We start from the raw sequence: 72,089 nt of genomic DNA on the forward strand, positions 1-72,089 counted from the left end.
TGTACAGGTGCCATCTCCTCCAGAGCCAGTCCCAGTGCCCAATGAATCTAAAGCCCTTCATCCTGCACCATTATTCCAGTCATGCATTTATCTGCCTTATCCTCCTATTTCTGTATTCACTCGCACTGGGAGTAATCCAGAGATTACTGCTTTAGAGGTCCTATTGCTAATTTTCTATCTAGCTCCCTAAATTCTGTCTGCAGGACCACATCCGCCTTCCTATCTAAGTCATTGGTACTGACGTGGACATGACCTCTGGCTTTTCACCCTTCCCAGAAGAATGTCCTGCAGCCGTTTGGTGACATCCTTGACCCTGGCACCAGGGAGGCAACATACCATCCTGGAGTCACGTCAACTGCTGCAAGAAAGCCTTTTTGTTCCTCTAACTAATGAATCCCCTATCACTATTGCTGTTCCTTTCATCTTCCTCCCCTTTTGTACAGCCGAGCCGCTCATGGTGCCACAAATTTGGTTCTGACCGCACTCCTATGGGGAACCAATTCCCTCACCAGTATCCAAAATGGAAAACCAATTAGCGAGCAAGACTCCAGGTGTCTCCTGTACTACCTGCCTGGTTCTCTTGGCTTGTCTGGCGGTCACCCATTCACTTTCTGTCACCATGCTCCGTATCTGCATGTGACCACCTCTCTGAATGTACTATCCATGTAGCTCTCAGCCTCGCGGATGTACCACAGTGACTTCAGCCATTGCTTGAACTCTGAAACTTGGAGCTCAAGTTTCTGCAGTTAGCAGCACTTCCTGCACATATGGCCGTCTAGGTCACCAGTCATGTTCACGACTTCCCACATATTACAGGACATGCATTCCACATGACCAAGCTGCCCAGCCATGTCTTAACTTTACTTCCCTTATGTTAACTTTATTTTACTTGGGTTTACTTATATTATTTTACATTACTGCAATAAACTTTATCAATGAATATCCTTCCAGAGACAATAACTTAGATTTATCTTGCTAGCAATTCAACTAATTACTGTAGCTGAATGTTGACTCACAAATGTAATCACTATAATGGAAGTTGTCCAACTATGGGGCATCACACCTCAGGAGTGTCCTGTGTTCAAAAAACATTATCTGCAAAAATATCTTCTTCTTTCATGTCTGTCATGCTTTTTCATACTAAAAATCTGTTAAAGCTTTTGTTGCTGATTTTATTAAAGAGACATGAGCTAACAATACAACTTCAGTCATGTGGCTGCACCTTTCACAACTACTACAGACTCATCTAAATATTAATAGTAAAACATATTGAATAAAACGTGAAATGACATACTTGAAGTTTTAGTGATGTACATTGATGCAAAGAAATAACAGCTTTGCATCAGCACCAACCCGAATGGGAAACTTCACCAACTGAACCTAGGCAGATGGTGAGAAGCCAACTCAAGGACTTAGAGCCATGTTACTTCATGTTTGCGCAGTTGTACAATTGAGTAAAGTTTCCTGCTTGCATTTTGTAGCAAAATATGATCTTTATAAACACGTCTATTTGGCCAGTTTTGTTCTTATCACACATTGAACGTGTAGAAGTTCTGCAAAATAATCAGAGAAAGGCCATGAGTTTTATCCCTAATTTAAAAGTTATTAACACAATTGACTAAGAGAGCTGAGTCATTTAAGAACATAGGAAATAGGAGCAGGAGTGGGCCTCGATCCTGCTTTGCCATTCAATTAGATCATGGCAGATCTTCTACCTCAATGTCATTTTCCCACATTATCCCCATAATCCCTTGATATCTTCACTGACTATAAATCAATCAATCCCTGTCTTGAGCATACTCAATGACTGAGTCTCCACAGCCCTCTGGGGTAAAGAATTCCAAAGATTTACCACCCCCTGAGTGAAGAAATTCCTCTTCATCCTAAACGGCCTATCTCTTTTTCTGAGACTGTGTCCCCTGGTTCTAGACCCCCAGCCAGGGGAAACATCATTCCCGCATCAACCTTGTTGAGGCCTGTAAGAATGTTGTATGTTTTGATGAGACTGCGTATTATTCTTCTAAACTCTAGAGAATACAGACCCAGTATCCTCAATGTCTCCTCATAGGACAATCCTACCATCCCAGCAATCAGCCTGATGAAACTTCTTTCTCTCCACAGATGCTGTCAGACCTGCTGAGATTTTCCAGCATTTTTTGTTTTTGTTGCTAGTGAACCTTCGTTGCACTCCTTCTTTGGCAGGTATATTCTTTCTTGGGCATGGAGACCAAAATTGTGCACAATACTCCAGGTGTGGTCTCACCAAGGCTCTATATAATTGCAGCAAGATATCTTTACTCTTTTACTCAAATCCTTTTGCAATAAAAGCCAACATACATTTGCCTTCCTAATTGCTTGCTGCACCTGCATGCTAGCTTTCAGTGACTTATGAACAAGGATGCCCATGTCCCTTTGTTCATCAACACTTTATTTTCTCTTGCCATTTAAGAAATACTCTGCATTTCTCTTTTTCCTACCAATGTGGATAACTTCATATTTTCCCACATTATATTCCATCTGCCATGTTCTTGCCTATTCAATTAGCCAGTCTAACTCCCTTTGAAGCCTCTTCGAACCCACCTTTAACTCCTGAAAAGTGTTGACTTGGTGCAGTGGAGTAGTTGGTAATTTTGAGGTGCAGAAACCCTAAGAAAATGTGTTGGCCATATCATTCCTAAATCTATTATTATACATCTCCTATGGGTTAATCATTAATCATTAACCCCCAAAAATCAGTAAACTATGCTTTTTAAGTGAAAAATATTAGTGCCGGTAGGTGGTAGACATTTTATTTAGAACTGTGAGATATTTTGAAACATTAATCTTTAGCGTTGTTAGAATTTTGTTCTACAACGTTTTACCGGTCGAGTATCCGTTATCCGAAATCCTCAGGGCCGATCATGTTTCATATTTCAGTTGATTTTGGTTTTTGAATACTGCATTTGGGACTATGCCTACTTACATTACAATAGCCTAGGCCTAGGCTGGCTATAGTCTACAGTAAATAAAATGGCTAGAAAAGTAAAATGGATCACTGAATAATAAATGCAGGGTATATGTAATAAGTTCCCACCTGTGGCGCCATCTTCGATTCTGCTTGTAGGAGAGGGTTCAGAGTGTCGATGTACTCTGCTGGGAGGCATTCTTAAATAGTTATTCCAGCCTCATCTGCTTCACCAACATTTTTTTGTTTCGTAAGTTTGTCTTTTATTTTATTATTTCTTCCTCACTTATAATTGCATGTTGCTCAAGTGCATCTATCAACCTGTCACGCATCTTAATAATATCGTCTATGGACACTTCGCTACCATGTTCACCATGTCATCTTCGTCATCACTGTTTTTATCATTTATATTTCATGACCAGAAAATTGCCTTGGTCCATCAGCTGAATTAATGACATTATGTTGGGTTTGGAGATTTTAGAAATTGTCCTGTTTCTTGTGGGCAGCTGTTAGCAGTTCTGACTCAGGCCCTTCTCACTTCAGGCTGGCAGTGAGTACTGAGTAAGTGGATTTTAAGGCTATTTTATTTTATAAGCTGTTAACCATCCACTTCCAGGTGTTGAAAGCTGGCTGTCAGGGAAAAAAGACAAAATATGTAGGCACTAAACAGGCAATGGCTGGCACACAGTGCGGCAGTGCCAGAAACAGAAAGTAGTTTTGGCATGTTCTTCAGGGTTTCAATCTCACCTTCTGCAATTATTCTGGGTCTCAATGTACACTCAGGCTTCACCTTTCAAGTACACTTTCAGATCTTTGGCTGTGTCAGGCACAACATCACTGCTCCAAAGGCCCACAGTAAGGAGTCATCAACCTTCGGCTGCCTCCTTGGATCTTCACAGCTTCTTTCAAGCCCACTTTGCTTCTCCCTTTGCAGCTCTTTCTTTAACTTGGAGCTTTCATTAAGTTGGAGCTTTCTTTAAGTTTACTTCTGGAAGTTCCGGGACCTTTGTCTTGTCCTCCTTGCTGTGTCCTGCTATGTGGGCCACCTCCTCTGTAATGCACTCCTGATTAGGTCACCTGACCTGTACTTTTGTGGTGTTTAGGCCCTTTATAGCCCTTTTCTACCGCACATGCACGCAGGGCTGTACCCCTGCCCAAGGAACGGCTGGTGCATGTGCAAAAGACCTGACAGTGGCTGGGAAATATAGTTCCATGGCAGCAGCAGCGACTTCCCAGTATGCCTCTCAGTTTTGGAGGCAGTCAGCGCTGTTTGGGAGGAGTCAGGGCTGTTCAGGGGGAATTGAGGCTGTTCGGGGAGTCAGGGCTGTTGCTGGTCAGAAGAGGAGGCGCCAAAGCAATGCTCTGCTGCACTCCAGCAGCACTACACCACTGACTTTGTAGAGATTTGATATTTATATTGAAAAGAATGCTGGGACTAGGCTTTTTCTATGTGGATAGACAACTTGAGTTCGACAGGTTGGTTAGAAAGGAATGAGAGACTGAGACAAAAAGAGCTTGACTTCCCATTTTTATTGCACCTTTCACAATCTTAAGGTGTCCCATGCACTTGACAAGCAGTGAACTAATTTTGCGATACAGTCACTGTTATAATGTGGAAAACATAGCAGCGAATTTGCACACAGCAAGCTCCTACAAACAGCAATTAAATAAATGACCATATCATTCCTTTTAGGTGTTGGAAGGAATAAATGTTGGCCATGACACTGGCAAAGCTCCGCTGTTCTTCCCTTTCATGGATCTTTTACCTTCACTTGAGAGGGTAGATGGGGCCTTGGTTTAACATCTTACCTAAGCAATCTGTACCTCTAATAGCAGTATCCTCTCAACACAGAAGTTCTCAAGTCTCATGAGTGTGGTTGGAACCCACATATTTCTGAATTAGAGGCAAGACTGCTACTGCTGAGTCACAGCGAGCACTTGTAGATAATCAGGGGAAATACACAGAAGATTGGATCTGAGGAATTGTTTTTCAGTGGGCCATCAATCACAGGAGCAAGTAGTCTGCTCATATAATAAATTTGAATTTGCTGCAAATGTTAAAAGGGAGCTGGACGGATTCCTCAGGGCACTAAAGAAATATAAGGAATTTTGGGTGATGTGCCTCTTGATCACTGGTCTCCTGAAACTTATTTTAATCAATGTTATGGGTCTGACATGAATTTCCTAGAATTCTTCTCTCTGCCAGAATTAACAGAGGTCTTTTTAAAAAATCTTGTTTCTTGCCTTCTCCAGGAGATTACGTAACGGTTGGTGTGTGGGACTATTGAGGATTATGACACTGAATTGCAACATAAATCCCACTTCAGAGATTTGAGTACAAAAATATCATGGCTGACACTCTCAGTTCGGTTCCGAGGGAGTGCTGCACTGTCAGGGGCATCATCTTTAGGATGAGATGTTAAACCAAAGTCCTATCTGCTTTCTCAGGTGAACCATTTCTTCAGTGCTTGAATATCAGAAGCTGCAACCTTCAATCAGGACATGAACTATGACTTTCTGAAATTTCTAAAAACATGAAGTTGGAATATAACTTGGGTAAGTTTCCCAGTGCCTATTTTAGACTAAAGTTTAAGTGTTACTATTTTGAAACAATGAGCAGGCGAGCTCTCTCTGCTCAACCAAAACAAAAAAATGCTGGAAAAACTCAGCAGGTCTGACAGCATCTGCGAGAGAAAGACAGAGTTAACGTTTCGAGTCCGTATGACCCTTCTTCAGGGCTCTTCAGACTCTTCTTCTTCAGGCCTTCCTGCTGTCTTAGCTAACCTCTGCTGCCACAAATTGGCTTTCACACTTCAAAAGTACTTCACTGGCTGTGAAACACTTTAGGATGGCACTGTATAAAGGGCATTTGAAATTAAACACCAATCGCGCCTGCATGTGCTCGGTACCGCAGACACCAGCAGGTCGCACTGAGTGAAGGGGAATCAAATGAAAAGGTAGCCAAATAGAAGTAGGACTGTAAAAAAAAAATCAGAACCTCCAGGCTGCAGGAAGAGGGCACAGGGAGAAGCCCCTGTGTCAGGCAGCCCACAAGGGACATGCGAAAAGGGGGGGCACTGTGTTTCCGGGGGCTTATTATAAGTTTACATCAAAGAATCTTAAGGGTTTCCAGGTTTTGTTCAGGTTCTCAACTATTGTACAGAAAATATACAGATTTATCCAGAAAATACTAAATGTCGGACGTGAACACACTCTGCACATGGCTAATATTATATTGTACTTTGCATAATTTTGGTCGTGAACCTCACTTCTACAAGGAGTTACCCCACGTGTACGAAACATAAACGGCATTTTTTAATATAAATCTTTATTAGCAGAAGTACAAACCCAGGCGTCTTATTTGACCAGCGCACATGCGTAGAGCTCCCATCAGAGCCAACTACCCTGAAGTAGTGAAAGTGGTTGAAAGCAGAGCCTGAAGTTCAAGGGCGATTCCAGCGGACGGAAAGAGGAACTCAGACTCTCGGCGCTTTGCACATCTATGGAATTCGAACACCAGGATCCTACAAGAACATCTCCTGCAACCCGCTCCAACTTTTTCAGTGCGGTGAACACGCGGAATAGCGCACTCCAGGTAACCCGTCCTGCAGTTTACTCCCAGGTGGTAGCCTGTAGCGTTTTTACTGTCCCGCGACAGTTCCGCCAGTTTAATCGGAATATTTGGGAAAGCATACTTCTGATGGAGATGTAAAACATGAATGACAATGTCCGAGTTTGTACATGGAACCAGAATCTTTCCATTGCCTACGGTGTCGGCTCCAGCCCCAATTCATTTCTGATTGTTGTTCGCTTTCAGCCTGCCCTGTCTTTAAGTTTCCCACCTGAGTGTAAGACCTTGGCCAGGCGGGAGCCTTTAAATAACTACCTTTTCATAAAACTTATATTTTCAAATTAAGGTGGATCTCTAGGGGAACCGGGAAGCGAAAGTAACAGAAAAAAACTTATCTTTAGATTTTTTTTTCTTACCAAGGAAGTTTTCAGATCTAAAATCATCCCCGGCCATATACTGATGGGTGGGTATGTATTATACATGCTGGACGCCCCTTGCTGTGGCTGAAGGTCCTGTAATGAAGATTGAATGAATCATGAAGGCACTTGGGTTCTTTGTCAGTTCGGTAGCTGAGAGTTTGTAGGACTTCCACGCCTGATTGTTGAGGCTGTCACGCTTCTTACTTTTCGGAGAGGGCTACCTCCTGGCTACCTGCTCAGTCCATAGCACTTTGACATGTTACCAGGACCCTGGAGCTCGGACCTTGGTCCACGCGTGTGAAGAGTCCCGCTTAGGCAGCTAACCCCCAGCAGCTCAGTCAAAGCTGGAGAGAGAAGGGATGTTAAATCTCAGCTGCAGAGGCAAGGGTCTATGCATGAACCATTCACTCAGTTGAGCTCTGGAAATTACAACAGAGGCGGGCGACTCAGGTGAACCAGTTCACCCTGCACATCGGCAATCCTAATCGTAAATGCCAATCCTGTTGCCTCTATTCTCTCCCCTCCCACGTTTTTCCCAATTGCCTTTCTAACATATTCTTATAAATGGTCTCTTTCTATCTGCAACTCCTGTGAATGGCATCTCACAACTTCAAGAACCCTGCGTGCACTCTTACGTCCTAAATTCCTTATATTTAACCTCCTATTTAGGTGTAACCGTGGCTCGGTGGGCACTACTCTCTGAGTCGGGGGTTACAAAGTTTGGATTCCATTCTGGTGATTTGAGCATAATAACCTAGGCTAACACGCCGCTGCAGGCCTGAGTGAGTGCTGCGCTAATGGAAGTGATATCGTTTGGGTGCCATTGTTAAACGGAGAACCTGTCTGCCCTCTGAGATGAACATTAAAGATCCCATGGCACTATTTTGATGAAGAGGAGGGGAGCTGTCCCTGGTGTCCTGCCCAATTATCCCTCAATCAATGTTACACAAAGAGATTCTTCTGGTCATTATTGCATTGGCGTTGATGGGAGCTTGCTGCTGCTTTTCCTCAAGCGTTTTGGGATGTCCTGAGGTCGTGAAAGGCGCTACATAAGTACAAGTCTTTCTTTTTCTAAACTGCTGCTACTAGACTTTCTCAGTCACTGAAAACAGGCCGCTCTAAATTCCTATGTCCTATCCTTCCTTAATATTAAACATCTGGATCAATCCACCCCATAATCTCCCCTTTTCTAATGCAGGCAGGCTAATTCACTGAATGTATACAGCGTTTTCTGTTTCTTTGTTATAGATTTCCAACACCTGCTCTTTGCTTTTTATGTTGGCTGAGCAGCGACCAAAGTACCTGCTCTGTGCTGATAATAATGCAATTCAATCCACTCACTGCACTGACAGGGTGCTGTGCAGTCTTGTTGTCATTGAACTAATATTTCCTTCCACCAGACACCTAGACCACTGGAGCTTGTTCCACTTTGCCATTTTTTCATGATTCTCATTATCCATTAGTTCTTCTCACACACTCAGGGTCCAGTTTACACACCTCTGAAATACCTTGGAGTGCTTTGCTATGTGCCAGATAAATGCAAGTTGTTCTTATGTCTGCTTTGACTTTTCCCCATATTACTGCTGTCCTTTAACCAATTCCTGATGCCCACCATAGCACTATAGATCACCCTGTGTCTTTTCCTGTGCACATGGTCTGCAACATTTGTTTATTTCTGAGGATGGGTTTATACCTGAACAACTGACTTGTGTTTTCTCAACAGATGCTGCCTGACCAGTTGACTGTCTCTCGTGTTTTCTAATTTCCAATTTCCAGTATCTGCAGCATCTTGCTTTTTGCCAATATAAAGATTTTCTTCTTTCAGGGGGTATAATAGTCAGGCTCTGCATCTTTAAAATGTAACTTCCCACCAGGCTGGAGTTATAAATAAACAAATGTGAACTCAAATTAGTATGAGTCACTCCCAAGCCCCGTAAACTTTTCTAGTCCTATAACTCTGCCCAATTCTACATTCCTCCAACTCTGGCTGCAATTTCCTTTGCCCCATTATTGACAACCATGTGTTCAGCAGCCTAGACCCCAAGCTCTGGAATGCCTCCTCAAACCTTTCTACCTCAGTCTCCTCCATTCTGGCTCTGCTTAAAGCCTAGCTTTCAGCTGCCCCATCTATGTATATAACTCTGAGTCAAATTTCGTCTGATAATACTCCTGCAAAGTGTCTTGAGACATTTTATTACATTTAAACATGGCATATCAGTGCAAACATTGTTGTTGTTGCTGTTGAGATGGCCTTTCCAAAATGAAGCTTTACTGCACTGTCAGTTTGGGACTTATCAGAGTGACACTTCCATTTTTTGAATTAGTGCACACTTACCTACATAAAATTGACACTTAATCTACATTTAAATGGGTAAAACAAACATTTACAAATACTTGTCTACTTTGGAATTAAATATAATCTCATAGTACATTGTCTTTTCAAGATCCAATGTCTTGGCTAACGATTGATCAAGAACCTAATACTGGAATGGCCAAACTTTCAAAAGCCAGAAAAAGATTCTGCATATGGATTGAGAGAAACATGCTTTAAGTATACTGAACTAATTTCCATTTTCTGTTTCGTACACACATCCTTTACCTGGATGGCTCTTAGGGATGATTTTCCAATCAGGTCTCCTATGGAAAGGAGCAGCACTAACAGAAGCACTGGTCAGTCAACCACAGGCCCACAATGTTCCTGTTTCCAGTCATTTAAACTAACAAGTGAAAAATAAGCGCTTGTAGGCCTGCATTCCATAACAAGCAGTCCCTGTGAGCACTGCTCCTTGTTTGGTTGAGGAAACCAAAAGAATGAATGTGCATTTTGTCTCATCTTCTAGAGCTGTTCTTGACTGTTTTAGAGTTTCACATCATAAAATTATTGCCCTGTCTTTTATCACACACAGAACATAGAATGGGGTGTGTTTGCATGTGTCAAAATAGAATAAAAGAGAAAAAATAGGTTATCTGAAAAAATAGCAACTGAATAGAGAAAAACACAACCACTGATATAGATATGTATGTATACACACATACAAAAGCAAGATATTGTAAATAGTCATTTGGTGGTACAGCCATTCACTGGTTCATTCCGCAGGGCAATGTCTTGACAACCAGAGTCAAGCTGCCTGGTTTATCTTTTTTTAAACAATGCTTGGCAGTTAACTGTCAGCTACCATCAACTGGTGCATTCTCCATGGCAACACCTCTACCAGTCAGAGACCACTTGCCAACCAATCAGCACTCTCTTCTCATATAGTATAAATATGTTGTTTCCCCTGACATTTGCATTTTCTTGTGAATTGTCCTGATGAGTGCAACACGAAAAGCTTCAGCAAATAAAGCCTCTTTTTTCAGCAATACTCAAAATATTATTCTGCAGATGCAGGACCCATGAAATAAAAATAAAAAATTCTAGAAATGCTCAGCAATTCAGGCAGCCTGTGTGGAGAGAGGAAAAAGGTTAATGGGAGGGATTTTTCATCAGCGGGATTTTATGGTCCCGCCAAAGTCAATACAGTTTAGAATGGCTCGCCGCATTTTACAGCCCCATTCCTGCCTTGACGGGTCCGTAAAATTCTGGCCAATGTTTCAAGTTGATGACCTTGGTTCAGAACTGATGTATATGGCAGTTTGGAGAGCCTTGGGTATTCCAGGTCTGGAGCTAGTAAAGGCAAACTGATTATTGTAATTTTAAAGTGCAATAATTGCACATTCATTATAAAATATGAAAATCTGATCATGAACTCTTCAGAGCTTAAAAGAAACATTTTACACAGACTTTGCTGCAACCTAGAAGGAGTTATTGCAAATAGAAGCAGAAAATGCTGGAAACACTCAGCAGATCAGGCAGTACCTGTTTAGAAAAAGGGTTAACTTTATAGGTTGTTGACTTTTTATCAAAACAGGGGACAGTCAGTTGAGATAAAATATTGTAATTAACATATTTATATTAAAAAAGTAATTCATATAACAATAACACTTGGGGTAGGGGAGGGGATTTAGTTAAGTGCATAATGTTGATTTTCTAAAAAAAATACAGTAGATTAACTGTTATAAGAAAATCTTCATTTCTTAGAAAGGTGAAATCTGAGTTTAGGGACCCTAAATGTAGATTAATTCAAATGCGCTTTGAAGTACTGTCCAACTAGGAAATATGAAGGTGACTTTTTCAAGTTGGCACTCTAAGATGGACAAGATATCTGTACAGGAGCATGTAAGGTAGATTTGGGCCAGTGCTTATCGTTGGATAATGGTTGTGCAGATCAGGGGTCCAAATTTCCAATGTGTGTCCATGGTGGCTGAGGTTCCCCATCAGGAGTGTGAACTTCAGAGCATCACCTTTACCTCTCAAGCTTTGGGAATAACCAATTGTTCAGTATTTTTTTGGTTGGATGAAAGAGAATATGTTTGTTTGACTGGAAACCTTCAACAGGGTAAGTAAAAGCATAAGTTTGCAGAAAGTGTTGCCTTGGTGATAGTATGTTTTGTACTCTATCTAATCATGTTTAAACCAATACAATGACTCTTCATTACTAAACTACTGCAGACAAATGCATTGCAGTAACTTAACATATGGTCTCTCTGGGACTTGACTGTGTATATCTCTAATGCCTTATTCAGTTGCTGGTTTGTATCTAATAAGATTATCAAGCATTTTTTTTAGTAAATGTTATAAATTTGAAAGTGTAACTGATACACAGTATTTTGTGTGTGTGTGTATATTTATAGTGCCTTTGTAGCTCCACCCTGAGATCCCAACAGTCAAACTTAAAGGAATGAGACACTGGTTTACCAGCAGTGACTCAGCATGTACATTACCGGCAAAGAAAACCATAGAACCAAATTAAGCGCTTCATTAATATCTTTAGAAAACAGAGTTGAGCAGAATAATATAGGCGTCACCCTGTCCTGCTCCGAAGATGATACTGAAACTTTGAGTTGGTTATATTTTCTTGCTGAATGTACACCTTGAATAACTGCTGCTTATTAATACCTACCCAGAAAAATCCTGGGTATATACTATTTAAATTGACTCGCTAACAGAGAATTGCATAATATTTAATGGCATCAAAGTAATACCACGTGTTTGGATAAAGACTGAAAATGGAATAAACAAATATGAGGGAATTGAAACTCTTAACCAATACGTGTAACACTAAATCTGATGTAGCATAGAGTGAAGAAATTCAGCCTGTTGGTAACAATCACCAAACTCCATTTCCTGAGAAATAAAATAAGTTGGAGAGAATGACCTATTCATTGAACATAAGATAGTGATATAGTTCAATATAAACTAAAAACAGAAAGTGCTGGAAATGCTCAGCAGGTCTGACAACATCTTCGGAGAGAGAAACAGAGTTAGCATTTCAGATTGGTGGCCTTTCATCCGAAAGCTTCTGCCAGCTTGGTATTTCTAGCATTTTCTGCTTTTAATTCCAGATTTCTAGCATCTGCATTATTTGCTTTCGTAGCTGTCCAGTGTGAATTTGACATTCATCGTGCCACTTTTATTGCAGCTCTGTCCATTAACATGGCCACACACACAATTTGACAACACTGAATTTGTCTCAACATACACAAGATGGATGGGAGTTAGCAGGTTGTGCTCACCACACCTGCATGGACCTGCCAAGCACTTGTAAATTATATATATATAAATATATATAATTATATATATATGGCCGAGACGATGAAGAGGATTTTAACTGGCCTATTAATATGCTCGCAAATAAACATGGATTTGCCTTCTGTACAGACTTGTGACTTAAGAAATATTGAATTTTAAACACTTGGTGTGACTTGACTTTATTGTGCAGTACAATTTATCACTGTTTTGACCATCACTTTCTAATTCCAACATCGTGGAGATGGAGAAGAACCAGAATGTCACCATTGATTCTGAGAACAGGACAGTGTTCTCCACGGTCCTGGTTGGGCTAGTGTTAGCAGTGATTGTAATAATAACCATCTTTGGGAATGTGCTGGTGTGCTTAGCGGTGGGGTTGAACCGTAAACTCCAGAACCACACAAACTATTTCATTGTATCCCTGGCGGTCACCGATCTGCTGCTGGGTTTGCTGGTCTTGCCTTTCTCAGCCGTCTCAGAACTGCTTGAATCAGAATGGCCATTTGGGGATATCTTCTGTAACATCTACACCAGCTTGGATGTCATGCTGTGCACAGCTTCCATCCTTAATCTGTTAATGATCAGCTTGGACCGTTACTACGCAGTGACAGCCCCACTGAGATACACCATGCTTATGACTCCCAACAGAGTCGCCATCTTCCTCAGTCTGATCTGGTGCATATCCATCATGGTCTCTTTCTTGCCCATCAACTTGGGTTGGAATACTAAAAATCTGTCAGTGCAAAGCTTGGCCAACACCAATCAATGCCACTTGGAGCTCAACAAAGCCTACGCCCTCGTGGATGCTTTCGTCACCTTCTACATCCCTTTAGCCATCATGTGCCTGACTTATTATCGAATATTCAAGATTGCAAGGGCACAGGCCAAAAGAATCAACACGGTCACTGGCTGCAAAGCACTGAATCCATCATTGCCAACTGTGAAGGAGCATAAAGCGACAGTAACACTAGCGACAGTGATGGGGGTCTTCATTATTTGCTGGTTCCCTTATTTTGCAGTGTTTACCCATGAAGGGATTTCAGGGCATCAGCCCAACAAGACTGTTTTTGCTGTGGTGCTGTGGTTAGGCTATGTCAACTCAGCCCTGAACCCCATACTTTATGCTGCCCTCAACCGGGATTTCCACAAGGCATACCAAAAGTTACTGCGATGCAAGAAGAGGAATTTATATTACGAAGACTCAACTGGCAACCCCCTGACCTGCCAGCCACTGCACAGCTGGGAGGGCAGGAGTGAACAGTGTCAACAGCTGGGACAAGACTTGAAAGACAATGATCTTAATTCAGAAGGCAGGAATGGCGAAAATGTTGCTTCCTGTAAAGAAGCCTCAGAAAGGTAACACTCTCATTTCCTTATACTTTCAATAGACAAAGCACTTGGTTTATTTTCAGTTTTCAATAGCCACAAGTTTTGCTAATGTAAAACTGACACATTAATGTGTCATTTCATTAATACCAAGTGTAAAATAGAACTATCTAATATGAATGTAGAAGTGCTCTTTTTTTCATTGAGGTCAATTGTGTGACCTTGGTTTTGTGTTCTCAAGAGTGGGAAGAATATTTTGTGGAGGGATTCAATTTCTCATACACATCTACCTATATAATAATGGATCAAACGGAATGCTTATTATGACAATTGCTGAAGAGTTCAGATAACATTACCACTATTTATTATCACCATTCGTTCCAAACTTAAAGATGAAATTACTGCTTCCATATTCAATCCTTTTCTCAGTGCTGTAAAAGATACAAGTAGTTAATGCCCACAGTTAAAGATGATTAAATGTGACATAATTATGACAATTTGATTGAAGATACTCCATGCATTCTGAAAAAAAAAATTACAATCAGCATATAACAATGTCATGTGTGCAAACGGCTCAACTACAATGATAGACTAATGGTGAAAGGAAAAACTGTGGTCTCAGTTATACATATAAAGAAAAAATAATGATCCCTGATAGTCATAGAATCATCCTGCACAGTAGGAGACCATTGTGTCTGTGATGGCTCTTTGGTAGAGTTATCCAGTTAGTTCTGCTTCCTGCTCTTTTCTCATAGCTCTGCAATTTTTTTGTTGCCTTTAACTATTTATCTATTAAAAGGCTACTATGAAATCTGCCTCCAGCACCCTTTCCAATAGTGCACTCCAGATCATGAGAACTTGCTACAGAAGAAAGTATTGAGTTCTTTCCAGTGGGGTTGTTGTTCAGTTCGAACACCACCACAACTGTCTGCTCTGGGTTGGGGTGGAGGTGCCAGGTTTGGAAGTTATATTCCATTAGGGTCAGGTCATATATTGGTGTTCTACTTGCTTCCTCTAGCATTGATGCCTGTGTTAGCAGTTCTATGTCATTAGTATAGATGAACTTCTGGGATTTCATGCACGGCACATCATAAGAACATAAGGACATAAGAAATAGGAGCAGGTGTACACCATACAGCCCTTTGAACTTGCTCTGCCGCTCAGTATGATGGTGGTTGATCCTCTACCTCAAATCCGTCTTCTTGCATTTCCTCATGTCCCTTAATTCTCTTAGTATCTAATCTATTGATTTTGGTTTTGAATATATTCAACAACTGAATTTCCACAGCTCTCTGGTGTAGAAAATTCCAATGATCCACTGTCACTCGAGGGAAGAAATTTCTCCTTATCTCAGTACTCTGCATTGATGTGTTCGCTGTATGGATGTTGGAAAAGGATGGTGTGACCATTGACCCTGTGGCAAACCAGTGTTGAACATCTGCATTTGCCTGGCCTTCTGTGAAAGACAACTTACCCACCCAAAATATCTGAACATCACCCTGGACAGGTCTCTCACCTATTGGCCTCATCTCAACAAGGCTGGCCAAAAGATAGAAACTTCATTAGGTTGATCCTGGGGATAGAGGGATTTCCTTATGAGGAGAGGTTGAGTTGGTTGGGCCTGTGCTCATTGGAGTTTAGAAGAATGAGAGGCGATCTTATTGAAACATATAACATTCTTAGGGGGCTTGACAGGGTAGATGCTGAGAGGTTGTCTCCCTTGTGGGTGAGTCTAGGACCAGAGGGCATAATCTCAGAGTAAGGGGGTGCCCACTTAAAACAGAGATGAGGAGGAATTTCTTCTCTCAGAGGGGAAGTCAATCTGTGGAATTCTTTACCGCAGAGGGCTGTAGAGGTTGGATCGTTAAATATATTCAAGGCTGAGATAGACAGGTTTTTAATCAGTAAGGGAATCAAGGGTTATGGGGAAAAGGCAGGAAAGTGGAGTTGAGGATTATCAGATCAGCCATGATCTCATTGAATGGCGGAGCTGATTTGATGGGCCGAATGGCCTACTTCTGCTCCTACGTCTTATGGCCTCATGGTGAATCAGGTTAGGAAATTCCCTGAGACATTATGGAGGAGCACATCTAACACACTTTGTTACACAACAGTGCAGACTACTGCTGTGCCGCATGGTCCTGCTGCTGCTACTTAAAGATCCTGGATGTACAGTTAAATGTCACCACAAGAACAGTGTTAGGGACGCTTAAGTCCACTCCTGCTTAGCGGTTCCCAGCAATACGCTGTCCCACATTGCCCGTCTGCCATTCCCCATGATGCTACCGTGTTCCGTGAGATGAAAGAAAACCATGAGTAACACAGACCTTCCCATTCAGGAAGACTTGGGAAAAAAAACACCATGAAATTGGTAAAATTATCCTGGCCATTCTGCTAATATTCAGGCAGCTAGTATCGACCTACTAAGCAGATAGACAGAATAATAGGGCACGTACAGTGAAAAGAACCCACACTTTGTCACTGACCGATAGCAGAAGTTCCTGGCTTTGATTTCCCTTGAACACAGTGGATAGCTGTCAGACTCAACTGAATCTGTACGGGGCATCGGAGATGTGGCCACCTCCTCCCAAGTGGAAGAGGAGGGATGACCCCAAGTGCAATTGTGGCTGTGAGTTCCACAGCATGGAACATATCACATCAACATGTCCACTCAGATCTGTTGCAGGAGACACCTCATTTTTCACTCAACATTTCAGGATGCCACAGATAGAATAGCCAAACTAGACATTCCATTCTAAATTTTTCCTGTCATATGAAAGTAGCAGCATTAAAAAAAAACTTCATCTCCTCCATGATTCTTTTGCCAATTACTTTAAACCTGTGTACTATGGTTACTGACCCAACTGCCATTGGAAACAGTTTCTTCCTATTTACTCTATCATAACTCTGATATTTTTTCAACACCTTTATTAAACCTCCCCATAACCTTGCATGCTCTGAGGCAGACAAGCACAATTTATAGTAAATCATCTCTGCACCTTCTCCAAGACCTTGGCACCCCTCCTAAATTGGACACAATTTTCCAGCTGAGGCCTAAGTAGTGATTTGTAAAAATTTAGCATAACTTCCTCATTTTTATACTCTTATGCCATTATGTATAAAGCCAAGGGTTCAGTATGCTTTTTTAGCAATCTTATGAACATGTCCTGCCACCTTCAAAGATTTACAATATGTACAACCCCAGCATCTCTGTTCCTGCACCCTCTTTAAAATTGTACCATTTACTGTATCATGGATATCAAGAATTTATATGGATAGGGTTGCCAACCCTTTTGGAATAGCCAGGAGTTTACTGGAATTGGCATCAATCTCCCAGTAGCTGTAGAAAGCATTCCAGGAGATTGGAATGTCGTTTTCTCAGCACAAATGTTGCGTATTCCCAGCATTCTCTGTTCTTGGTAAGTGTGTCACATGGACACATCCCCCAGCTCATCCTCCAAGGCTGCATTATGCTGTGCTTGTGTGTGGAAACGCACATCGTTCCCTTCCGAGTGGGTCCCGCCTGGAAATCTATGCTTTCTTCATTGAGTCACAGTTACAAGTGTGTATATGCCTCTGTGTACTGGGGAGTTTGGAGAGTTCCATCAGCAAAACAGGTTTCAGTTGTTGCTATTTTAAATTTACTGTGCGACAAACGTAAAACCTTTGCCACCCATGATTTATTTTCCACTTTCAACGTTTTCATGGAGCTTTGACTTCAGCAAGGTTCATTTGTGCGCAGACGTGAATGGTTTTAGAGAGAGAGTAGAAGAAACGGAATCACGTAAAAAAACAAATTAAAAGTAGCTGAGATGATGAGAGCTGTCAACATGGAACAGAAATGTGATCACAAAAGGACAACGTGCATCAGCAAAGTTTTAGTAGTTAAGGTTTACATCTGTTTAGTGTGGCGAACAGCCATTGTTTTCTCTACTTTTTTAAATCTTAGCAGCCTGCAAATTCATTCTGTTAAGTGGATAGTTTTCAGATGCCGAACTTGTTTCTCAATCAAGTGGGTAGGTGGCCTGCCAGTTTTGCAGAGTTGCCCTGCACCCCGAAGCCGCTGGGTTTCCATAATGCCACTTCTGCTGACGTCTCCCGGAATATGTTCAGCCCAGGTTGGCAACCTTGGCAACACCACTGTTACAAAGACAGCCTGTGTGCAACTCAGAACACCATGGAGTGGGCCCTTGTTATCCTAAAAAAGCAGCTCCACAGCCTAGACTGCTCAAAGGAAGCCATCCAGGACTCAATGGAATGTGTCTTCATGATTCTTGGTGATCTGCAGTCTTCTCCACAACCTGGCCATCATGAGGGCACAGCACTTACCACCATACCACCACAAGAACGCAAGAAATAGGAGCAGAAGTAGGCCATTCAGCCCCTCAAGCCTGCTCCACCATTTAATAAAATCATGGCTGATCTAATTGTGGCCCAAGTAGCCATTCACCACAACTCAGGAGGAAGAAATAGAGTGGGACAAAGCAGAGGAGGAGAAAGAGAAAAGAAGGGGGCATCTGGGGTATCACATTCTGTCTTTGAGTGGATATTCAAACTCCAGTTCCCCTGAAAAGATCCCAGGTTAATTTTGATCCGCAATACCTCACTATTCCATCAGATTTCAAGGCGAGTTGAGAAACTGCATTAGGCTGGGACATATCTTCATTCTGGATGATTTCAGCAATGATGGTTTCCACAGCCCCAGTTACAGCTGCCCCAATAATGTCAAGCACCATGTTCTCCAAGGGTTTGAGGACATGCAGCTGTGGCTGTCCCCCAGTGATCCTTTGCTGATGCCTCCTATTATGTGACACCTTGTTCTGCAAGAAAGAAGAATGTCAATGAGTGTATTTCAATCTGCTTGTGTGATGTGCCTGTCATAGTTGAATAGCTGGAAGTGTGTGGGTGTAGGCCTACACCTGTGGTAAGCTTGTGAAGGTGCGGTGCATGTTCAGCACAAGTTCTGAATGCTAGAGATTGCGGATGGGTGTGGTGCATTGAGCAGTGTGAGTGGTTGATGGGATAGTTGGTTGGTTATTTGAAGATGAATTTATTGACCTTGCCCACTCCTGTGAGATCATTGAGCTTTTTGTTGCACTATAACCAGGCCCTCAGGGTCAGACTACAGGCAATGGCCTCTTTGGCATTCCCTTCTAAGTGTTGCTCTGGAGGGCCTTTTATTCTCCTGCGAAAGGTGACCTCTCTCCTCTTTTCTACCTCTTGTACGAAGGCCTCCAGTGCTGTATCTTAGGAGCTCTCAGGCTTGCTGCTTCATTGCGCCGTTTCATCCTACTAAGAGGATCTTTCCCAGCCTCTTCCAGCAACTGTTGCAAGAAGAATGGTGTTCCCCTTTAAGAGGTGCAGGCTAGCTTTAATTGCTGCTAGCCTCACATGAAGCTGGGCCCCCTGCTGAGCGTGCCGCCAGTCGGAAGTGTGTACAATGCTGGGCTGCATGTCACATCATGAAGATGAGCAGCGTGAAGTTTGTGTGCTGCCTGCATTATTTAATTGGGTGTGGTGTCATCACGCATGCAATCCCTACACCCACTAATAGGCCTATCGGATTTTTAACTTAGGCTATTTAACATTTGCCATAGATTGCTATCATAGGCTTTAAATATTTAATGTTACAGACATCTTAAATATATCTTGCTTCACTTTAACTCATCTCTTTGAAATGCACTCAGCCTTTAGACTGTTCATGATGAGTACCATTTTTTGAAAATGAATTTCTCACTCTTCCATTCCAAGTTAATATGTGCATTTGCTTAGCCTCACTCATCATTGAGTATTTAAACTTTTACTGATGTGTCCACTCTACATTCATCAGCCCTGTTGGTAATGCTTTTTGGGAAACATCTGAAGCATTTGCTACAATCTTCAGCCAGAAGTGCCGAGTGCAAGGCCTATCTTGGCCTCCTCTGGAGGTCCCCAGCATCACAGATGCAATTCTTCAGCCAATTCAATTCACTCCATGTGATATTATGAAACGACTGACGGCACTGGTTACTGCAAAGGCTATGGGTCCTGACAATATTCTGGCAATAGTACTGAAGACTTGTGCTCCAGAACTTGCCGCGCCCCAAGCCAAGCTGTTCCAGTACAGATACAACACCGGCATCTACCCGGCAATGTGGAAAATTGTGCAGGTATGTCCTGTATACAAAAAGCAGGACAAATCGAACCCGGCCAATTACTGCCCTATCAGTCTACTCTCGATCATCAGTAAAGTAATGGAAGGGGTCATCAACAGTGTTACCAATCGTCGCTTGCTTAGCAATAACCTGCTCACTGACGCCCAGTTGGGGTTCCCCCAGGGCTATTCAGCTCCTCACCTCATTACAGCCTTGATTCAAATATGACAAATCAGCTGAACTCCCGAGGTGAGGTGAATGTCACTGCCCTTGACATCAAGGCAGCATTTGACTGAGTGTGGTATCAAGCAGCCCTAGCAAAACTGGAGTCAATGGGAATCAGGGGGAAAACTCTCTGCTGGTTGGAGTCATACCTAGCACAAAGGAAGATGGTTGTGGTTGTTGGAGGTCATTGATCTCAGCTCCAGGACATCACTGCAGGAGTTCCTCAGGGTAGTGTCCTCGGCCCAACCATCTTCAGCTGCTTCATCAATGACCCTCCTTCCATCATAAGGTCAGAAGTGGGGATGTTCGCTGATGATTGCACAATGTTCAGCGCCGTTCGCAACTCCTCAGATATTGAAGCAGTCCATGTCCAAATGCAGCAAGACCTGGACAATATCCAGATTTGGCTGGCAAGTGGCAACTAGCATTCGAGCCATGCAAGTGTCAGGCAATGACTGTCTCCAATAAGAAAGAATCCAACCATCACCCCTTGATGTTCAATGGCATTACCATCACTGAATCCCCCACTATCAACATCCTGGAGGTTACCATTGACCAGAAAATGAACTGGATTAGCCATATAAATACTGTGGCTACAAGAGCAGGTCAGAGGCACCCCCTGACTCCCCAAAGCCTGTTACCCATCTTCAAGGCACAAGTCAGGAGTGTGATGGAATGCTCCCCACTTGCCTGGATGAGTGCAGCTCCCACAACACTCAAGAAGCCTTGACACCGTCCAGGCCAAAGCAGTCCACTTGATTGGCACCACATCCACAAACATTCACTCCCTCCACCACTGTTGCACAGTAGCAGCAGTGTGTACCATCTACAAGATTCACTGCAGGAATTCACCAAGGCTCCTTCAACAGTACCTTCCAAACCCATGACCATGATCATCTTGAAGGACAAAGGCAGCAGATAGATGGGAACACCACCACCTGGAAGTTCCCCTCCAAGTCACTCACCACCCTGACTTGGAAATATATCGCCGTTCCTTCACTGTCGCTGAGTTAAAATCCTGGAACTCCCTTCCTAACAGCACTGTGGGTGTACCTACACCACATGGACTGCAGCGGTTCAAGAAGGCAGCTCACCACCACCTTCTCAAAGACAACTAGGGATGGGCAATAAATGCTGGCCCAGGCAATGAAGCCCCCATCCCGAGAATGAATGAAAAGAAAAGAAATAGCGCCCGACGACTAGAAAGGCTAACTTAACAAATTTTTAAAAATGGATTATAAGGATGATCCAGGGCCCAGAACCCAGGCCAGTCAGCGTAACGGCCGTTCGGACAACATGAGTAGCAATATGACATTTAACGTGGAATAAATGGAAGGTGAGGAGACCTGGAAAGCTGGAGTGGTGGGGGCAGCATAGAAGAAAAGAGGCATTGGCATTATAATGGGGGGATGGTGACGTATTAGTAATGTCAGTGGACTAGTAATCCAGAGCCAAGCTAATGCTCTGGGGATATGGTGTTCAGATCCCAGCATGGTAGCTGGTGGAATTTAAAATTCAATTTAAAAAAAGTCCTGGAATGGGAAGCTAGTCTCAGGAATGGTGACCCATGAAACTATTGTTGATTGTTGTAAAAGCTTATCTGTTTCACTAATGTCCTTTACAGAAGGAAATATGCCATCCTTAACTGGCCTAGCCTACATGTGACTCCAGGTCCACAGTCATGTGGCTTACTGTAAATTGTCATTTGAAATGGCTTAGCTAGCAACTCAGTTCAAGGGTAATTAGGGATGGGCAACAAATGCTGGCCTTACCAGCAATGCCCACATCCTATGAAAGAATAAATTTAAAAATGCCTGAAAATAAGGGGGAATGGGCACAACAGCACATTCTGCCCTGTTTTCCCTGTAAACACTGGCTGGTTGCCTATGTGGATGGGGCATCCAATGTAACTGACAGCAGATTCTTCTAGGGTCAAAGGATGTGAAAGGGACGGACAGCAAACCCCAGAATGTAATTGCCCTCTTTTGTTTGAGAAGCAGCAAAATGGTGATGAGGTGGAGGCCTGTTGTTTTTGGGCATTTGATTTGCTGCAGCCCTCAGGCCTTCATCAGCAATCGGATTTGCTCCTTCTTCAGGGACAAAGTCAAACAAGTTCATGTCAGGTCCCCCTGAGTAACACCTGGGTGAGCATAGAGGGGGAGAGGAATACCGGGACCAATATTTTCAGTGCTCCTGGCACTCGTCAGTTTAGGCTGCATGTTTGTACTACAGGAAAATGAAGTTTTTATTAAACAACTGGGTAGAGGATGATTGGCAGTATCTCATTGCCTCAATGAATCAGGGCCTTTGAAGTTGTTGCATAAGCTGGGACTGCACAGTGCCAGTAGTGAATTATTTTTAAATGATCACACAAGCATAAATGTATATATCTGGCTGGTCGGCATGCATGTGTAAGTGATCATTGTTGTGATAAGAAGGTTAAATAATAATGGCCCCTTTTGATTGGAGAAGAACGAATCAAGATCTCTGTAAATTACTATTTTTGTTGAAAACAGTAAAGTGAATGTCATCATGGTCTACTCTCATTGGAGAGAAAGAGACAACTGGTGATGAGTTTAACCTGAGGATCACCACACCTCAGGTAAGGGGTGAAGTTGAGAAGGCAGGGCCTTCATGGATGACCTCAGCTGGTACAGGAATTGAACCTACACTGTTGGTATCACTATATTAAAAACCAGCCATGCAACCAACTGAGCTAACCAACCCCCCCACCTTTACTCATGCATCTAAAACACCTTTCCAGACCTTGACCCGGGCTTAATTTTGTAGGTTATGCTGGTTATTTTTTTTCTAAATTAATAACTGGCTGTTGCTGAGGACAGCAATGCTGGGTGGCTTTTCAAAGGCTGCAGGGCAAGATCTTGCTTGGGGAAAGGGGAGAAGTGGCCTCAGGCAAGGGAAGAAGCTGCAGGACGAGAGCTGTACTGAGGAAGGAGGGTATCCCAGGTTGTGTGGGGGTGCACATGTTGATCTGTGCAAATGGCCTCAAGGTGGTGGGGGCTGAGGAGGCAGTCTCCAGAGGAGACTAGGCCAGCTTATGTGTGTGAGAATGGTTGGCATTCTCTTGAGTTGGCAGTGAGTGAGATGCCAGTGAATGTGTGATGGGCTTGAGTGTATGAGTTTAGAGTGATGAGATGGTTGCCTTACCCTGGCTGCACAGATGAGATCATTCATCCTCATCCATCCTCTATCTGCATTGGATGACCAACCACTTCTGCGCAACACTGGTACTAATCACCACTGCCATCACCTACCAAGTCGGAGTGGTTTTGTAACTGCCCCTCATGCAGCCAGAGAGGGGGCAGAGGACACCACAGCGTTCAAAAGGCAGTCAAGGGCTGTAGTCTTCTTGCCTTTAAGGACATGTCTTCTTTGCTGCAGTCCTGGGTTGGAAGCACTGATCACGGCTGTTCTTCAAATTTGATGCCTGGTGTGATGAAGCTGCGAGGTGATGGCTTGGCAGGCGAATTGGAGCCCGCCCACCATGGAAACAGTATGTTTCCCAGGAATGCATAAGCAATGTGATGGGTTAGGGATGATATGGCGTGAAAACCCGCCATCTCTGCCAGCGGATTAAACGTCATTTTACCTGCCCACTACCACACAGTGCAAATCTGGGACGATTCTGTTCTAAGTTTTTCACAGCTTAGCATAGTGGAGTTGCCTAGTTGTTGCATGTCTCCCTCAAGAGATATCTGAGCCATTGGAGCAAAGTGAGAGGGAGGGGAGAAGGGCCAAACCAGCCCCTTGATTTAATGATGATTCCCTGCGTGCCCTCCTCCATGCTGTTTAAAACTGATGGGATCAACTAATGCCATCCATGTGATCACCTCCAGGGCCTTCCACCTGAACGTCGTCATGTTCCCTCACCTCATCCTCAGCCTCATTCTCAGATGAATGCCCTTTATCTGCTATGCTCTCTTCCTCAAGGGCATCCCTTTCTAGATTGCGAGATTATGAAGGGCGCAGCACACAACAACCATGAGGGACACATATGATGAAGTGGACTGCAATGCCTCTCTTAATCTGTCAAGGCATCTGAACCTCATTTTCAATAGCCTGATGGTCTTTTTGACGATGGCCTTGGTGCTTCCGTGGCTGTCATTGTTATTCCTCTCTACGTCTGTTCTTGGTGTCCTCACTGGAGTCATAAGCCATCTCTTTAATGGGTAACTCTTGTCACCTATAAGCCATCCAACCAGGGCATCAGGGCTGCTGAATAGATCTGGTACCTGTGAGTTTCGCAGAATGAAGGAGCCTTGGCTGCTGCCTGGGTACCTGGCAAGTATCTGCAAGCTACTTCAGTGATGATCACAGATCAGCTGGACGTTCAGTGATTGGAAGTCCTCCATTTAATAAGCTTGCAGGGCAGTCCAGCAGACGCCTTTATGGTGATGTGCCTACTGTCATTGGCTCCCTTTACCCTGGGGAAAACTGCAATCACTGCAAACCCTCTGGCTATTTCGAGTTACTCCAGTCGAAAGAGATGGAATTCCCTGTGCTTCAAAAAATGGCATCAGTGAAGACCTTGATACAGTAGGGTGCAGCAGGCTGTGTTATGCCACTGAGGTCTCCACGTGCTGCCTGAAAGGACCCTACCACCAAGAAGTTGAGTACAATAGTGACTTTAAGAGCTGCAGGCATCAGGTGTCCCCCAATGCAGTTGGATGAAATCCCCCCCTGCCAGCATGTCACAGAGTGCTGTGATTATAGCTGTTGAGAGCCTGGGCCTCATCTTGCATTGTGTTTCAGACATCTGCATGTAGCTCAGCCTCTGCCTGTATACTCGAAGTGCTGCATAAGTCCTTCTGCATTTCTGTTGGGAATGTATGTTGGCTTCATCACCCTCTTGGTGTGGCACAGTTCTGGCAGCCTCATGCACCACCAGTGCATTCTGGACCTCCTGATGTGCTGTTCTTCCTCTCACTCTCCTCTTCCTCATCCTCACCTTCTGCTCCTCACTGGAGGTTGTGTCTTCCACAGAGATCACAATCCCCATTTTTGGCCTAGATTAAAGAGTAGATTGATGGACAATGTCTAAAGGGATCTCTCAGCAGGAGGAATAAGGCCACTAATTAAGATAAGTTTTAAATTGAAACTCTGCTTCTTGCATGAAGCACTTCCAGCCGTCACAGAGCTCTGAACTGCTGAGCTAAAACTCAGGGCTCAGCTGAACCTTTTAAAGCCGCCCTAACAAGCTGCCTAATGAAAAAAACGGGAAACCCACCCGGCGTGAAACACACTTTGCAAGCATTTTATTGCAGACACTAGGTATTATTCAGGGCAATTGCCTGATTAATGATCTTAAATATGCACTTGATTTAAAGTTGAATAATGCAGGAGGGCTCCCGATTTTTATCCCCACCCACCAGCCATGTTGTCCAGATTTGCCATAATCTTGTCGGAAATATGACCTGACATCATCATGCCCGAAAATACGTCGGCGTGGGCATGGAACAGTCCCGCTTTTGGAGCATATTATTCAGCCCCTTAGACCAAGTAAATTCAAACTTATGGTAGATGCTATGGAATAAAGAGACTATTAAATAGCCCAACTTTGCATCAATGCAATGTAATCATACTTTCTCTGTTTTTGTTTTGCCAATACACAGATGAATGAGATTTAGATCAGAGAGCAGCATGAAACTTTGATCACTAACTCTGAAGAATAAAGTTTAACCTTTGAACTAAAGGTTGGCTTCCATTTAAGGCAGGAAGCATCTCTGCAGATTGGTGATAGTATTACACCCATGTGGAATATAATTTTCATTATACTCATAAATTGACATGAATTTAATTAAAATATTTATTCAGCCTTATATGGTAGGGTCAGCTTTAATGGGCAACTCAGAATAAGACAAAATACTGCTGTATCTTAAAGAAAAGCATTGCTAAGGATAAGGATGTTGTTCTTAATTACCAGCACAATTCTGCAAATAATCATGAAGGGCATGGTAAATAAATTTTAATTGCTAAGTGCGCATAGATGTACAAAGCAGAAATTGTGTGACAGTGATTTAATTAAATAAGGTATCAGGTGATGCGAATATGAGTGAAAATGTAGATGTAATATGCCGGGCTTTCACTAAGGTGTTTGATAAGTTACCTCATAGAAAAATAGTATATCAAATGAGCATGCACGATATTAGTTGGACACTTAGATTATTGAAATTTGGCTGAAGCTTTCCTTTGTTTGCTCGAGTTTGGGACATTGTAAACATAGTTGGAAGATTTTTTTACATTTGTTATTTCAAGAAAAATCACTAAAGCATTTGAAAGGATTGCGTACATGGGCCCAGGTTTTAAGGTCTCCAGATCATCGGAGACCAGACATGCCCCCCAAGATGTGCTACGAGCCCCCTGACTCCCCCCTTGATCCCCCCTGCCCTCAATTGCCCTGACCTCACCTGACTGCCCCCCACCAACAGACTTGCCCCAACCCGTTGATTACCCCCGGCTGTAACCTGACCAACCCCCGCCCCCTGACCTGCCAACTGCCCTCGACCTGACCTGACCTCAGCACGTCACCAAGCTGCCACCCTACCCCATTACCCACATACTGCACCCACCCTACAACACGCATTCACTAACACACTGAAAAGCTGTTTAAATGTCCTATAGCTTTTCAATGTGTTAGTGAACATCTAACCAGGATATGGCAGCTACTGCCGTAAAAAAGTGGGTGTGGTTTCTGTGTGGATTCCCTTCGTTGATGTCTCTGATGTGTCCTGTGCTGACTGAGTTCTACAGGATCTCCATCGGAAGATTGGCCAGAAAAATTGGAGGAAGGTAAGTGGGTACTTTTTTTTATCTGATCACAGTCGGAAATAGGGGCTCCAACCCTGATCGTAAGATTTGGGTTATAATTTTATTCGAAATAGCAAGAAGATGAAATCTTCCTGCTAAATATATGGTACTATTAACACATTGCAACCAGAAAAATCTTCCACAGTTCTTCCAACTGAATCGTTCAACTTCTATGTGCGCTAAGCTTTTGGCCTAGCTAGATCGAATAGGGAAATGTCCCAGTTCGACAGACCTGTCTCAGTAGGAAGACCCAGAATGACATGATCTTTGTTCTAGGAGGATGGGTGTGGGATGGAGTCCAGGCCCCTGTCCCCAGAAGCAGACTGTAAGCGACCACAGGGTGGCCGAGTGCTGAGGCGGACTAGTCATGACGTAGTCATGAGTAGCTCTCTAAACCTCACCCCTCACAACCCTTCAAACCCTCACCCAATCCCCATGTCAATTCATGCGCTCACCCACCCCATGGCCCTTATAGCCCATGTCAGTTCATGCCAACTTAAGGCCCATCCATGCCCATTCATCCTCCCCATGTCCCTTATAGCCTCCATATCAACTCATGCCAAATTTATGGCCCTTCCATGCCTATTCACCCAGTGAACACTATGTACAGAACAAGTGAGCCATCTTGTAACAATGGCATGTGTTGGCAATGGCATAACTGCTTTAAAAACCCATTCACAAATCTTCTTTTGAAAATGAACTATTAGTCCCTATAACCCTATAGAAGTGTCAATCAGACAGACCACTAAAGTATCAATAGAGGCTTCAAACAGTCCACACCTTTTAATCTTCCACAAATAAACGTTGAGACATTGAGAGAAGAGATCACAGAAAGAACCACTTATTGTAACCATTTGATGTCAAATATGTTAATTAAGCAAAGTCAACAATTCTCTCCAGCTGTTAAACAGAACCCCACTGAGATATTCCTTTTCTGAATTTGGGTTCTCAGCCAAGGATGTTAGCTTTGCTAAGAACCTACCCCCACAATGGAGCCGGCCAGGTCGGGAATACGGGGGACAGGCTCTCTACTCACACCCTTATTGTATGCCAGAAAAAAATGGGGATGATGAGAATGCTGGTGGGAATATCAGAATCAGGATAATGGCTCCAGAGTTGTTAAGACTATGTGAAAATCCAGCCTTTATCTCAGATTAGAAAGACTGGGGTATATGGGGTTAAATTGATAAATTGCACATTTCGGTCTGATGTCAGGAAACTCTGCTTCACAGAAATACTGACCAATACATGGAGTGAATTTGCAGATAGAACAGTGGGGGCCTAACCCTGGAACCATTTAAAGAATAATGATATGTTATAGCATGTGTGCTTTGCCTGAAGGCAGCTCCTTGGCTCATTGTCTGCTGATGGTCCATCATGAGCCATTTTTCTTGGCAGTTTTTTTGTCAGTGGTGATTTGCCCTTGCCTTCCACTCTTAGGTGCAGGGCAAGGGGGCAGGTCCCAAGTTAACCTCAGCCAGAATGGGAATCGAACCCATGTCATTGGCATTATTCTGAACAACATGCTAGCTATCTAAGTTAACCAGCTGCCTTTGAGAAACATAAGGCTGCTACAATTGGTTTATTTTATTTATTGGTTTGTTTCCTGACTTTAGGTTGGTTCCGTATGGACAAGCTAAGTTAAGCTATAAGGCTTTCCTCATTTGCAATTATCTTGTGATGCATGTGAAAAAACTGTAGGCATCAATTCAATATTTAACTGGATTTGAATATCATGGGAACTATTGGTCTAATCACTGGATACCAGGAATATTAGAACAAATAATGAAAACAGTTCCTCAATTCCACAATGAACATATTCCCCATTAGGAAATTTGAGCTATCAGTTAACATTTTTGGCTCAATGCCAAATGAGTCTTCCAGATTTCATTTTTTTTTACATCTTCACAGCAGAGTTAGTATCCTTATTTGTTTAGTGCTGAAGCGCACTGATTAGTGACGTGAGACCTTGGAACCCCTGTGAAAGGTTAAAGTTTGAATGCCTTACTTTATATACAAAAACATTTTTATTCATTTATTTTAAGATAAGCCTGCCACTTTCAGCAGTGGTTTATTTCTCACACAGACCACAACTGCAACAAGTACTATAGCATGTAACCAATTGGTTCACTTAGGCAAAAGTGAAGCCACGTATGTACGTGCTTGTCATCTGTTACAGGCCAGAAAACCACTTCTGTTTGAGATAAATCTAAATTTGAAATTCCAACTGAAACTTAGAGAAGCACACGTTAGTGAGTTCACAATTGCCAGTAATTTACATGATCAGTAATTTTCTTTTAGAGGGAAATAAATGTTAGTTCTCAGAAATGAAACGCACTCCCAGGTCAGATCACTCGTGACACGAATTAGATACAGAGGCCAGAATTTTCCAGTCTCTCACGCCAGCAGGGTATTCCGGTCCCACCGATGTGAACGGAGATTTCAATGGCTTACCGGCCCCGCAGCAGGGGAACCCGCCATGGTGGGGGGAGGGGTGGGGGGGTGGTAGCGGAAAATTCTAGCCAGAGTCTTGGTCCTATGCCAAAAACATTAGCTGTTACCTCAGAAGATCAACTCCTGCTGCACTAGTTTCCACATCCCAGACCAGCTACCTTTTTACACATCTCTAGGCAGCTTACAGGAGGAGGTCTTGTGGGGCAATGTGTACTGACCCCACCTCTGGGTTCAAGTCCCACTCTGGGACTTGATCACCATGGAAGGTGCTTTCATAATGTGGCTACATAAATTGATATCAGCCTGTAAATCCTTCCAATATGGCAGATGGTAAGAGTGGGAGAGTTTCCTGGTCAGCCATACTGCAGAAGGCAATGAAGGAGAAACCACTGCAGTTCTCTGCCAAACATAATCGTGGACAAATCCGTGGTTGGCACCACCCTCTTAGGGAATGATATGAGGAGGAGGGGGAAGATTTGTGCTAAATATTGGCTAGTTTTGTGCTTTGGGCTGATGGCTGGTTGGGAATGACCATATATACTTGTGTAAAAGTCATGTTTCTACGACTAAATCTTTAGTCAAAATCTAGGGGGTTGACTTTTACAAAAGTAACATCTTGGAGAGATTGAAATCCACCCTTTCCCATCATCTCAACTATCACAGAGTTGCCAGGTCAGAGACTGGTCCCACCACCCCACCCCCAAAAGTAGTGCAAAAGAAGCATTGAAATGCACAGATATGAGGAGTTGAACAGCCTCCTTGAATGGTGTGCTATTCTATGCTTCAAGTGGGTTTGCACAAGGGCAAGCTTGATTTCAGTGAAGAGGGGGTGGTAAATTTGGACTTTTTGGCCAAAAGTCAGGTGCTGACTTATACACCGTTACTTGAGCATATATGGTACTTAAAGGGTGGAATTTTCTGGCCCCGCCCATTGCTGGGATTGTCCAATCCCGAAAGTCAACGGGCTTTTGCTGGGCTGACAAATCTCCCGCGACGGCTTCCTATACACTTCAGCTAAGTACTGATCTAAGGAACATTCAGAGCTTGATTTGAATCTGGATCTGGAGGCAAAAATGGCTAATGACTTATTTTATTCTCAAATGAATAAAAATACAATTCTAAGCTCCATTGGATTCAGAAGTTTGTATTTGAATAGAGTAAGGTACAAGTGTCAAAATTGCATGCTTATAATTTGGAGAGGATCACTACCTGGATAAATATATATCCAATTAGCCTTACAATTTTTATATAATTTGGTTCACAGGCACTGAGTTTTTTTGATATTGTTTGTGGGGATTAGATTTATTTTAACAATATTTGCACCTCAACTAAACTGCGTTTATATAGCACCTTCACATACAGTGTAGTATAATAATTGATATGTAGGTAAATGTGGCAGCCATTTTGCACAGCTTATATAAAAGTATCAAAATTAATGAATAAACAGTTATTCTAGGTTATTTGATGGTGTTGGTTAAGGACAATGGGAGAACTCATTTCTATGAAAAAGTACTATATGCATTACTGGCACATTAACACCTTTAATACCCACTTGAACATATTATCTGAAGGACTGTATCACCAATAATGTGGCACACACAGCGCTGTGCTGGAGTGCCATGATGTTTTGATCCTGGATTATGGTTTGAACTCACAAGAGGATTGTACCAATTTAACCGAGCTGAATGGCAAATAGCAGAACAATTATTATGCTTAAATACGGTTTCCCAATATCTGAACATATTGAAGTATGGCTGCCATGGTAGTGAGCAGGAATGATTTGTCAAACTGCCAGTTCTTAAAGTTTTATTTAAATCCATCTCAGATTTCAGTGTTCAAATATTGGATTCGAGTTGTAACAAGAAGAAGTCCAGAAACAATTATCTGTTAGATCTTGAGATTTGAACTATTGTTAAAACCACAACATTTAGGATTAGAAATTACTTTTGGCAATATTAGAGAAGAGAAGGTTGAGAGGGGATTTGATTGAAGTGATCAAAATCATTAGGGGTCTAGACAGAGTAAATAGAAAGAAACCGTTCTTGTTGATGGAAGGGTTGAGAACCAGAGGACACTGATTTAAGGTGATTGGCAAAAGAATCAAAGGCAATATGAGGAAAAACATTTTTATGCAGCGAGTGGTTGGAACCTAGAATGTTTGGTGGAGGCGGATTCAGTAATGGTTTTCAGAAGTGAATTGGGTAATTACCAGTGGAGAAAAATAATTCAAGGCTACGGGGAAAGGGCTAGGGAGTGAGGCCAGCTGAATTATTCTTACAGAGAGCTAACATGGACCCAAATTACTTCTGTGTTGTATCCATTCCAAAATTTAATGATTCTATGATTTTCTGAATGATTAATTCTTATTACATTTGTAGTGCCTTGAGCCATCTCTGACTTTAACTGCAGTATTAACCTATTTAAAATAAACTGGATAAGTCATATGGCTTGCTAGACGGGGACAAGTCAACAGGTCAGTGATAGGCCTCCTGTAATTCATTTGCTTAGTACTTTAGGTAGGTAAATAATCCATTAAGTAGCACTCATTGCATCCACACAGAAAGATCTTAATCTCACTCCTGATAGCCAGATGATTCCACTTCACAGAATTATTACAGCGCAGAAGGAGGCAATTCAGCCCATCGTGTCTGCTCTCCAACTGAGCCTTATGACTTAGTGCTATTTTCCTACCTTTTCCCTGTACCTTTGCACAGTGGCCTGAATTTTTCAGTCGGTGGGCAGGCTCGGCAGGAGTGGTTGCGGAGCCGACTGCCGCCCGTGATCAGCTCCGTGCTGCCATTTTATGCGGGTGGGCCAATTAAGGCCTGCCCAGCTTAAGACGCGAGCCATAGCGCTCAGTGCTACCTGAGCGGGCAGGGGGAGAAGAGAGAGTCAGGGCCAGTGCTCTTTTGCACATGTGCCTCAGGGAGATTGAATCGCTACTGAAATAATTAAATAAATGGAAAAAATAATGAATTAAACATGTCCCCTCATGTGACTGTGACACACGAAATGGGACATGATTTATATTTCAAGAAACGTTTTATTTGATTCATAAAAGCTTTAGGAAACATCATCCCGCTCATGGGTGAGGTTTCCTAAAAAACATAAAGGCCGTTTGGCCTTTTCACCTGTCTGCCAACCGTAAGGTTAGACTAGGCCATTTAAACACCGGCGGGTGTGCAGCTGACTTCAGCGTGCGCACGCCGAACGAAACCTCGCGAGGCAGCGCAGTCACGTCGGGACGCACGCCCGATATCATTGAGCGTCATTTTACATGCCGGTGTGTCAGGCCCTCCCCCGCATGCCGACTGAAAAATTCAGGCCAGTGTTTCTATTCAAATAATCATCTAATGCCCTCTTGAATGCCTTGATTGAATCTGCCTCCACCACACTTCTGGACAGCACTTTCCAGGCTTGAACCCGTTCTAGTGAAGCTCAACGCAAACTGGAGGAACAGCACCTCATCTTCTGACTAGGCACTTTACAGCCTTCCGGACTGAATATTGAGTTCAACAATTTTAGATCATGAACTCTCTCCTCCATCCCCACCCCCTTTTCGATCCCCCTTTATTCCAATAATTTATATAGATTTTTCTTTTCCCATTATTTTTAAACGTATTTCCATCCATTGTTTTATCTCTACCTTTTAGCCTATTTCGATCCCTTTCCCCCACCCCACCCCACCCCCACTAGGACTATCTGTACCTTGCTCGTCCTGCTTTCTACCCTTAATGTCACCTATTATCACATTCCTTAGATAATATCACCACCTTCAACACCTCTTTGTCCTTTTGTCTATGACATTTTTTGGTTATTTCCACCTATCACTGGCCCTCTATCCAGCTCTACCTTTCCCACCCCCCCTTAAACCAGCTTATATTTCACCTCTTTTCTATTTTTCCTTAGTTCTTTTGAAGAGTCATACGGACGCGAAACGTTAACTGTGTTCCTCTCCGCAGATGCTGTCAGACCTGCTGAGTTTTTCCAGGTATTTTTGTTTTTGTTCCAGACTTGAACCACTCGCTGTGTGAAAAAGTGTTTTCAAACATCACTTTTGCTTCTTTTGCAAATCACTTTAAATCTGTGCCCTCTTGTATCCTCTTATGAGTTGGAACAGTTTCTCCCTGTCTACTCTATCCAGCCCCCTCATGCTTTTGAACACTTCTAACAAATCTCCTCTTAGCCTTCTCTCCAAGGAGAACCGTCCCAATCTCTCCAATCGAGAGTGGAGGGAATCAGAGTGAAGATCAGGGAGAGGAATAGAAGAAGAGGGAGAGAACATTATGTAGCATCAGGGGGCTTAAATACATAGGCTAGATCTCCAGTACTAATAGCTATGCTGTTAAAAATGCATGTAGAAACCTAAACGGTTAATCTGAGAAGTAGGTTGTGCATATGGTGTAAATAATATAGAGGAGAGAAGCTAGCATCATAATATAAGATAGAAATTGATAGGTGGTGGCCAAGTCGTTCAGTTGATTGAATGCTTCATGACCAACCATCTTGTCTTCGCATTTGAAAGATGTTTGTCCCTCAAGCTTATGTGCTTCATCTGGGTGAATTTTGTTTGTTTTCACCCAAGCCACCAGGTGGAGTTATATACGTTAGAGAGGTATTCCAGGAGGGGGGACCTGATACGCCCCAGTAGAATTGTGACTCCAGCCAACTAATTGCAGAACTGCAGCAAATCCTGGAGGGAAATCATGGACAAGTTTTCACCCCAGACCATCCCAGCTGGAGGAAAATACAAAGTGGTGAGTGCTATCAGAGGGACAAAAAGAAAGATGAATTAAAACAATTATTTATGATATTCTACGTGTATATTAGGGTATTGCTGTTTGGTGTGATTGAATAAGATAAAGAACCTATTTTTATTTTAACCGATTTTTTTTCTCCTTACCCGTATCACTTGTTGGAGCATACCTCTGTAGCAACCTGCCTCAACTTGTCCAAGGAGCTATTATTCATCTGCAACTCTAAAAAGTGAAGATTGATAAGATAATTGACAACCTGTACCAGTGTAGCAGTATCCAAATTTCACTCACTTGATATTTATACATGTAGGGGTTGATTCTCATAAGACCCCATTCATTGATAAGGCAGTGGGCAGTGGAACTCCTTGTTTGCCCACTGTATTTTGCGGGAGGCCTGAACTGTTTTTGTGATCATTCTTCATTAAAGTATTTTTAGTCAGCATTCCATGTACTTATTTGGTGAGCTGACAAAATAATCACTCACTGTTTTTGGCTGGTGTGGGTGGGGGTGGGGGCGGGAGGGGGTGGGGGGGAGGAGAATGGGAATAGGAGGGGAAATTGAGTAGCTGCTCTGTGAAGTTAACCCAACAGTATTTCATTAAAGGGGTGATGAGAGACACACCATTGCAGTGGGAGGGTTGCAGAGGCAATACAAAATATCTTTACAAGTCCTGTCGATCCTGCAAAGTCTTCCCTACAAATATCTGGGTCTTGTGCCAAAATTGGGAGAGCTGTCTCACAGACTAATCAAGCAACAGCCTGACATAGTCATACTCATGCATCATACATTACAGATTATGTCCCAGACACTGCCATCACCATCCCTGGGTATGTCCTGTCCCACCGGCAGAACAGACCCAGCAGAGGTAGCAGCACAGTGGTATACAGTCGGGAGCAAGTTGCCCTGAGAGTCCTCGATATCAAATCTAGCCCCCATGAAGTTTCATGGCATCAGATGAAACATGGGCAAGGAAACCTCCTGCTGATTGCCACATATCGTTAACCCCTTGCCCCCACAGCTGATGAATCAGAGCTCTTCCATGTTGAACACCACTTGGAGGAAGCACTGAGGGTGGCAAGGGCGCAGAGTGCACTGTGGATTGGGGACTTCAATAATCACCAAGAGTGGCTCGGTAGCACCACCACAGACCAAGTTGGCTGAGTCCTAAAGTATATAGCTGCTAGACAGGGTCTGCGGCAGGTGGTGAAGGAACCAACAAGAGGGAAAAATATACTTGACCTTATCTTCACCAACCTGTCTGCCACAGATGCATTTGTATGTAAAAAGAAAAAGATTAGCAAAGACAAAAGTAGGTCCCTTACAGTCTGATATGGGAGAACTTATAATAGTAAACAAGGAAATGGCAGAGCAATTAAACAACTACTTAAATTCTGTCTTCATGGAGGAAGACACAAATAACTTCCCAGGAATACTAGAGACCCAAGGATTGAGTGAGAAGGAGGAATTGGAAGAAATTAGTTTTACTAAAACAATAGTGCTGGAGAAATTAATGGAACTGAAAGTTGATAAATCCCCTTGGCCTGATAATCTACATCCCAGGGTACTAAAGAAGGTGACCATGGAAATAATGGATGCGTTGGTTATCATCTTCAAAATTTTGGTAGATTCTGTAACAGTCCTGGCAGATTGGAGGGTGGCAAATATAACCCCACTATTTAAAAAAGGAGGGAGGGAGAAAAAACTGAATTAAAAACCAGTTAACCTAACCTCAGTAGTAGGGAAAATGCTAGAGTCTATTTTAACAGATGTAATAACAGGACATTTAGAAAATTTGAACGGGATTAGACAAAGTCAGCATAGATTTATGAAAGGGAAATCATGTTTGACAAACCTACTGGAGTTATTTGAGGATGTAACTAGCAGAAAAGATAAGGGAGAACCAGTGGATGTGGTGTATTTGGGTTTTCAGAAAGCTTTTGATAAAGTTGCACATAAGAGGTTAGTGTGCAAAATTAAAGCACATGGGATTGGGGGTAATATATTGGCATGGATTGAGAATTGGTTAACAGAAAGGAAACAGGGAGTAGGAATAAATGGGTCTTTTTCAGAGTGGCAGGCGGTGACTAGTGGGGTACTGCAGGGATCAGTGCTTGGGCCCCAGCTATTCACAATATATATCAATGATTTGGATGAGGGAACCAGATGTAATATTTCCAAGTTTGTTGACGACACAAAACTTGTTGGGAGTGTGAGCGATGAGGAGGATGTTAAGAGGTTTCAAGGCGATTTAGACAGATTGAATGAGTGGGCAAATACATGGCAGATGCAGTGTGAAGTTATCCAATTTGGTAGGAAAAACAGAATGGCAGTGTAGCATTTAAATGGTGATAGATTGGGAAATGTTGACCTACAAAGGGACCTGGGTGCCCTTGTACGCCAATCACTGAAAACAAACATGCAGGTGCAGCAAGCAGTTAAGAAGGCAAATATTATGTTGGCCTTTGTTGTGAGAGGATTTGAGTACAGGAGCAAGGATGTCTTACTGCGGCTGTACAGGGCCTTGGTGAGACCACACCTGGAGTATTGCATATAGTTTTATAGAACATAAGAACTAGGAGCAGGAGTAGGCAATTCAGCCCCTCGAGCCTGCCCTGCCATTCATTACGATCATGGCTGATCTCATTTTGGCCTCAACTCCAATTTCCCGCCTTCTCCCCATAACCTTTCAACCCATTACTAATTAAAAATCTGTCTATTTCCTCCTTAAATTTATTCAGCGTCCCGGCATCCACTGCACTCTGAGGCAGATTGAAATTGGCAGATATGATGTGGTGGGCATCACGGAGACATAGCTGCAAGGGGATCAGGACTGGGAGCTAAATATCCAAGGATATACATCCTATCAAAAAGATAGGCAGGTTGGCAGAGGGGGTGGGGTTGCTTTGTTAGTAAGAAATGAAATTAAATCGATAGCAAGAAATGACGTAGGGTCAGATGATGTAGAATCTGTGTGGGTAGAGTTGAGGAACCGCAAAGGTAAAAAAACCATAATGGAAGTTATGTACAGGCCTCCGAACAGTAGTCAGGATGTGGGGCAGAAGATACACCAGGAGATAGAAAAGGCGTGTAAGAAAGGCAAGGTTACAGTGATCATTGGGGGATTTCAATATGCAGGTAGACTGGGAAAATCCCAAGAAAAGGAATTTGTGGAATGTCTACGAGATGGCTTTTTGGAGCAGCTTGTGGTGGAGCCCACTAGGGAACAGGCAATTCTAGATTTAGTGATGTGTAATGAGGCAGATTTGATAAGGGAACTTAAGGTGAAGGAACCCTTAGGAGGAAGTGACCATAATATGATAGAATTTACCCTGCAATTTGAGAGGAAAAAGCTGGAATCAGATGTAACGGTATTACAGTTGAATAAAGGCAACTACAGAGGCATGAGGGAGGAGCTGGCCAGAATTGACTGGGAGATGAGCCTAGCAGGAAAGACAGTGGAACAGCAATGGCAGCAGTTTTTGGGAGTAATTTGGGAGACACAGCAAAAATTCATCCCTAGGAAGAAGAAGCATATTAAAGGGAGGACGAGGCAACCATGGCTGACAAGGGAAGTAAGGGACAGCATAAAAGCTAAAGAGAAAGCATACAATGCGGCGAAGAGCAGTGGGAAACCAGGGGATTGGGAAGCCTACAAAGACCAACAGAGGACAACTAAAAAAGAAATAAGGAGGGAGAAGATTAAATATGAGGGTAAACTAGCCAGTAATATAAAAGAAGATTGCAAGTGTTTTTTTAGATACATAAAGGGTAAGAGAGAGGCAAAAGTGGACATTGGGCCACTGGAAAATGACACTGGAGAAGTAGTAGTGGGGAACAAAGAAATGGCGGAGGAACTGAATAGGTACTTTGCGTCAGTCTTCATGGTGGAAGACACGAGTAACATCCCCAAAGTTCAAGAGAGTCGGGGGGGGTGGGGGGGGTGGCAGAGGTGAGTATAGTGGCCATTACCAAGGAGAAGGTGCTAGGAAAACTAAAAGGTCTGAAGGTGGATAAATCACCTGGACCAAATGGATTACACCCCAGAGTTCTGAAGGAGATAGCTGAAGAGATAGTGGAGGCGTTAGTGGTGATCTTTCAGAAATCACTCGAGTCAGGGAGGGTCCCAGAGGACTGGAAATCGCAAATGTAACCCCCCCTGTTTAAGAAGGGAGTGAGGCAAAAGACGGGAAATTACAGGCCGATTAGCCTGATCTCGGTCGTTGGTAAGATTTTAGAGTCCATTATTAAGGATGAGATTTCAGAATACTTGGAAGTGCATGGTAAAATTGGGCAAAGTCAGCATGGTTTCATCAAGGGGAGGTCATGCCTGACAAATCTGTTAGAATTCTTTGAGGAGGTAATGAGTAGGTTAGACAAAGGAGAGCCAATGGATGTTATCTACTTGGACTTCCAGAAGGCCTTTGACAAGATGCCGCACAGGAGGCTGCTCAGTAAGATAAGAACCCATGGCGTTAGAGGCAAGGTACTAGCATGGATAGGAGATTGGCTGTCTGGCAGGAGGCAGAGAGTGGGGATAAGGGGGTCCTTCTTAGGATGGAGGCCGGTGACTAGTGGAGTTCTGCAGGGGTCAGTGTTGGGACCACAGCTTTTCACTTTATACATTAATGATCTAGATGAAGGAACTGAGGGCATCCTGGCTAAGTTTGCAGATGAAACAAAGATAGGTGGAGGGACAGGTTGTATTGAGGAAGCGGGGAGGCTGCAGAAGGATTTAGACAGGTTAGGAGAATGGGCAAAGAAGTGGCAGATGGAATACAACTTGGGGAAGTGTGAGGTCATGCACTTTGGTAGGAAGAATAGAGGCATAGACTATTTTCTAAATGGGGAGAGAATTCAGAAATCTGGACTGCAAAGGGACTTGGGAGTCTTAGTCCAGGTGTCTCTTAAGGTTAACTTGCAGGTTGAGTTGGTAGTTAGGAAGGCAAATGCAATGTTGGCATTTATTTCGAGAGGACTAGAATATAAAAGCAGAGATGTGCTGCTGACGGTTTATAGGGCTCTGGTCAGACCACATTTAGAATATTGTGAGCAATTTTGGGCCCCGTATCTCAGGAAGGATGTTCTGGCCCTGGAGAGGGTCCAGAGGAGTTTCACGAGAATGATCCCAGGAATGAAAGGCTTAACATATGAGGAACGTTTGAGGACTCTGGGTCCATACTAGATGGAGCTTAGAAGGATGAGGGGGGATCTGATTGAAACTTACAGATACTGAAAGGCCTGGATAGAGTGGATGTGGGGAAGATGTTTCCATTAGTAGGAGAGACTAGGACCCGAGGGCACAGCCTCAGAGTAAAGGGAAGACCTTTTAGAACAGAGATAAGGAGAAACTTCTTTAGCCAGAGAGTGGTGAATCTATGGAATTCAATGCCACAGAAGGCTGTGGAGGCCAGGTCATTGAGTGTATTTTAGACCGAGATAGATAGGTTCTTGATTGGTAAGGGTTCGAAGGTTACGGGGAGAAGGTGGGAGAATGGGGTTGAGAAACTTATCAGCCATGATTGAATGGCGGAGCAGACTCGATGGGCCAATGGCCTAATTTCTGCTCCTATGTCTTATGGTCTTATGGTAGTGAATTCCACAGATTTACGACACAGCTCAGTAAGACATCATTGCTCCTGTACTTAAGTCCTCTCACAATGAAGACCAACTTACCATTTGCCTTCTTAACTGCTTGTTGCACCTGCATCCTTGCTTTCAGTGATTGGTGTACAAGGACATAGCAACATTTCCCAATTTATCACCTTTCAAAAAATACTCTGCCATTCTGTTTTTCCTACCAAAGTGGATAACTTCACACTTATCCACGTTATACTGCATCTGCCATGTATTTGCCCACTGACTCAACCTGTCTAAATTTCCACAACCAATGAATCAGATCTAAGCTCTGCAGTCCTGCCAGATCCAATCATGAGTGGTGGTGAACAATTAAACAACCCATTACAGGTGGATGCTCCACAAGTATCCCCATCCTCAATGATGGAGGAGTCCAGCACATCAGTGCAAAAGATATGGCTGAAGCATTCGCAACAATCCTCAGCCAGAAGTGCCAAGTGGATGATCCATCTTGGCGTCCTCCAGAGATCCCCAGCATCACAGATATCAGTCTTCAGCCAATTCGATTCACTCCACATGATATCAAGAAACACTGAAAGCACTGGATACTGCAAAGGCTGTGGGCCCTGACAATATTCCAGCAATAGTACTGAAGACTTGCTCTACAGATCTTGCTGCGCCCCTAGCCAAGTTGTTCCAGTACAGCTACAACACTGGCATCTACCTAGCAGGGTGGAAAATTGCCCAGATATGTCCTGCACACAAAAAGTAGGACAATTCCAACCTGGCCAATTATCACCCCATCAGTATACTCTCGATCATCAGTAAAGTAATGGCAGAGGTCAACAACAGTGCTATCAAGCGGAACTTGCTTAGCAATAACCTTCTCATTGATGCTTAATTTGGGTTCCGCCAGTGTCACTCAGCTTCTGACCTGATTACAGCCTTGTTTCAAACACGGGCAAAAGAGCTGAACTCCAGAGGCGAGGTGAGAGTGACTGCCCTTGAGATCAAGCATGCATTTTAACGAGTGTGGCATCAAGGAGCCCTAGCAAAATTGGAGTCAGTGGGGATCAGGAGAAAAACTCTCCGCTGGGTGGAGTCATATCAACACAAAGGAAGATGGTTGTGGTTGTTGGAGGTCAGTCATCTCAGCTCCAGGACATTACTGCAGGAGTTCCTCAGGGCAATGTCCTTGGCCCAACCACCTTCACTGCTTCATCAATGACCTTCCTTTCATCATAAGGTCAGATGTAGGGATGTTCGCTGATGATTGTACAATGTTCAGCACCATCTGCGACTCCTCAGTTACTGAAGCAGTCCATGTCCAAATGCAGCAAGACCTGGACAACATCCAGGCTTGGGCTGACAAGTAGAAAGTAACATTTGTGCCACACAAGTGCCAGGCAATGACCATCTCCAACAAGGGATAATCTAACCATCACCCTTTGACATTCAATTGAAGTACCACTGCTGAATCCCCCACTATCAACATCCTGGCAGCTACCATTGATCAGAAACTGAACTGGACTAGCAATATAAATATCATGGCTACAAGAGCAGGTCAGAGGATAGGAATCCTGCAGCAGGTAACTCACCTCCTGATGACCCATAGCCACCTACATGGCACAAGTCAGGAGTGTGATGGAATATTCACCACTTGCCTAGATGAGTGCAGCTCCAACAACACTCATGAAGCTTGACACCATCCAATACAAAGCAGACTGCTTGACTGGCACCCGTTCCACAAACATTCACTCCTCCCACCACCAGCGTACAGTAGCAGCAGTGTGTACCACCTAGAAGATGCACTGCAGAAACTCACTAAGGCTCCTTAGGCAGTACCTTCCAAACCCACGACCATTACCATCTAGAAGGACAAGGGCAGCAAATGCATGGGACACCACCACCTGGAAGCTTCCCTCCAAGCCACTCACCATCTTGCCATGGAAATATATCGCCTTTCCTCCACTGTCGCTGGGTCAAATTGCTGGAACTCTCTCCCTAACAGCACTGTGGGTGTACCTATAGCACAGGGTCTGCAGCGGTTCAAGAAGGCAGCTCACCACCACCTTCTCAAGGGCAACTAGGGATGGGCAATAAATGCTTTCCTAGCCAGCAACACCCACATCCCATAAATGAATAAAAAAAACCAAGCATTTATCTGTAGCATTTTCAGAGTGGCCTCTGCTAGTCAGGGTTTGCACAGCATGGGCTGGATTTTACTGTCAGCAAGCAGGGGGCGGGGCCTGCTCGCCGATGCATAAAATGACGCGGGATGATGTCGGGGGGAACCCTCGACATCATCCCACCCCATTTAAATTTTCGAGAAGGCGGGCCCGCAGCAAAATTAGCTGCAGGCCCACCGACCTGTCAATAGCCGATTGAGGCCATTGACAGGATCAATTATACAATTAAAGGACCTCCCCGTCCAACGTTAAGGTTAGCGGGTAGGCCAGGAGCCCCAGCGGGCAATAGAAAAAACATGAAACCTCATCCACCATGTCACATGAGGGGGACATGTTAAGGAATTTTTTTTTCTATTTTTAATCTTTTTAAAAGTGTCAGCGATCTCCCTGAGGCAGCACTTAGCCTCAGGGAGATATGTGCTCTTTCGTGCGCAAGCGCAAAAGAGCGCACTCTTGCTTTTGAGGAATCCCCCCCGCCCACATAGCGAGCGCATAACACTTCCTGCCGGACGTCACGCTGGGCAGGTCTTAATTGGCCCGCCCACGTAAAATGGCGGCGGGGCCCGCTTCTCTGGCGGGGATCAGCTCCCTGCCCGCCGGAGATTGGGTCAGGCCCGCCCGCCCGACAGGCAGAAAATTCTGCCCCATATGTCCTGCTTCTTGGAACATTAAAATTGCATCTGGATACTATGTGCATCATAGGACCCAGATTTTCATAAGTTAATGAGGCTTTCACCTGCTCCAGTTGGGAGTATAAGAAAATTATTTCCAAGGCTGTTCCCGTATCGTGTTAATTCAGGCATTGGTGGAATTGGGGACATTAGTACTATGCAAAGTTATTGGACTCACTATCACCATGCTCCGACCAAAAGTTGGGATGAGGATGAGATAAATGTACACTTTCTAATGGTAACAAGATAATTTAATAATTATAGATTGAGGCAGTACAAAAAAGGCTATTTGAAGCATTAAGGCTGCATTGCTTTTTTCCTCATGATCTACTCTAATGCGTCACTACCTTACTTGCTGTCCATAACGCTTTTAATGTACTGTACTTATTGAAAAACTGCCTCTGTTCCCTTTTAAAAGTGCTTATGGACCCTGCTTGTCCTTTGCAGAGAATTTTACATTCTAATGACCTTGCATCTAAGGAAATAATTTCTAACCTTACTGTTCATATATTCGTGATTATGATGAATTTATACACCTTTGCTAACTACTTGACAATCAGCTCAAACTATCTACCACTATTTTGCCTTGGCAGTAATCTGGTAGAGCAAATCAACTTCATTGTAGAACCCACACAAATGGAATGAAAGTGGACAGGTTTTAGTACAAGTGGCAACTTGAAGTTCCAAATTACTGGGTTACAGTGAAGACAAAAATTTACCCGATAACTTATATTGGCACTTCAGTTGTGTATTGAAGGAGCGCTGCATTGTCAGTGCTGCCATTGTTCAGATGAAGTGTTAATTCAAGGCCCTTTCTGCCTGTTCAGATGGGTGTAAAAGATCCCAGAGCACTATTTGACAATAAGCAGGCAAGTTCTTCATGGGCAGGATTTTATCGTCGGCGAGCGGGCCCCGCCTCCATTCACCGATGTGTAAAATGACACGGGATGACGTCGGCCAGAAGTCCCGACGTCACCCCACCCCATTTAAATTTTCAGGAAGGTGGGGGGTGCAGCAAAATTGGCTGCGCGCCCACTGACCTCACAATGGCCAATTGAGGCCATTGACAGGATCAATTAAGCAATTAAAGGACCTGCCCGTCCAGCCATATACTAAAATTGGAACGATACAGAGAAGATTAGCATGGCCCCTGCGATGACACGCAAATTCGTGAAGCATTCCATATTTTGCAACCTTAAGGTTGGTGGGCAGGTCAGGAGTCCCGGCAGCAACTAGAAAAAACATGAAGCCTCATCCACTGGCAGGATGAGGTTTCATGTAGGGTTTTAAAAATTTTAATAAAGTTGTTATGGAAATTATGAACATGTCCCAACTCATGTGACATTGTCACATGAGGGGACATGTAAGGGAATTTTTTTTTCTCTATTTTTAATATTGTTGAAAGTAGAGCTGTTCTCTCTGAGGCAGCACTTAGCCTCTGGGAGATGAGTGCGCTCTTTCATGCGCATGCGCGAAAGAGCGCACTCTCGATTTTAGGGATTCCACCCTGCCCGCATAGCGCTTCCCTGCGAACATCATGCTGGGTGGGCCTTAATTGGCCCGCCTGCTCAAAATTGGCGCGGCCGCGATTGGGTCAGCTCTGCCTACCCAACGAACGGAAAATTCAGCCCCATATGTTTTTCGCAATATTCCGTTTTGTAACCACTAAAACAGGTTAACTGGTCATTCATCTCATTGCTGCTTGAGAGTCCTTGTTGTCTGCAAATAAGCAGTATATTGGCCTAATGGCATTGAAAATGCCTCAAAAGTCATTTGTTGTCTGTGAAGCTGTTAGGACATCTTAAGGTTATAAAAGGGGCTATATAAATGCGAGTTGTTTCTTTCATTATCTCAAAGACCGTTAGCAGGTCACAGCTCAGTCTTATCGACTCCAGTTAAAAGCATATCTTAACTTTTTTAATAATTCATCATCGCAGAAGTACCCTAGTGAACTTGCACTGTGCCTTTTCACACATAAAAATGAGGTGTCAACATGGTGAATCTACAACACAAGACTACTTGCGTGCCAGACACCCGAAGCAGTATGTGATAGACAGAACTAAGCAATCTCACAACCAATGGATCAGATCTAAGCTCTGCAGTTCTGCCACATCCAGTTGTGAATGGTGGTGAACAATTAAATAACTAACCAGAGGAGGAGGCTCCACAAATATCACCATCCTCAATGCTGGAGGAGCCGAGCACATCGGTGCAAAAGGAAAAGCTGAAGCATTTTCAACCATCTTCAGCCAGAAGTGCCGAGTGGATGATCCATCTTGGTCTCCTCCTGAGGTCCTCAGCATCAGATGTCACTCTTCATACAACTTGATTCACTCCACGTGATTTCAAAAATGGGCTGAAGATGTTGGATACTACAAAAGTTGTGGGCCCTGACAACATTCCAGTAGTCGTATTGAAGACTTGTGCTTCAAAACTAGCCATGCCCCTAGCCAAGCTTTTCCAGTACAAGTACAATGCAGGCATCTGCCTGGCAAAATGGAAGATTGCCCAGATTTGTGCTGTCCACAAGAAGCAGGACAAATTCCAACCAGCCAATACTGCTCCATCAGTCTACTCTCAGTCATCAGCAAAATCATGGAAGATGTTGTTGACAGTGCTATCAAGCAATACTTACACAGCAATAACCTGCTCTGTGATGCTCAGTTTGCATTTTGCCAACCCCAATCAGCTCCTGACCTCATTACAGCCTTGGTCTAAACATGGACAAAAGAGCTGAACTCACGGAGAGAGATGAGAGTGACTGCGCCCTTGGCATCAAGGAATTTGACCGAGTATGGCATCAAGGAGCTCTAGAAAAAATGAAGTCAATGGGAATCTGCGGCTCAAATTCTCCACTGGTTGGAGTTATACCTAGCACAAAGATAGGTGATTGTATTTGTTGGAGGTCAGTCATCTGATTCCCATGATATCACTGCAGGAGTTCCTCAGGGTAGTGTCCTAGGTCCAACCATCTTCTGCTACTTCACTAATGACCTTCCTTCCATCATAAGATCAGAAGTGGGGATGTTCCCTGATGAGTGCATATTTTTCAACACCATTTGCAAATGCTAAGATACTGAAGCAGTATGTGTGCATATGCAGCAAGGCCTAGACAAGGTTCAGGCTTGGGCTGATAAGTGGCAAATGACATTTGCACCATACAAGTGCCATTCAATGACCATCTCCAACAAGAGAGAATCTAACCATCTCCTGTTGACATTAAATGGCATTATCATTGCTGAATTCCCCACTATCAACATCCTGGGGGTTACCATTGACTCGAAACTTAACTGGACTAGACATATAAAAATGCTGTGGCTACAAAAGCAGGTCAGGAGCTCAGAATTCTGTGGCGCGTAACTCACCTCCTGACTCCCCAAAGCCTGTCCACCATCTACAAGGCACAAGTCAGGAGTGTGATGGAATACTCTCCACTTGCCTGGATGAGTGCAGCTCCAACAACACTCAAGAAGCTCAACACCATCCAGGACAAAACAGTCCACTTGATTGGCACCCCATCCACCATCTTAAACATTCATCTCTTCACAACTGACACATTGTGGCAGCAGTGTGTATCATATACAAGATGCACTGCAGAAACTCACCAAGCTCCCTTTGACAGCACCTTCCAAATCCGTGACGTCTACCATTACAAGGACAAGGGCAACAGATGCATGGGAACTCCACCACCTGCAAGTTTCCCTCCAAGCCACATACCAGCCTGACTCAAAACTATTTTGCTATTCCTTCACTGTTGCTGGGTCAAAATCCTGGAACTCCCTTCTGTAGTAATTCGATATGTAATATACCTTTAAGACAAGTATTGTAATGAAGGTCACATGATCTTAATATCCAATAGCAGAGTAGATTGGGCTACCTCTATGTGAGAGAGTCTTGAGTTAGTCACTGATGAATGAATAAACAGCATGTGTTTATTCTAACAAAGACCACTTGATGTTCTCTGTCTCTGTACCAACTCGGTCACCCCAAAACAAACATGAAACCTGGATCCTTTAGCCCCTACAAGCCAAGGGCACTGGATCCAACACCTTCCTAACAGCCCTGTGGGTGTACTGGCATTGGTTCAAGAAGGCAGCTCACCGCCACCTTCTCAAGGGCAATTAGAGATGGGCAATAAATGTTGGCCCAGCTTCATCCTGTGAACGAATAAAACAAGAAATTTCAAGAGAAGTAGGGACAAATTTAAAGCATTAATAAGGAAAAAGTATAATGAAGTGTTTGCAATGATCTTTTTGTGAGACCAGTGGATGTCTAAATTTAGCATCAGCCAAAATTGTACGTGTGTGTTTTTCAAGAAAAAAACGCAGTGCTGTCATTGACGTGCAATTTTTTTTTGTATTATAAATAGACCTATGCATTATTAAGGTCAGTAACTTCACAGGTTGTAAATATGTTTCCACGCTTATCAAATGCTGTTCCCTTCAAATATATTTCCATTGCTAACTCAGCTTGTTAAGACTTCTTGGGGTCATTTTGACTTTGGGTAAATTCAATTGAAATTAAAATCTGGCAGCTGGATTAATTCCCCTCAATTTTATACTATCTAAAGTCCTTGTGTTTGGTACTTGGTATTAAAAATATAAAAATGCAATTATTCAACAGGAACTCAATAACTTACTTGAAATGCTTATCAGATAAGATGCACAATTTTTATTAATTTCCGGATACAACTCTAAAGCTAAAGGCAGACTGCAGAAATACAGCTCTTGTATTATTGTTTCAGTCTATTTTGGACATTTTTAAGAAATGAATTAAAAGTACATGATGAAGTTCAACTCCCTGTGCTGAATATTACAGGGGCACTGGTTTGGACAACTCACTTCCCTGGAAGCAAAGCTAGCTTGGAGCTGACTGGCTCCAGGCTGGCCCACCCTCGCCCCCAGTCATAATGCACTGTGAGCGGGCTAAACAAGGGCTGAGCGGGACATCTGCCCCTCATTGGCGAGGAAGTCCCGCCCTCAGGAGCTGCTGGCCAAATCGATTAGCCGGCAGCTCCATCAGTCCTGGCAGCACCAAGAACACGAGAGTGGGTGCTGCTGAGACTGCAAGAGGAGGAGGAAGAAGGCCCGTGGATCCTGGAGCTAGGTAAGTTGGGGGTCTAGGGCAAGGATTGTTTGTGCTGGTCAGTGAAGGTTTGGGCAGGCCAGGGAGGGGGGCAGGAATTGAGCTTATGGCCGTAGATAGTAGGAAGAAAGGGTGGGGTTCTATCTTAAGGGGGGCTGCCCTCCAATCAGCGAAGGACAGCCCCTAAGGTAGAACCCTCCCTCTTCTTTCCCACCCTATGAAAAATTTATTTTTAAAAATCGGGCTGCCCACTCCTGCCCAACTGTACATGTCAAACATTTTATGGTATGGGCAGCGTATTATCAGGGTGAATTGGCTTGGTAGCAAGCCTAATTGACCCTTGATTACCTATTTAAATATGGCAAGCGGGCTGCCGATTTCGGTGCCTATTTTACATGCTCCCCACTCCCCCCCACCCCCGCTGAAAAAATGCCCAGTGGGGTCACATAAAATGCAACCCCTAGTTTGCTTTGAGTTAGCTGATTGCAATCAGAACCTGAGTAAGAGCATAAGACGTATGAGCAGAAGTAGGCCATTCGGCCCATTGAGTCTGCTCCATCATTCAATGAGATCATGGCTGATTTGATAATCCTCAACTCCACTTTCCTGCATTCTTCCCATAACTCTTGATTCCCTTACTGATTAAAAAAAACTGTCCATCTCTGCCTTGAATATACTTAATGACCCAGTTTCTACAGCCCTCTGCGGTAAAGAATTCCATAGATTAACTACCTCTGAGAAGAAATTCCTTCTCATCTCTGTTTTAAATGGGTGACCCCTTCCCCTGAGATAATGTCCTCTAGTCCTAGACTCTCCCACAAGGGGAAATAACCTCTCAGCATCTACCCTGTCAAGGCCCCTAAGAATCTTATATGTTTCAATAAGGTCGCCTCTCATTCTTCTAAACTCCAAAGAGTACAGGCCCAACCTACTCAACCTCTCCTTATAAGAAAACCCCTCCATACCCGGAATCAACCTAGTGAACCTTCTCTGTACTGCCTCCAATGCCAGTATATCTTTCCCTAGATAAGGGGACCAAAACTGTTCACAGTATTCTAGGTGTGGTCTAACTAGTGCCTTGTATAGTTTTAACAAGATTTCTCTATTTTTATACTCCATTCCCTTTGAAATAAAGGCCATCATTCCATTTGCCTTCCCTATTACCTGCTGAACTTGTATGTAGCTTTTTGGGATTCATGCACAAGGACTCCCAAATCCCTCTGTGCTGCAGCCTTCTGCAGTCTTTCTCCATTTAAATAATATTCAGCTCCTCTATTCTTCCTGCTAAAGTGCATAACCTCACATTTTCCCACATTATATTCCATCTGTCACATTTTTGCCCACTCGCTTAAACTGTCCATATCCTCTGTAGACATCTGCATCACTTGCCTTCCCACCTAACCTTCCCACCGGAGGGGGTGGGGGGTTCCGCACCCACCCCCGCCCGCTCCTGCCAAGCCCACCCGCAGCCTGAAAAATTCAGGCCCATGGGCTCTTATCTTATTAAGTAGCCTTATGTGTGGTACCTTATCGAATGCCTTTTGGAAATCCAAATATATTACATCTACTGGTTCCCCTTTATCTATCCTACTTGTTACCTCCTCGAAGAATTCTAATAAATTTGTCAGGCATGATTTCCCCTTCATGAATGTAGAACCGATCTCAGTGTTCTATTCTTAGTTTCTCCATTTGATTGTGAAATTGCCATATCCAATTTTATATAGTTGGAATTATTTACAGTTTAATTTTAAGAAGTTAGTTCCAAGAAAAGTTGTTTACTTATAATGCATCATAAACATTTACAATTTTTAAATTGAAAATGGTTCCATTTTTTAAGCTTTAGACTAAAATATTTAGTCATGATTTTGAAATATGTCCAGTGCAAAGATGAAGAAAGTTTTTATTAAAAGACATTTGATCATAATTTGTTTACATGGTAAAAGCTCTAAAAATGCATTGTTATAAATTAGTTGAATTAAATATAATACAACTTATTAATACAGCAGCTGGCAATGATGCATTGAATCTGAGGCATTGGGCCAGATTTTCACCGTGTGGTTGGGAATCCAACATGTGGATAAATTCCCGTTCCTGATCCTGCACCTGAGCTGCATCACTATCATGACACAGTTTTTAAATTTAAATAGTCTAATTGGCCAGGAGGTGAGCTCAGAGCTCACTTAATGGTGCTGAGCGCCTCCAAGAGGCAGGAGCTGCATTCCTGGCGCCAGTGGCAAAGGCAGGCAGCAGTCATGTTGTGACCAGCTGCTGCCATGCTGATGTGAGCAAGCAGCTCCTCAGAATTGGAAGGAGGAGGACAGCGGCCTTGCAAAACAAGTTAGCGTCACAGATTTGTTTAAAGGACCACTGCAAATAAGATTAATTGGGCCCTGCGTCCAACTCGACAGTTCTGCGCTGACATGCACACCACTGGTTGGGCCGTCCGAGTGGAATGCAACAACCAAAATATCCATGATAAGATCCCACAAACAAGAAGGCGATAAAACCTACCTCTTTGACCAATCCTTTATCTCTCAACCAATGAAATTAAAGGATTGAGAAATAAACAGCAAAAGGATTGAGAAAGAACATGAATCAAAGCAGATGAGTTCAATGATACATCAGGTATAGAAAAAAATAAAGCAAGAGAAGAAAACTTAGATTTAGAGAGAGAAAGAGAGAGAAAAGAGACATTTTTAAAATCTTCCTGAAAAATTCAAAATGGAATGAAACTCCACACTTGTAATTGTTAATTTTCAGTGGCAGAGTTATTGATTGGCAGTAATTAACAATTAACACATCAGTAAAAGGCTTACATTATTAACTAATAGCTCTAAGTATCTGTGGATAGTTTATTTGATATCAACTGCCCAAATGCAGCAAATTCTCAACATTCAATATGTACAATGGTGAGGGAGGTAGTGAGAAGCCCTGACTGTGATGCTAATGGGACAGCAATGCAGCATAAACACCGATATTTGGATATTCAAAGTTAACTGCACATCTGCTCCTTGTCTGAAGTTGCTGTACCATTTACCCATAAATATCAGAGAGCACAATTAGCCTCGGCATCATTTAGAAAGCAAATTCTGGTCCATTTTACGTCTTCATTCTACATACATTAGGAATAATGATAGTGTAAATTTCAAATGTTTGAGAAAAAGTGTTGGAATGATTTTTCTTTTTTCTTTGCAATTACAATATGAAAGAATATCAATTGAATCCCATTGTAACATCATATCATTCATTGACAGCCTAACAGAAATAATCCATTGCTTTTCCCATGGACTAATTTCCTAGATAGATTTGTTTGAGTAGGAATTGTTTGGTCTTTCATTCAGCTTGTGGTAGTCACACATGATGTCATCAGCATTATGTTCATAAGCTAGAAATAGTGCAATATTATAAGTTCAACAATAGTGGACTGGATTTTCAATAGCAGGTAGGGGCAGGAATGGTTGGGGGTGGGCTTTGAAAATTGCACTCCCGGAGGTCAGCTTGGGATCCTCTTGGCCCCTTTACAGAATTGAAAATTGACGATAGGAGGGGAGGAGCTGGATACGCACCCGACACCAATTAAGAATGAAATCTGAAATAGGCAAAGCTAGCTGTCTGCTGATCAAATATTTGTAAATACAATCACTGATCCAAATTCATAAAGTGAGTCACGTTATAAAGTGACCTCCTGGCACGGTTTGTGGTCATTTAAGCATATGTATGTATATCAGAGAAAGGGATTTTGAACAGGTAAATAACTGACATACAGTTGTGAGGTATTAAATTACCAGGATAGAAAATAAAGCTTCTACTTAACTCCAGGAATGTCTGTTTGACAATATGAAATAAAATTGTGAACAAATTTGACTTCAAAATCGTAATCAATTCCCACAGCATTGGTATTATTAAGTAATAGGAGTTATATAAGAACAAGTAATAATTCCTATTTCTGAAAGTTTGAAATATGGACAAAAAATGCTTCAAGCACACAGCAGAATTAGTTAAGTGAATGTGCTAAGAAGCACTTCTCCAACTTATGTCCTATGTAACCCCATCTTTGAAAACCTGAGGATCTGCAGCAATATAACCAGAACAAAGCAGGGATGGCAGAAAAGCCAATTTAAGAATTCCTGTTGCAGCCTTAGCAGATATACTTCCTCCACTTTCTCAAATGCATCTAGGATGGAGTGTCCCCTAAACTTCAACAAAATCAAATTGTTTCTCTTCCAAAATAAATTCATCCAAATTTAAGCATCACTATTAATCCAACGCCCAGCCAGGTAGCCCTCACCCTGATCTCAACAAATTCAATGTTGTCCAAAGTCAGATTTATTTAGTGACACTAAAAGACCAGTAAAGTTGACAAAGGAGGCATAAGATAAAATATTTTGGTAGCAGCAGCATTTTAAAGACCATTGATTTTCCAATAAAAGAAAATGTGATCACTTGTAACCATATAGTTTACATGATCTGTGCAGATACCGTGGAGTTAACATGGCAGATTTTAGATGGAGCAAGTATTTTTAACTGAAGGTACTGAAATATTGTACTTAACAATACAAGAAAGATCAATGATTCTTTATTTTGGGTTTATTGTAACTCTATTTGCAAAGCAGTGCATTCATTATTAAACACACTGGCTAGGATTTTCCTGTTGGCGAGCGGGGGTGGGGCCTACTCGCCAACACGTAAAATAACGCATGGTGATGTCATGCGGAACTTCCGACGTCACCGCGCCCCATTTAAATTTTCATGTAGGCGGGGGCTCAGCAAAATCAGCTGTGCGCCCGCCGACCTGTCAATGGCCAATTGAGGCCATTGACAGAGTCATTAAAATAATTAATGGACCTGCCTGTCCAACCTTAAGGGGCCCTGGCGGGAATTAGAAAAAAACATGAAACCTCATCCACAGGCGGGATGAGGTTTCATGTAGGTTTTTAAAAATTTAATTAAAGCGTTTTTAAAAGTTATGGACATGTCCCAACTCATGTGACGCTGTCACATGAGGGGACATGTCAAGGGAATTATTATTTTTTTTATTTTTAATATTTTTTCAAGTACAGCCGATCTCCCTGAGGCAGCACTTTGCCTCAGGGAGATGAGTGCGCTCTTTCGCGCGGATGCACAAAAGAACGCACTCTTGGCTCAGGGAATACCCCCCTGCCCGCACAGGGAGCGCATAGCGCTTCCATGCCAACATCACGCTGGGTGGGCCTTAATTGGCCAGCCCACATAAAATGGTGACGCGCCCCCAATCGGGGGTGCTGATTGGAGGTGCGCCTCCACATGCCTGCTCTTCAACATCCCCCCCCAATGGGGGGGAGAATTCTGCCCACTATGATCACCATTTACTGATATAGAATATTAATGGTTGACCAACTTTGAGTTTGCAATTAACTGTGTACACATCATGTATCTAATGCAATGTAAACTTGATGAATAATTAATTTGAAACCTAATGCAGATGTAGATTGCCATATACAGTAGCAACGTGTTTAAAAATCTGAAATCTTCACCATAACTGATCCTGGTCTGATTTTGGTGGTGCTGGTTTTGTATGTATGTAGGGACAAAAAATGTATCGAAATAAATGTTATACGAAATGGTAATACATTACACTTTTTGTTCCTTTGATAATTGTAATTGAATAAGGAAAGAAAGAAAGGATGGAAGAAAGAACTTGCATTCATATATCTTTCAACAACTCAAACTGTTCCAAGATACTTCTGAAGTATAATCATTATTGTCTTGTATAAGAATGGACTTCCAACAACAAATTGAAAAGTTTTCTCAAATTTCTATGAAACCCAGACTGAACTAATTTTTCAGTAATAGACAGCAGCAGAGATTTGAGATGGGAACACATGCTGGAAATACTCAGCAGGTCTGGCAGCATCTGTGGAGAGAGAAACAGAGTTAATGTTTCAGGTCAATGACCTCTCATCAGAAAAGTTTTGTCATCTGGATTCTAATATTTTTCAAATCAAGCGTGTATTATAAGTTCAGCAGGGGTGGCAGCAAAACTGGAAAGAGAGGCATCAGGGCTATAGCAAAGTCAGCAAGAATGGTAGAAGAGGCAGCGGGACTAACTGATAAGTTTGGCAGCAAATTAACAGAAATAAGATAAAATCTGAAATAGGTATCAAAGATGAATTAACTTGCACTTTTAATGGGAAGCTGCTGGAGTCATTATGCATGACAGGAATGCAGAAGAATCAACAGGCATGTAGGAGCCTTTTCACAATTGCATAAAACCCAATGACCAATGAATAAGATGAACTGTGAAGTGAGAAAGAACAAGGGCTGACCCTATACATACCTGATGAGACAGGGACACTGTTTTGGCACACCTGACATCAGGTGTATCAGGTTTTTAGATAGTTTCAAGTTTTACAAAGGGAGCATCTATTCATGTAGCCTCAGTAATGAGCTATGGTTGGAGGAGAAGACTACAGTTTTTAGGCTGAGATTTGTTTGTTTAACAGTAATTGCTGCAGTAACAATAAACAATCACCACTGAACCATGTGCAGGTTGTATGTTGCAAGGTAAAACCAATTTTTCATCAAGCGGACATAGATTTGTAATTGATGGAAGAAATGCAATGCCAGTATTTTAACTCAAATTATGTTAGAGATCTAAACAGCTATGTTACTTATCTTTACAAATGCTGTGATAATTGTATTTTGCTGGTATTATCTAGGGCTGAGGTGGGTAGCTTGAATCAGGAATTTTGCCAACTTGGGCAGACCTGACTTGGTTTAATTGATACGTTTTTGCTCTACAGATGTGGGGACGAGATAGAGTCAGGCACACTGACTGTGGAAGCAGATCCTAGTCAACTAGGGTCCAGGTGAGTGCTGAGGGGGACGGGTTAGAAGGCCCTTCTTGGTTCTTTGGGACTGTGCCCCAGCTGTTTTAGAAGATTTTAGGACCTCTATCCCTCACCCCTCACACCCCCACATTCCCAGATACCCGCATGGCCAACTTATGCCTCCCACCCATTTCCATTCCCATTCCCATTCCCTCTCATACCCCCATGCCACCTCCAGGGTGACTCATGCCCCCACCCATGACTCCTCAGGCATCCATGCCACCTCCCTGCCAACTCAAGGCCTCACCCATGCCCCATGACTCCTCATGCCTCATGCCAAATCCTGCTGTCCACACGCGCCCCTATACTCCCACATACCTCCCCAATGTTACCTCTATATCATTCACCCAGTATCCACCATGGGCAGACCTCAGGAGCTACATAGGGGAGAATTTTCTCCCCGTTGGGCAGGCTGGTCGGGAGCAGGCCTGGGTGGGTGCGGAGCGGTGATCGGCTGCGTGCCGACATTTTATGTGGGCGGGCCAATTAAGGCCCGCTTAGTGTGACATCCACCCGGTGCTACCTGTGCGGGTGGGGGAGGAGGAAGAGTCGGGGCCTGCGCTCTTTCACGCAGGCGCGTGAAAGAGCGCAATAATCTCCCTGGGGCAGCTCAGTTCCTTATGAACATTAAGTTCAGCTATAAAGATGGAAAAAAATAAAAAAATAAAATTACTCAGACATGTCCCCTCATGTGAGATGTCACATGAGCTGTGACATGTTCATAAATTTTCATTAAACATTTTATTCAATTAATAAACCCTTCATGAAACCTCATCCCACCCTTGGATGAGGTTTTATGAAAAATGCAAAGGCCGCCTGGGTTGGATGGGCAGCCCTGACAATTGATTTAATCAGTTTATTAATGGCCTTAACAGGCCTTTGACAGTTCAGCGAGCGCACAGCTGACTCCGGTGCGCGCCCGGCGAATGGAAGATCAGAATGATGTGCAGTGATGTCGGGACGCACGCCCGACGTCACCGTGCATCATTTTACGCATCAGCGTGCGAGGCCCACCCCTGCACGCTGAACAGAAGATTCTGCCCATGGAGATGAAGAAATAAATGTCTAACAAGCTAATACACCTCTCACACATACACACTTGATTGTGAAAAAAATCATGAAATCCATTCAAAGCTTTTAAATCTCTTTTACAAAAACAAACTCCAATACATTGTGAACTCAACCCCCTCCTGAGACAATTGTAGCTTTTGAAACTCAATCAAGCATTCATAGTGACATAATAACAGCCCTTGGAAATGTCAACAAGGACCTCTATTGAGACTACATGAACATATGATAATGTGTTTTTCTAAGCTACACCAGATGGCCTGTCAATCAAAGCAGTCCAGCGGAAGTTTTGTTTTAACTCTCACTGGCAGGTTAAGCCTGTTTTTTCATGTTTAAAGAGTAGGGTATATAAAAAAGACTTCAGGTTATCACACTTAAACAGACCTTACTTGCCCTTCAGGAGTGTTTATGTCTAATCTACCATGACTCCCACACTGCTGGTTAAGACCCTTAGAATAGCCACATGGGATATGTTTGATCTCAACATTAAGTTCAAATTGCCCTTCTAAGTTCAAGTTTCTCTGCTGTGTGAATCATGTCCTGTCCCCACCCTATCTGCAAAAATGGGACCAGGTGGAAATGGCGGAAGGACGGCTGCACCTGGCTCCAGCTGCCTTTTTTAAAGGTCTCCAGAGTCAGGCCAACTCCACAAAAATCCAGCCGTTAGTCTTCTGTCAACAAAGTTTGACAGTAATTTTCCTAATATAATTTCTTTAACATAGGCTTCTCAAGCCAAAGATAGCTTATAGCAACGCCTTATCTGTTAATTATATTTGCAATGCCACAAATAAAGTACTGTAAATTCTTAAAATCAATTAATTATCAGGTAGAATTGAACAGACTTTTGGGAATAATTTGCAAAATAATAACTGCTCTTCAACAATTTAGTTGACTATATATTCTATGAGCAGTTTCAATAGGCAGTAATCAGTTAATTTCATAGCACAATATATAGAGCAATCTGTAGGAATGATGCAATATGAAACCATGAAAGAAATCCACTGAAAATATAGGATACCCCCGGTAGCTAAAAGCAATTAAAGGACAGAGTTCTATGTTTCATTATCCTGGGTGTTTTGCCAAATGCTTACCAGATCTCTAGCTAGAATAAACACTTCTGAATATATGAGGAGTTGAGATATTCTCACGACAGTGATAGAAAAGACCCAAAATATAAGGAGCTAGTCAGCCTAACCTCAATAGTGAGCATATTAGTGGAAAAAATTCTGGGGGACACCATTAATCATCATTTAGAAACATATGGATTATTCAAGGACAGTCAGCATGGATTAAGGGAAGCAATTAGGAAGGCTAATGGCATGTTAACCTTTACCGCAAGAAGGTTTGAGTACAGGAGTAGGAAAGTCTTGCTTCAATTGTACAGGACCTTGGTTAGACCGCACCGGGAGTACTGTGTGCAGTTTTGGTCCCCTCACCTTAGGAAGGATATTATTGCCAACAAACGTTCACCAGACTTGTTCCTGCGATAGCGGGACTGTCCTATGAAGAGTGATTAGGAAAACTGGGCCTGTATTCTCTAGAGATTCGAAGAATGAGAAGTGTGAGCTCATTGAAACCTACTAAATATTTAAAGGGATAGCCAGTGTAGATGCACGTAAAATGTTTCCACTGGTTTGGGAGTCTAGAATCAGGGACACAATTTCAAAATAAGGGGGAAGCCACTTAGGACTGAGATGAGGAGAATTTTTTTTATTCAAAGGGTTGTGAATCTTTGGAATTCTCTACCCCAGAGGGCTGTGGAAGCTTAGTCAATGAGTATGTTTAAAGCAGGGATTGACACATTTCTAAATACCAATGACGTAAAGGGATATTGGGGATAATGTGGGAAAAGGCATTGAAGTGGGTGACCAGCATGATCATAATGAATGATGGAGCAGGCTCGATGGGCTGAATGGCCTACTCCTGCTCCTATGTTCCTAAAAGTTCTGGATAGTTACATCAGCATTCTCCTTGCTTAAGTAGAAAATAAAGACTAAAAGCAATGGATAATATGAGTGCAGGGAAGCATGAAGTGAAAATAATTCAACTTTCACATTTGCAACCTTTCTGTAGTTTCTGTGTGTGCATCTACACAAGATTTCCACCACACAAACATTGCACCAAATTAGGTTTTACAATGTCTATAGACTATAAGTAGGGTTGCCAACTCTGGTTGGAGATATTCCTGGAGGTTTCATCACATGATCTCCTGCCTCGAACTGCCTCAGCCCCCAGTCTCCTGGCATTGGTCACCCAACACATCAATCTTCATGGGGCTCTGCCTTCACTCGGTCAATTAGATAAAGAACAGAATCTTCGTTACCCAATTGGATGATTCATGACTGTCAGTCAAAAAGCTGATTCTCCCATCTCCAAGATATTTATAACTCATAAACGGAAGTGTTCAAAAGAATTTAAAAGTTGTTTTTTTAAATGCCCTCTGATTTTTCTTCAAGATTGTTAACAACAGCGATCCAGAGATTTAATTCATAGAAACCCTAGGGTAATCCTAGAGTTTTGGCCACCACAAATTCAAGAGGAATGAAAGGCAGAGACTTAAAAAAAAGTAGTCCCATAGTTCTCAGGTCCTTGGTAAGACAATGATACACTAGGAGAAGATGTGATGAGTTTATGGCCAAGAGCTAGGGCTTAAAATAGTATTGTGGATCATTAGAATCCAAATGAGAATAGAATGGTTTCTATAATGGGCACTCAATAGAGAAAACCAGTCCTACACCCTGGTTCCAAGATCAATATCTATCTCTTTATTAATCACTAGTTGCATCTCAGATTGATCCTTGTGACTAATTATGGGTACCATGCTTTAGAAAGGTTGTCAAGGCCTTCAGAAGGGTGAGGAGAGAGGATTTGCTAGAATGGTACCTGTGAGTTATGCAGAGATTGGAGAAGTTGGGATTGCTCTTCTTGAAGTGGAAAAGGTCAAGGGAAGATTTAATAGAGGTGTGCAAAATTATAAAAGGCTGTGATGGAGTAGATAGGAAGAAATTGTTCCTGCTGGCAGTGGGGTCGATAACTAAGGGACACAGATTTAAGGTAATTGGCAAAAGGACAAGCATAAGAAGGATTTATTTTTACACTTTGAGTTGTTATGACCTGGAATGCATTGGCTGATAGGGTGGTAGAAGCAGATTTGATTATTTTAAAAAGGGAAATAGGAATAAAGGAAAGTGTGCAGAGCTATGGGAAGAAGCAGAGAGAACTGGGCTAAGAGCTCTTTCAAAGAACTGGCGCAGGCATAATGGGCCGAATGGCCTTTTTCTGTCCTGCAATGTCACTCAACCTCAGACGCCTAGAAAGGGAACAGCTGATACTGCAGATAATGAATTATTCCTTGAGGTTTATTACATTTTAAATTCTAATTATAGCTCTCTCACGTTTCCTTTTTCTCTTTCTTTCGCTCTCTTTCCTTCTCTTTATTTCTCTTTCTGTATTTAATTTGACTCAAATTCACCCTATTTCCTTCACTGGAATTTTCTGTTTCCTTAATAATCCTTCAGTTGTATTGGGGGTTAAGGAGATAGACTGTTGCTTCTGTCATTCACCAAGTTCCCAGATGCCGTCCTGACCTTACTGTGCTGTTATCAAATCGCACTTCCAGCTATTTGTGGTGCAATTCTTTTTCGAGTCAAAAGATGAGGAAAAGTTGTAACTAACCATATTTTGGCAAATTCTAGGCCAATGTAATTAACTGTTAACTGTTTGAATGAAGCAAAGCAGTGCAGACAAGCAGCATAAGTCACTTATGCTATCGTTTCCTGGAATTTCAATGCCACAATATTGATGTGCACCACAGATGCATATGATTATGATGCAAGTTTGCAGGAGATTCCAGGACTATTATTTATATACCAGCTAATGTTATGTCAGTATCATCTCATGTATTTGTTAGATCTCATTTTTGTTTCATCATTATTTATGTACACCACCAAAAGGTATATCCTATCCTTTATCATCTCATCCCATTTGTTTCTTCAGAGATCTTGTCATTTCCTGTGGAAGATCAGCAGAGATGATCTCTTACTGCAGAGACTTATGGCTGACAAAGGTCAGATTGATGAAAAATCTGTGGACTCCTGAATTTGAAGAGACTGAAGTGGAACCTATGGCACCCTAAAGGATTGTTGGACATTGAGCACTGAACTATCAAGTTATAAATTTATACTGTTGTTTCATAGGCAATGAATGTGCAATATTGATTAGTCTACTGAAAACCACCTTCACGTGATTGTCATTAACGTGTGTTTTAGAATTGTTTGTAAAAAACTTAGAATGAAGTTCAAAGTTTACATGTGAATCTAAAAGTTAATTCTTAAACCTGCTTTCATATTATGTTGCAACTGTTGAATTTCTGCTGATATTGATATTTATAAATGATATGGATAACATATGTAAAGCATCAGATCAACCAGAATAAATTATTCGTCAGCATATCACTTTGTCAGTAATAGTGTCTTTCGGCTATTTCTTTAATTTGATCCAACAGTGCAATCAATGAAAAGTTATTTTCTGTTCACTCTAAAGGCATGAACTTGCAATGACGGAAAAACTAAGAAAATTTGCACACTTCTCTTTTTCTGTATCTGTAAGAGTGGACCCAATTAAGCAATAATGGAACCAGCAAGTTATAAAAGTGAACCCTATGAGCCAGATTATGTCCTAATAACACAGCAGCAATACTGCTATGAACGCATGACCAAATTGAACCAATAATAACTGTCATTGTGTCCCTGTGTTCACAGATAATATTGGTTTGTAATATAGGTAACTGCACAAAACCAGGTTACAATGTAAGAAAACCTGGAATGAAATAACGATTAACATTGATGCACTGTAGAAAAATAAGAAAAGGTGAAAGAGATGGTGAAACTTTAGTGCCAAGATAGGTCCATTCCTGTCATTCAGAGGAATGGTATGGAGCCTAGGCACTTTGCCATGAGGGCAGGGAAATCAACAGGCAAGTTATTACAGGCCACTCTCCAAACTTATGAATAGCCAGCCTAGATTCTATAGAGTTGAGCAGTTTGATGAACTGCTCTATGAACCAAATAATCATGTGCGACCTTAAGAGCTAAAGGGAGTTATTTTGGGGTAAGTGTGAAAATGTGCAGCAGGCAGGTGCTGTCCTAATAAGGCACACCTGTTTGAATGTCTGTATTTAACACACACTTTTGAGCCTAATTACTGATTACCATAATTTGAACTTTTCTGGGGCACTAAAACAGACATCTACAATGCTATTGGAAGCAATTTTTGTGAAGGACACGTGAGCTTCACACATCTGCTTCAAATGTAGCACTGGTGGAGGAGGTCCAGGGGTGGAGGGAAGTCCTGTAGTCAGAGCAGAGTCCATCTCTCCTGTTGTAGCTGGTGCTATTTGCCTGACTTTGCCATTGAAAGCAAAGTATTGCTTGGTGCATCACAATATATCCTTCCACCATAATGTAAGACATTTGCACTATACAATATAAGGTAAAGAGTCCTCCGCTCATTCCTCCTGCAGACAAAGGGAGACCCCAAGCAAGATGTCCATGATCAAGCTCTCCCCTTCTTTTCAGGACTCCTATAATGGGCCAATAAGTTGGAGTAGAACAGCACTTACTCTTTCTAGGTCAAGTCCTCAGAGAATGTCTGAAATAAATGTTGTTCAAGTTTTGGTGAAGCCTTTAGAAAGTGTCTGTGTGCATCAAAAGTCATGCTCAAACATCCAGCAGCAAGTGAACAGTGAGTATGCCTTTAAATCCTCAGCAATGACTTGTTTACTCCTATTCTGGTGGCCACTGTTGTGAGAGGGTAGAAAGCACTATCCATCAAAATGCTACGTAGCCTCTTTGATGAGTACCAGCATGAAATTTAAGTGGTAATCAGCCCCTTGACAATCCTCCAGCAGCTGTTCCTTGCATGTGCTTTAACTCTCTTATCAAGATGGCACCTTGTGTTAAACAGGGATTAAACTGACATTTCGATTCAAAACCCCATCTTGACTACCTTGGAGTCTCCTTAGCACCTAAAGGAACCAGTGGAAATTACACCCATATTGTTAAATTTGTATTTACACTGCACAGGTGTAATCTGGCGGAGAGGACTGTCCACCCATTATACAACAACAATCTGTTCTTATATAGTTATTTAATGTATAGAACTTGCCTGATTGTGTTTCTAAAAAAAAGGGCAGAGCATGTAAAACATATATTGAAGGAGAGGGAAGGAGGATAAAGGTGATCACACAAATTTACTCTGACAACATTTATTGCATTTTGTAAGTTGAAACAAGAACAAAGAAGTAATTAGTTGATGCATTGACTTTCCTCTAACCAATGGTCACCTGAGGTTGCAAGATCAGTAAACATTTTTTAAAATTTGCTTTCAGGATCTGGATGATGCTGACAAGACTGCACTTATTCTCCATTCCATGGTAGTATGAAAAGGTGATGGTGAGCTTTCCTGAACCATGCCAATTGTGCTCCCACTGTAACTTTAGGTAAGCAATTTCAGAATTTTAGCATAGACATTGCAGGAATGATGATAGATGCCATGCCTTCTGATATATAACTTGCACATGATGACCTTCTCAAGGCATTGCTGTTTTTGATCTTCTTGATGAGAGAGCTTTCAGAGGAGGGTGATACCGTTGATATTGTTCTTGTGTTTCTGCAGTATGCCCTGTGAGCTGTATATATTGCAATCATAGTACATTGATAGGGGAGGAGGTAGATACAGAGTCTGTTGGCAAAGGTGTGAATTGTGCAAACTGCTTTGTCCTGAATGGTGTTATGCGCTGATTGGATTCTGCTGAATTTAGGCTGTTATCAATCCTTATCTTTCTCAACCCAGTTGCAACTTTTGACACAGTTGATCACACCACCTTCTTCCATGCCTCTTCTCTGCTTTCCAGTTGGGTGGGACTGCCCTCACCTGGTTTCATTCCAGTCATAGCCAGAAAATCACTTGCCTCTGTTTCCTCACCATTACACTAGAGCTCCCCCAGATCTATCTTTGGTCCCCTTCCATTTTTCATCCACACGCTGCCTGTCAGTGACATCAACAGAACATCTGGTTGCACATGAATGCTGATGACATCCAGCTTACCTCACCGCCAACTCTCCCAATCCTTTTGTTACCCCTGCTGTTTATCCAACATCCAGCACCCTCCAACTAAATATTAGAAATGCTGAAGCCATTGCCATCACTCTCTATTGAGCCACCAACTCAATTCTTCTCCCTGGCAACTATCTGAGAATAAACCAGACACTTCACAACCTTGCTTTCCAATTCAACCCTGAGCTGAACTTTTAACCCATATCACCAAGGCTGCCTAATTCCACCTCTGAACCATTGCTCGTCTTCAGCTCTGTCTCAGCCCAACTGCTGCTGAAACTATAATCAATGCATTTGTTACCTCTAGACTGAACTATTCCAGTGCCCTTTTGTCCACCCCCCCTTGTGTTCATCTGAAGTTCTGATGTCTGTATCCTAAATCACACCAACTCCAGTTCACCCATCACCTCTGTGCCTGCTGACCAGCATTGGATCCTGGTCCAAAACAACACAATTTAAAAATTCTTCTTCAAACTCCTTCATGGCCTGCCCCCTCCCTATCTCTGTAACCACATCCAACTCTCTGAAACCTTTGTGCTCCTCCAATTCTGGCCATTTGGGAATCCTCATATTTCTTTGTTGCACCATTGGCAACCATGCCTTCAACTGCCTAAGTCCTAAGCTCTCCAATTCCCTCCCTAGCCTTCTCTGCCTCTCTTCTCTCCTGTACAGCACTTCAACCAAGCTTTTGGCCACCAAATCTAATATTCAAAACTTGTTTGATAATTATTCCTGTGAGCAATCTGGGTTGCTTTACATCATTAACAGTGCTAGATAATTGTAACTTGTTCTATGATTGTGCTTTTTGCTTTTAATGGAAAATTATTGAACATCTGTAGCTAATGTTAGTGTATATTAACATTATATAATATTTGATACAACTTGTATTATTATTTTATTAAAAGACAAGTGGTGTAAAGTTCAAACATGCACTATCTGTTTTTGGATCTTAGAGGTCCAAAATGACATAATTTCTGGTATGAGTGCGCCAGAGATTGTCAGAGGGTGTTAGCTTGTTGGAAGTATGCAGAATAGGCAGATCCTAATGTCTATCAATGGATAAGGCTGATCTGATGCTGCCATTTTGGAGCTCAATGATCAAGCTAATGTTGTTTCTTAATTAAGCGTGGCTGAATACATGTTCAGCAACAGGAAGACTCACTCTCATCTGTGATGTTTAAAGGGCTTATCAGATTAGTTGCTGATTGATTTCGAATCCCACCAAGGCAGATGGTGAAATTTGAGTTCAATAAAAATCTGGAATTAAAAATCGAATGATGACCATGAAACCATTGTCGATTGTTGTGAAAACCCATCTGGTTCACTAATATCCTTTAGGGAAATCTGCTGTTCTTATCTGGTCTGGCCTACATGTGACTCCAGACCTACAACAATCTGGTTGACTCTTAAATATCCCCTGAACAGGGGCAATTAGGGATGGGCACTAAATGCTGGCCTAGCCAGCAACTCTCACATCCCATGAGCGAATAAAAAAAACCTCTAAGATGTACCACAACTGAAAGGGATTTCACTCCCTCAGTTTGCAGCTGATGTGCATTTGTATGTAGCGAATCCTGCAGGTCAATCCTGGTATCCTGATGGCACTCATGATGCCTTCATTCTGCAGTAGTCTGCTGTGCCATTTTAATTGAGACACTATGGCAACCCAAAGGCTGGCTACTGGGAAACAAGGGATATCTGCTGATCACATGGATGATGACTCTGGTGCACAACCTACACATATGTGAGCATCATGCAAACAATTAAAGTCATACTGGCACACAAAATGCAATAGCGCAGATTATTGGTGTGATGAAGCATTGCTTCAGCTGCCTGAAAAATTCTGGAAAAGCTCTGCAGTGCTTGGCAGAGCATATGTCGAGGTTTTTGTAGCTCTGTCATATACTACACAATCACATCATCATGAGGGCCCAGCCTTTGCCACCAACCACATTGCGAACAGCTAAGGCACAGGAGTAGGAGGAGGTGAAGGACGAGGTGTCAGAAGAATAAGAAGGAAAGAAATAGGAAAGGAGGATGCAATCTAGGTAACACCTTTCTGTCTAGGTTGGTAATGAATAAATTATGATACCAGCAAATACAATCCCAATCTACAATAGCCCCATACCTTACCTTCTCTTTGTTACCAACCATTGCAGTCCCCACTTGGCCGCATTGCAAAGATAAATTCAATGCAACATAAATATTCTAAGCCATGTTTATAAATCAAAGCATGCCATATTTAATACAAACATCATCTAATCGCCCTCGTGTATTTCCTTTAGTGGCTATCTTCAAAGATTGTTTGCTTGCTCTAGTGTTTATATGTGGTTGAATCTCCCTGGTCCTGCCAAGGTTGGCTTGAAGGCAAGACCAGGAGGAAAGTGGGAATTGAGGAAGTCAGGTTGGAGGTTCTTGCTTTTGGCTGACCTTGCCAGAGGCAGAGTATAACCAGCAACAGCTACCTGCCTGGCCATGGCAGGCAGCCAACCTACATATTTAAGTACCTAATGGTGGGTAGATTGGGAATGCCACCAGGATCTTCCCAATGGCAGACAGGCACACGCTGAATCCAAAGCTTGACAGGCATCTGGAAGAAGTTTGCTGATTGGCCAGCGGGTGAGGGGAATGCCTGCGAGCCCTCATTCACTTCCCCTCCAACCTGAGCCATCTGGATCAGTGGGCCACAATTGTGGATGGAGGCCATTCTGTGGAGGAGGTTCCCCTCTACAGGGTTGACCTGTCACCTATGGCAACAGTGTTTTTAAAAATAATTGAAAAGCCTTCAGAAGATGCCTCAAGATGGCCTCTATTTGGACCTGTGGTTTCAGGATCCTGCCTGCTGTTCTTAATTGGATGGCAGCCCTGGGGGCAGCCTTTTAATTGGCTGCATCTGGAAGATCTCACGGACGGACATGCTGCCAGCAAGTATGGGGTCAGGACCCAGAAAAGGCCCCGTACTGCAATTATTTTTAAAGAGCTTAAGGTTCTGTCAATGCAGTACTATACTCATGGGTACAACATAACTGGAAGGCTGCTGATTTTCAGTGGAGGAGACAGTGGATCATCTTGGAGGACGATGTTGAGCATCTGTGGGCTTAGAAATCTAGGCTTTGGATTGCACCACCTCAAATGGGCAGCAGCAGTCTGGATTAGTTGGCTAACAGGCAACGGCAAAGGAATAGACAGAGTGGCAGTGGTAGGAGGAGCTGAAAGGTAACAATTTCATGCTCAACTGAGCCACTGCCACTGCCCTGAGGTGTTGCTTCAGCAACCTTAGCAATCTGTTGGCGGACAGATTGCTGAACTGTTGTGGCATTCTGAAAGTCTCTTTGAAAGCTGGTATCTGCAACCATGATGGTGGCAGTTTGAGCTTGTGTGGCAGCAAGCTGAGGTTCCATGATTTTAGTCTGAGCTTCCACTGTGGCATCAAGGCATTGGCTGGCTGCTGCTTGTGCTCCAATGGAAGCTGAGACATTGGCCATCAGATGGTGCACCATGGTTGGGTCCACAAGTGTGCTAATGGAGTTGGCCACCATTTTCACACTGGAGAGGCTGGGCTCGAAGCTCTGAGCAAAACCCTAAGTAAAGTTGGTGCCAGACTCCTCCCTGCTCTTTGACATTAGAGGCAGGCTTTTTTGGCAGACTTTGTATGCACCCATCATCCTTCCCCTGTAGCCTGTTCCATCGGACTGCTCATCAGAGACCCCTGCAACAGAACTCATGCGTTGTTGCTTTCCAGCAAGCTGACATCTGTGCTATCCTTGTTGTTTTGCCTTGGTTGCAGCCCCCTCATGCCCGATGTGTCATCGTGTGTAGCTCCCACCCCTAAGCTACCCACTAAAGCATTAACAGCATCAGTATCTGAGGTGATGACTGTGAATGTGAGGTTGAGTGAATGCGTTTCTTCACCATCACTATGTTCTTCCCCTTCTACCACTGCTTGGCCAGGTTGTTGTTCTTGGGTATTTGAAAGGAGAAAGGCAAAAGGGTAGAGTTGTGATGTGTGGAGGGTGGGAAAGCAAGAAGTACATTCTTACACCATCTGCAGCTTCTAAATCGGAAGAGATTGTGGGATGGGGGAGTTTATATGTGAGAAGGAGGGGAGGGCGAGAGGATATCGTCATCTTTGATCCTTTGACATCCTCATTGGCCATGGCCTTAGTGCACTGCAATGATAGTAAGCACAATCTTCTCCATGAGGGTAATGCAGCCATGCCTATGTCCCACCAGTTTGTACTGCTGCCTCTGGTTGTGAGTGCCTCTTGTCCAGCAAGAGAGAAAAATATGTATTAGTGAGTGTGATGCAATCTATTTGGGTGATACGGATGTCATGATTGGATATCTGGCAGTGTGTGAAAGTGTGAGATGCGAGCGTGAGACCTTACAACAGTGCTGGCTTTGTGAGGGCGAGGTGAAGGTATTAATGTGAGGCATGAGTCCTGATTGATAGGAGTATTTGGTAAGTCACTGATGGGACTGTGGTGCTTTGAGCAGTGTGAGGCTGGTTGTAGCTTGTGGGAAGTTGAAGGTGCATTCACTGACCTTAACACTCCTGTGCGGTCATTGAAATTTTTGCAGCACTGCATCCAGGTCCTTGAGGCTTAACTGCTGGCATTGACCACCACGGATGGTCCCACTGCCTTCTGTGAATTTGTTTGGAAGTCCTCCAGGCCCCCTGTGTAGAGCACATCTCTCCTGTATTGCAACTCCTTGTCCAAGGCCTTTAGTTCAGCACCGGAAAATCTTGGAGCTCTCCCGCTCTGCTATGATTCTTGTGTTTTTCCCAGGTCGGAATCAGTTCCAGAACCTAGCCCAGCCATAATGCATTTTCCCTTTAAGAGTTGCTGGCTGGCTTTTTGACAGGTGCTAGCCTGTAATGATTCTGGGGCCCCTACTGTGGCTTGCAGCCACTCAACAGCACTGCATGCTGCAATCATTAGCAGACTGAACAAAGTTGGCATGCTGCTTGCACCAGAATGAATGAGGGCAGCTTAATTCCACATTTTGATCCCTGCAGTTGTTTTCAGGGACTACTGAATTTAGCCTCTAAAATTATGAACAGGGAAGAAAGCAAATCGTTCCCCATGACCTATGTCCTGCTACACAGCAGAGGCAAATCAAAGTGAACATCTCAACGAAGTGAGTGGCAACCTACTTAATCAATGTGACACAGTTACTTTGTGAAAAGTGATAGTTGTGATGGAATCTTGCATTGTAAAGGCTTCCTGTAGTAACCACCTACCCCAGTTTTCTCTCTGAATGTATAAACAGTACCACCCGTTTGTTTGCCATTGGTGGTCACTGCACAGTTTTGGCATTCAATCCACTGACTGACCAAAAAGAAAGAAAATCTACCCAGACCTCCAAGTGCTTATCTATAGTGACAATTAAAGTTTTGGGTCTGTCAATCCTCAATGGAGGACATAACATTAATAGACTGTTTATTAAGCTAAATCCCTTTCACAAATACAAGTAGTCACTCCTGTAAACTTTGTTTTAATTGAATGGAGTTTATAAAAACAGAAAAAAAGCCTCAATTACATGACAGTCATATTTCCTTCGTATCATCTTAAAGCATTATCAACAAGTATGCCAAATTCATTTGAGAATGTGAACTAAATGCTGCAAATTGCCAACCTTAATATCCACATATATAATAGTGATAATATTTTCACTCCATTTTAAAGATAAAAGAACACTTAATTTTTCAATATATCTGAAGTTTATTTGATAGGGTTGTTAAGAATTTCAAATAATTATCTTCTGTAGTTCGTAGAATTTTTAGGTCTTTTTTTGTAATTGTGCTAGTTTGCCACCATTGCCAAAAATGAAATTAGTCCCAATGACTTTACTTCCACGTTAATGGTTAATTGGGACAACCTTTTACTATAATTTTGTTGGAAGGCTTTCAGATACCCGTGGAAAAAGGTTAAATGACATTTAAACTGTTTCTCCCCAGAGAAGTTATGATAGACTCTTGAGAGAACCCCCATGGAAACCCAGCCCTTCAGTTTTAATAAGCTATGGCAACATTACCCTTATAAGGATAATTTGATAAGAGTGCACCAAATTGTTGACTTTCACAGCAAATAAATTGGTTTTGTTCTCATCTGTATTAAATAGTATAATATTACCCTGAAATGAAAACAGTTGTAACATGAAAATTTGATATTTAATTTAATATGTTAGTTTCTGGAAACACAGAAAGATTTGAATAAAATACACTGCGATATCACCATGCCATCATGGATTTTCCATAGGCTAATGCTTCTTGTTACAATACTGGTTAAACAAGGTACTCAGTATTTGAAATATCATATATATCAATAAACTTCTATTAATAACACAGCAGAAGTTATGAAGTTATGAAGGATCTTTGATATTCTGTGTAGACATTTTGGATATAAAGGTCAACCAAAATGGAGGAAACATATCGTAATCTCAGTAGGTTGGGTAGAATCATAATGCCTGTCGGAATTTATGTTGCATTTGGAAATAGACCTACATAACCTTTGCCACGATTCTTAAGAAAATGAAGGTTTAAAAAATGCCAGGAAAATTTGTAGGTATTAATGCACTTATTAAGCATAAAAAGACATAGAAAACTAAAAAAATAAAGTTAAATATTTTTTCAAATAAATCAAGCCATTATCAAAAGAGGGAAAGAATTCAAGGTCAAGAATTTTTTGCAAGAATATGTGGAAAGATTAAAGTTAAAACTGGTGTAAATACAAAAGGAATGCAATGGAATGACAGCTGATTTGAGCTTTGTACTGTGCTCCATGTTGTTTTCAAATAATTTAATCTCTTTCTACCTCACACGTAATGGGTAGAATTTTACAGGCGATGGGGTTTCACGCCCTGCAACCTGAAGAATCGGCAAGGAACGCATCCCCACCAATGCCAGCTGCCACACTGCCATTTAACACTCTGGGCTTGAGGTGGGATAACACTTGGGAGGAAGTTCCGCTGCAGAGAACTGCGGGCAAATCTGATGGCCATCAACTCTGTACTCCCAGCAGCACCACCGACAGCAGTGGCCACTGCTGGGACTCCAAGCAGACCCCAGATTCCAAGTCCTAGAAGAGGTAAGTGTGGGAGGACTGGGGCTGGTAGTGTGGGTAGGGCGGTGGAGGTGGGGTGAGGTGCACATTCTCGGAAGGGGGCCAGTAATGGATGCGCCATACCTTCATCTTTTACACCTGAGGAAGTGATCTGTTGGCCTTTCCCCCATCCCTGAACTCCTCCTGCCAGCCAGCCGGAAAATTGTGACCAGGCAGGAAGTGGCCCTTAAGAGGCCAATAACGGGCCGCTTAAGGGCTTCAATTGGAACCGAGGGCAGGCGGTCTGCATGCCTCGCCCGCCTCCCTTAAAATTGTGGACAGGTCAGGGATGGGTGGGAAGGCAGTGGGAAGTCCACCCAGGGAATTTTAAGGACCTCCCTGCCTGCAAACCTGCCAACGGGGGACAATAAAATTTTACCCAACAACAACTTGAATTTGTAAAGCACCTTCAATGTAGCAAGACATGTCATGGTACTTCACAGGATTATATTTAGCCAAACAAATTGACAGTGAAGCAAAGTAGACAACAGGACAGGTGACCAAAAGCTTGGTCAAAGAAGTTGTCTTTAAGGAGTGTATTAAAGGAGGAAAATGGGTGAGGGCCAGGGGTTGGGCAGTCTTAGGTTTAGAAATGGAATTCCAGATATTAGGCCCTAGATTTTTTTTATTCATTCATGGGATGTGGGCGTCTCTGGCTAGGCCAGCATTTATTGCCAACCCCTAATTGCCCTCGTTTAGAAGGCATTTAAAAGTCGACCACATTGCTGAGGACCTGGAGTCACTTGCAGACCAGACCAGGTAAGGACGGCAGATTTCCTTTCCTAAAGGACATTGGTGAATCAAATGGATTTTTACAACAATCAACAATGATTTCATAGTCATTGGGCAGAATTTAGCCCTCGATGGGCGGGCAGGCAGCCGAACTCCGCCGCCGAAACGGGCCCCGCCGCCATTTTGAGAGGGCGGGCCAATTAAGGCCCACCCAGCGGCCTGCCTGACAGGAAGTGCTATGCCCTTCCTGTGCTGGGGGGGAGGGATTCCCCAACTGTCAAAGTGTGCTCCCTGAGACTAAGTGCTGTCTCTGGGAGATCGGTGAAAGGTTTGTAAATTTAAAAAATAGAAAGATAAAAAAATTATTAACATGTCCCCCTCATGTGACAATGTCACACGAGATGGGACATGTTAATAAGTATTGCACAAACTTTATTAAAGACTTTTTAAACAGACATGAAACCTTATCCCGCCGGTGGATGAGGTTTCATGTTTTTTCTCCTTCCCATTGGGGCTCCTGGCCTGCCCGCCAGCCTTAAGGTTGGACAGGCAGGGCCGTTAATTAGCTTAATCATCCTGCCAATGGCCTCAATTGGCCATTGATAGGTCGGCGGGCGGACAGCTGATTTCACTGTCCGTCCGCCTTATTTAAATGGGGCGGGATGACGTCGGGGGTTCCTCCCAACATCATCCCGCGTCATTTTCTTGTTGGTGAGCGGGCCCCGCCCCCAAATCGCCGATGGGAAAATTCTGGCCATCATTGGACTTTTAGGGCAGAATTTTCTGGCTGGTGGGGGGGGCGGAGTGGGAGTGGGAGTGGGAGCGGGCGCGGACCCGATTGTTGCCCGTGATTGAGTCCACACCGCCATTTTACGCGGGTGGGCCAATTAAGGCCCGCCCAGTGTGAACCGCGGCTCCCGAGGACAGCGGGAGTGGGCGGGCGGCGGCGGGACTGCAATGACCGGGGGGTCCAATGGCGACCCGGCGGCCTGTTTTAAAAAGCTGCTGCAGCCTTTCCAAGGCTGTGAGTCATGGCCAGTGGAAGGGCTTCCCAGAGCGCTGCTGGTGAGCAGGCCAGGCAGGAGGGTAGGGCAGGGGAGCACTGTTACCCTCGATTTTCAGATGATTGCCTTGCTGCCCTCCTCGAGGAGATGGCAGCATGCTGGGAGGTCCTAGTACCCCAGGATGGGAGGAGGAGGCCCCCCCCACATGACCAATCGTGCCTGGGAGGAGGTGGCGGGGGTGGTGAGCTCCCACGATGTGGTGCGGCGCACTTGGAACCAGTGTCGCAAGTGCTTCAATGACCTGTTGCGCTCAGGAAGGGCGAGTACAATGTTGGCATTGGTCACTGAACCCAGGAGGTAGGCTTTCCCCCCTGGTGCCCCCTGGGC

The 72,089-nt window shown here is 43.1% G+C and overlaps 1 protein-coding gene and 1 pseudogene across 4 annotated transcripts; both read left to right on the forward strand.

The window, feature by feature from the left end:
• The first annotated feature begins 4,742 nt into the window (after positions 1–4,742).
• Positions 4,743–60,210, forward strand: LOC144685817 (histamine H2 receptor-like). Of its 4 annotated transcripts, XR_013577786.1 has the most exons (4): positions 6,206–6,539; positions 12,454–13,919; positions 34,116–34,287; positions 59,741–60,210. XR_013577786.1 is itself a non-coding variant. In XM_078550737.1 (3 exons), exons 2-3 carry the CDS (start codon positions 12,805–12,807, stop codon positions 59,877–59,879), a joined length of 1,254 nt encoding a protein of 417 aa, XP_078406863.1. In that variant the 5' UTR covers positions 4,743–5,500; positions 12,454–12,804; the 3' UTR covers positions 59,880–60,210. The 4 variants fall into 4 exon arrangements, 2 of the variants coding, with proteins under 2 accessions (XP_078406863.1, XP_078406862.1); XM_078550737.1 differs by lacking the exons at positions 6,206–6,539; positions 34,116–34,287 and adding an exon at positions 4,743–5,500; XM_078550736.1 differs by lacking the exon at positions 34,116–34,287.
• LOC144686168 (U6 spliceosomal RNA) lies at positions 43,814–43,912 on the forward strand (annotated as a pseudogene).
• Positions 60,211–72,089: the final 11,879 nt, after the last annotated feature.

This window comes from Cetorhinus maximus, chromosome 10, assembly GCF_964194155.1.
Source record: "Cetorhinus maximus chromosome 10, sCetMax3.hap1.1, whole genome shotgun sequence".
NCBI lineage: Eukaryota > Metazoa > Chordata > Chondrichthyes > Lamniformes > Cetorhinidae > Cetorhinus > Cetorhinus maximus.

Excerpts from the sequence above, each read along its gene's own strand:
- LOC144685817 (XM_078550737.1), top strand. The coding sequence starts at position 12,805 with ATGGAGAAGAACCAGAATGTCACCATTGATTCTGAGAACAGGACAGTG. Across the intron at positions 13,920-59,740 it reads TGTAAAGAAGCCTCAGAAAG|AGATCTTGTCATTTCCTGTG; the intron begins GTAACACTCTCA and ends TTGTTTCTTCAG.